Source organism: Lacerta agilis, chromosome 6 (genome assembly GCF_009819535.1).
Source record: "Lacerta agilis isolate rLacAgi1 chromosome 6, rLacAgi1.pri, whole genome shotgun sequence".
In the NCBI taxonomy this organism is placed as follows: domain Eukaryota; kingdom Metazoa; phylum Chordata; class Lepidosauria; order Squamata; family Lacertidae; genus Lacerta; species Lacerta agilis.
In genome coordinates this window covers 60,879,552-60,951,640 of record NC_046317.1, presented here as the reverse complement: position 1 = coordinate 60,951,640, position 72,089 = coordinate 60,879,552, and positions in this window count along the sequence as shown.

The window sequence follows — 72,089 nt, the reverse complement described above, 5'->3', positions numbered from 1 at the left end:
AATGCTGTAGTTCCCTGGAGTTATACTACTATTTTGATGCCCAGCTGTTAGTAAGCTGGAAGTGCCTCATCTCTGGCCCTAAATTGTATCCTGTTGAATTCAACATGGTGATTCTCAGAGCAGAGCTGCCCATTCAGAAAAAAAGCTCATGGTATGGCCCTGCTGGACCTATAAACAGTAGAAGTCTAGGTAAGGCATTATTTGTTTGGATGATTGTCCATAGTTCTTGGTCCCTTGTTCTTTGTTTTTAATCCATCTTTCACACACAAAATTAAAAAAGGCTTGGTTGGAACCCCTCTCTTTGACATATTGGCTTTCTGTGGAGTTTTCAAACATACGGAACATTCAAACATGAAATAACCACCTGCATTTTTAAATGGTGCGATTGCATGGCATGCTATATACCTCCTGAAATTTCTTCTTCTGCACAACTGTCAAAGGTGCAAAATCTTGATCATCTTTCATCTGGCTACCTTATGTACAGTCTCATAAGGACTGCCTCAAATATGAGAGAGAGAGAGAGAGAGAGAGAGAGAGAGAGAGAGATTAACTATCAGTGTAAATTCAGATCATACCTTGAGCATCTTTAAATTGGTCCTTTGAAGGGCAGATATCAAAGATCCTCCCCTCTTCCAACATTGGTACTATCAAAAAAATGTCACATTTTACTTTGCAAACCCACTCAAAAAGATGTCCTATTGACTTCAATGGGGCTTACTCCTCCAGGTAAGTGTGTATAGCATTGTAACAATGTTGCAGATATTACATATGTACCTACCCTCTGAATGGGCATTTGTCAAATCCAGATATGAAATTACATTAATTAATTGTCCCTTGCACAAGAATATTCTTGTAAAGACAATTCTTTTACACTGAAATATGCCATTCGCAGTAAGTCTATAATGTGATAGGCAACCAAGTTTTACTCAGAGTAGAACAATTTAAATTAATAAGCATGATTAAGTTACAGCTATTAATTTTGATGATCTACCCCTAGACTCTGATGTAGATTGACAAATATTTTATTGGTTAGCTACCAGCTAAATGGGGTTCTTTAGACATGTGCTTAGGGCAGGTGTGCTTTTTATAAGATCACACAGAGAAGTGACCAGGCAGGCACTTGGCACAGGCATCTCAAGCATACTGCTTTGTGTGCTCTATTTTAGCTGCAAGGGCTCATAGAATTTGCATGTAATTTCCTAGTTTTCAGGCTCCATGCAAAAATTAACAAGTGAAGAACAGCAAGGAAATTTGGAAGATTATCAGGGAGAGGGCATTCATATGTGTGCTAATTTTGCAAAGATAGATATCCACACATCCATGAGAATACTTGTGTTTTATTTATACAGTTTCCCACAAGTGGCTCATAAGTTAGAACTAACATTTTTATCTGTACCAGATGTAAGCCTGCAGATTTTAATTCATGCACAGTGCCTTGGTATACTTTTATAAATAATAAATTATGATGATATCCAGGAATCCCCAAATCACACCATTTCTGCTACATTTATTTTACACTTTTTTCTAGTTAACATCACAATAATTTATAACCACAAATTCACACAAGAACACACTTCCTAATTATTCAAGTGCCTTGTTTCTTCTTGTCAATTTCCAGTTCTGCTATTAGCACCTATGCCTTTCTCCAGTTCCTTTATTTCAATAGAAATGCCCTTCTTATTTTAACTCCTAACGGCTTTCCTAAAGCCATAACCTGCTTTGTCTGTTGTTTAATAGGAAATCAATATTGTTGTAATACAATGAAATTAACATTGATTTATTTCATTGTAACTGGCAGCTAAACCAATAAGGCATTAGTCAATGTGTGCACAGTGGGAGGTCCAACTGGTCTCTCCAAACCTGATGTATTTCTCTTTGCTTATAATTAATTACAAAATCTGGCTTGAGGTTTGCAGAAGAGATTAAGACAGAATTTCAACTACCAGTAGTTCTCAGTCCTGATGCAACCCGCCCCCCCCCCACAAAAACCAGGAACCATCAAATCGAAAAGCATTTCAAGGTATGCATGTTATGTGCAATGGCTTACTAGTTTTTCCTGGGGGTGTGAGCTGGCTGAGTGGATACAGAAAATGAAACTGGCAAAACAAATGTAGAAGAACTTCAGTATCTGGTGAGAGGGAATAGGAAGAACTGCTGAACTATCTGTTATTCAGGAGACCCAGGCTTAGCTTACCTAATTTTAATAGACTCTCATTGTGACCTTGTCAAAATATTTATAAAAGAGATGCAGAACTCCCCCCCCCCCACACACACACCGAGGGGCACATTCCCTTCTGGGCAATCTTCTGGAGTTCCATATACCAGCAGGCAGAACTAGAAGCAAAAGTGGGTGAAGGAACAAATACAGTAAGCTAGACTAGTTTTTATACATACCATCATATCCTCCTATTCATTTTCCATCCAGGCAAACCAGAGGCATTATAAAAGATCAAGGACATATCCTAGCCATGCAAAAGCACTCAAAGAAGGTCTGGAGCTGGGGAGGGTGGGCTGGGGAGAAGGTATGTGGCTGACTATGGGGTGTGTTTTGGGGAAAGTCCCAAGAGCCAGCTAGAGGAGTCCAGAAGGCTGCATTTGGGCTGAGGCTCCCCATCTGATCTACAACCACTTCCTGTTCCTCTAAATGAAAAGTTTATGTGATGCAATTGTCAAGCCCATACCTCATGCCATGTTTTAGGGCTCCAGCTATTGCTGTTGTTGTTGGCATCAGTCTGTGAAGAGGGACAATGGAGTGCACTTAGGGGGGTCAAGTCAAGCAACTGCATTAGCGGTACCAAAGCGGTACCTGGGGTGCAAGCCTGGGCAATGTGCACGGAGGTCCTGGGCTATCCAGACAACAAGATGTGGTCCAAAGGAAAGCAGAGCAATATGTTTGGCACTAGCTTGGCTGCAGGAGTTGCCAAAAGGAGGCCTACAAGACACCATTCAACCATCTTTGGGACTCCATTCTAGATTTGTTTAGGTTTTATTCCTTAGCCTTTTCTTCCCCCAAAGATATCCTATAAGGCAGTGGAGGTTTAGGAACAGAGTTTTCCTTCTCCTAGATGGGCTACCTTCCCAGGTTGACGAACCCAATTTGTCCCTCACTTCCTTCTATAGCATGTTCAGAAACCACCTTCTAGACCATTGGACCCACTATTGGTCTTGTCCACTCAATCTGCCAGAGCCTGTCTTCACATGCAGGAGAAGCCCCCAACTCACTGAGTGTTTGGGACCCATCAGCTAGCCTCACCTGGTTTAGCTGACAGACAAAGCCATTCCCAGGGTTGTGTGTTGGCGGCTGTTGCATGCTGACAGCTTCTAGGAGCTACAGTGAGAGTTGAGTGCAGGGTGGGGACCAAAGGTGGATAGACCACCCCAGAAGGAGCATGACACATCCTGCACCAGAGGTACGACCCCCTCCCCTAACATCTCATATGCCCCAGATAGTGTAATTAATCTCAGAGGTTGTAACTGCAGAATGACATTGAGCTGATGAGTTGCAATGATTTTTAAGCAGCAGTTTTCCCCTTCTCTCATGACAATCTGGTGATTAAATGCACTTATTTATATACATAGTCAGGTAGGTAAATCACATTCAGTATCAACACTTGCCTGTAAATAGAATGGAAAACTGTCCCTACGTGCTTCTATCTTCAGTTCAATCTTCTTTCTTTTATTTCTTTTTACCTTTTTTTGGATGAGAGTAGAATCATGCAACTCTCACATGCCCATGGAGCGTCCACATCACATGTGAGGTTAATTGTATATGGTCTTCCCAACACAAAGGTGCTTGGGCCCCCAGTGAATATATGATCTGAGACTTCTGCTTGTACCTAATTTCTTAAAATGCAGGGTGCCTGGGCTTAAACCTGCTTCAGAGTCATACCCTTTGCCCTGTTATCAACTGGTGGGGTCAAGCAGAGCAGTAATAGTCCATTGTGCCTATAGTGCATGCTGTCAAATAATGGAGCAGACCTACTGAGATAGTCTGCAGAGATATAATACCAATGGCAACTCTTTCCAGGAGTCTTCTTCCTTAGGCAGAAGTGCCCTCTGAAGGTATACTTGAAGCAACTACATTTATTCCCTTCTTTGGGTAAGAATCACTATCCCTTGGACCCTTTCTCTTGCCCCAGCAACAGCTATTAAACTAACATCTGTTCTAAAACTTAGTTAAGTAAGTTTCTTAATAGTAGGCCATGGTTAGGGATGTAAGAAAACACCACTTTCCATTCCAACCTCTGTTTGTTTCATGCAGTGCTGCTTCTGCAACATTTTTGCTTCTGACAAAAGCTATGATATCTGTCACATTGCCCACTGTGGCAGAATTTTACATAATGATGTAATTAATTATATTACTATTTCATGCCATTCATGTCAATGCAAAGGAAACACAATTTAAATAGTGGGGGAAGAGTCATCAGTTACGTGTAATTTTCACACTGCAAACAATAGTAAATACCAGTTACATTTACTGGATTGATTTCCATTCTGGACATGGGATGAATAAATAAACTTCAGCCATTTCCACTCCTGTTTCCATTTCTGTTGGAATTATGACAGCCATTTGCTTATGCTATAGAAACTAAGCTTAGTGTTCCCAGACAGTTTAAACATATTTTGGTGCTGTTCCACTCCTGGCTACATTAAATGGCTGGCGTCTAGCCCATACTCTTGCAAGCAGACAGGCAAATGGGTACTAGCTCCCTCTGTTTGATCCCAGGTGTGTGTGTGAGATGCCAGTAGCAGTGGTGCTGGTGATAGGGAAGGCCTGCAGCTATTGTATGTCTTCCTTTCACCTTCTTTTTTCAGTGCACTCCTGATGAGTTCTCAGGCTGATTCCTTGCTCAAATTAGGACACAGGTGTAGTTAACAATATATGAGGGGCTTAACTGCCGCCATGCAAGTGAAGGAACAAATCCAAACTGTTTTGCTGTATCTATTTCAGTGTTCTAATTGGTTTTGGCAGTCTCCTGACTTTCAATAGACTGAGATGTGACAGAGAGAGAGAGAGAGAGAGAGAGAGAGAGAGAGAGAGAGAGAGACTTGTAATCAGCAATTTAAAAACAAAAACATAGGAATCATTTTTTCCCGGTGGCTCCACCCTAACAACACAATTAACCAATTAAACTATTCTAATCATCAAAGCCAAGGGAGGTGAGTGTGATTAAGCTCTGATTATTTAATGCATTCAAGAAAACGAAGCTGAATGCTGGAAGGGGTAATGGAACAATAGAACCTTTCCTTAGGCTTGGCATTCCATTAAACCCTGGGGTGAAGGTGGCAGGATGGCAGGAGCAGGGTCGTCTTAAAGGGATCGGCCGCCGTGGCGCAATGATCCCTCAGTGCCCCCGGCATGCAGCCTCTCCGCGCCGCCTCCCTCCCGCGCTGGCCGCCCCTCGGGAGGGGGGGTGGGCGAGCGGGGGATGAGGGGTGTGGCGCTGGAGCAGCATGGGGCTTTGCGCGCCCTTCCCAGCGCTCCAGCTGGGGCTCCGGAGGGCGGCCGGCTTGTAGCTCGCCCGCCCGCCCATGGGGGCAGGGGCGGGTTGGGGAGCGGGCACCCAGTATGCCGGAGGGCTCTCGGTGGCGCCCCTGGGGGGCCTGGCGCGATGCGCCACCCAGCATCTATGACGAGACGGCCCTGGGCAGGAGAGCCAGTATTTAAAGGAGGCAGAAATTTCAAGGAGCAGGTGAAATCAATAGAAACATCTACTAATATTTAATTGTTGTTTTCATTAACAGTTACTCACAACATATATATATATGTGCCAAACAGCTTGTGAATAATTTAAAAAACAATAGAAATAAAGCTTCTAAAGGTGTTCATCCAAGAACAAAAATAAGAAGGATGGCTCCTGCTCCACCCAACTAAAACATGAACACAACAACCATGATCTAAGTCTAAAAAACCACACCACCAAAATCCTGGGCAAGCAGGAACATCTTAGCTTAAAGCTGACAAAGGGATAAGCTGTGTGCTTTAACTGACATTTGAGACCCCAAGGTCCCCCCACTGCAGGGGTGCTGCAGTTTTGCTAAGCCTTAAGTCCACCATTCAGCACCAGGAAAGCAACAGGGGAAATGAAGGGAAATGGAGGCATGGGGGGGGGGGATATCCATTGTGCATTATTACATGCATTACTAACATATATGCATATACTTTATGACAGATACATAATCACTGCTATATTAATGTCCCAGTTTTTCCATTGTATTCCATTTATGAGACAGTGAAGCTCCATTACCTGACTTAGGGAAAACACACTGCTTTCATCCAGATGGATAGATTAGAACATCAGCTCTATGCTCAGTCCTATGAAGATACTCCTCAGTTTAGAAAATTGTGAATGGATGTCTACATTAATTTAAGGGGCTTTGTTGTAATGCCTCTGGTGGTTTACACCATATTTTCTTTGCAGTAATTTTGAAACAAGTTTGATTTTTTGTGTGTGTGTCCATCAACCTGGTTTGAGAAAGGGCCACATGACTCAGTCCCTTCACCTTACCCCGAGGCTAAACTGATTGTCAAATACTAAACATAGTTGTGATAGATAATGTATTAACCCGTTTGTGTTTTTCACAAGCTAAAGTGGGTCATTTTCTTGCTACTTCCATCTCGGGCATCTTTGGGGGGAATCTCTTTCACTTATATTCGTGAATTTAGATAGATACATATGGAGCCATTGGATGGATTCATACTATAAAATATACCTAGTAAACCAAATTGAAAAATAAAATCTAAAAGTGAGATGATCCCTAAAGATGAATTCAAAAAACCCTTATTTAGTTAGATTCTGAATGTAGCCTGAAAAAAAATCTTTAAAATTATATACAATGCTGGTTGAATGGTTTTGTTTGATTAAAAATCAATATATTAATCAACACATCAACAAAAATCAACATATTAATCTTCAAAATGTGTTACTCTGGTCATAATAGACAGTGACTTTGAATCAGTTTTATTTTGTGTTAATCAAATGGGAGACCTTGAGAATGTATGATATCCTACACTAAAAGTGAGATGATCCCTAAAGATGAATTCAAAAAACCCTTATTTAGTTAGATTCTGAATGTAGCCTGAAAAAAATCTTTAAAATTATATACAATGCTGGTTGAATGGTTTTGTTTGATTAAAAATCAATATATTAATCAACACATCAACAAAAATCAACATATTAATCTTCAAAATGTGTTACTCTGGTCATAATAGACAGTGACTTTGAATCAGTTTTATTTTGTGTTAATCAAATGGGAGACCTTGAGAATGTATGATATCCTACACTTTACTATTCCATTTCCTAAATTCTTATTAAGGATGTGCTTTGTGTTAGGGCTGAATAACAAAGTGAATTGGGGTGATTTGGGGCCAAGTTACATTTTGAGGATGTAACAATTTGAACATGACTTATGCGGGTAAAATCTAATGTATGGAAGCTAAAGATGCAGAGCTGGTCCCACAGGAAAATGCAGTTTGTCTACACATACAGAATCTTACATGTGACCGCCATATAAATTGTGAAGAGATGTTGGAAGTGGGGAAGTCGTGCTTGGTGGGCTAAGAGGATAGGTTTGCTGCTGCTACTCTCCTCCATGCAGTGGGTCATACTGGGGAGAAATACTGCCAGATTTAGCTGAAAGTTAGCTACACTATAAGCTAAATGAAAAACACGACAGAAACTACTTACCTTATTTTTTTCAAAGCAAATTGTGAAATTCAACAGCTGTGGTGTGTCTCAAAGTCTTGTGGACCCTTTGAGTAATGTACATAATGTGGTTCTACCACACACACTGACCATCAGAAAATAAATTGCGCTGGATTCTTTCTCTCCCAAAACAAATATTGTGCAAATTAAAAAGGGTTTTCAGAATTCTGCCCTCCTGCCAAATCATCACCATCATCATCCAGATGAAATTATCCATTGTTAACTAGTCAGATGGGTGTTTGCATTTCTGCATGAATGTCATTTTCAAGAATATGTTCCCACTCTCTCATTCCATCCATTTTAACATAAGTTAAGGGGCCTTCACCCTCTGCCAGTCAGCCTTCTCAACCTTCAGACTCGTGCCTTAAGGCATACCTTCATTTCAAATCACAGTTCTGATTAAAATATGGGAATGAAACATGGTGATAAGTATACTAAACTCTCCTTAACCACATTACATACTGGTTCAAGATCCCTGCCTACTGTGAGAAGAACTAAAGTGCTCTTGCACTTTAGTGCATGAAAAACACAATCCAAACCTCTAAAAAAAAATAAGGAAAAACAAGGCCCAGTAGATGAGCAGCTCACAAAACATTGTAGGTATACTGCTTGACATCTAATTAAACACATACTTAGTGGGCAATAGTTCTTTTTTATGTAAATGCTTTGAGAGAGGGAAAATGGTAGTAGGGAGGGCATGTTTAACACTTTCCCCACACACCATTTCTCTACTCCCAATATTGCCCTTCAGACTGCTTTTCCCACTATAGAGTCCAAAACATGCTGGAAATATGTTTGAAGGCAGCCATGCATTGAAACTCAGCAAGCAGAGAAACTATTGAGGAAAGGTAGCTCAGAGTGGGGAACTGATGGCTGGGTAGAGGGTTAAACACTCTTTCCAGTCATTTCTCTACTCTCAGTCACTCAGGAAACCCTACAACTAATAACAAGCTCAAGGGTTAACTAGAGTCTGGTTACTAGATTTATGTAAATGGGAACAGGAATACAGAGCACAAAGGGGGAAAGTCATTCAACAGATCACTCACAAGTTCCCATACAATAAGTCTGCCCACAAAGCTCCAAACACAACAGGGGATAATTACGGAATGACGATGGCTCACTGCACACATGACGGACACCTTCATTAAAGTGGAATGACCAGTCTTCAGGTGAAAGCACGACCTATACATTTTCCAGTCAGCCCAGGTAAAGAATTCACTGATGGAATAGGCAGGCTGATGGAACAGGCATATACATACCAGTGAGCCCCTGCTGAAAGCTTAAGTGTCACCTTGTCTCAAGTCAACACAACTGGAGCTGATTGCTTTAGATAGTCCTCACTTAGAAGTGTCACTCTGCTAACTGTTCAGTAAAGCCAGTATACAGAGAAGCAAGGCACTCCCTATGCTATCCTGCATACTGAGGCCACCCAGACAATGCATTGATGTCAGCAAGCTAGTCCAGCGGGGTTAGGGAAAGCAATATAATAAATTCAATGCATGCACTGACACCACCCCCCTCAAGCCTTGATCAGAGGTTTACCCACACACTGTGCACATAAAGAATGTTTGCTGGAGAAAACACCACAGCCCTGTTAACTTCTACAAAGATCTGGACCTATGTCAGCTGGCTATAATAATGTAGACCTACATGATGCTGCCAGTCTAGTGACTAGGGGAAGCATTTTGAATCCACCCAATGCCTAAAATTATTAGCAATCAATATGAACAGTCATGTTGGAAAGCCTTCTGGATGAAATGAGAAATCATATCGAGTCAGAACACTGCAGGGAATGAGTTGTGGTCAGGTACTGAACAAAAAGAGGGAGAAATGTAAGGAATCTAAGACGCATTTTGGAAGCAGAAGAAAAGCACATCAGGAATCTTGATAGAACAACATTAAGAATAGAGACTGCAGGTGTGAGGAAAATGAGGTTAAAACAAGAAAGGCATTAGAAGAGGAGCTTGCAGGATGAAGAAGATGAAGCATGTGAAAAGTGAACTGTATAAATGGAGACAAGCCTTGGGCAACAACCAGCATGTTATTCACAAGCCACTAGGAATGCAGTGATGTTGGCCAACCAATCCAGCAGTGTCAGCAAAGGGCAGTCAGACAGATTACAGATGGCAAGAGAAAGCTGCCTTAGAAAGACTTGTCTACATTTGGAGAAAGCACATGTTCAGCACCTGGAGAGCTCCATACATTAGGAGCTTACTCCATAGAATCATAGAATTATCCTAAGGATTATCTAGTCCAATCCCTTGCAATGCAGGAATATGCAGCTGTCCCATACAGGGATCACACCTGAAACCTTGGCACTAACAGCACCACACTCTCCTCAACTGAGCTACCTTGCTTGGAACCTCCAAGGACTTCAAAATTCAAATGATGCACATAGGGGGAGAGGTTACCTTGGTTGTGCACAGCATGTAAAAAGGTAAAGGGACCCCTGACCATTAGGTCCAGTCGCGGACGACTCTGGGGTTGCGGCGCTCATCTCGCTTTACTGCATTACTGCTGTTGCCAGAGGTTGTAATTTCCTGATTTGGTATCCAAATTGTAACATTTCCCCCAGAATCTCTTCTTTGACTCAGAATATTAGAGATTCCGCCCATGTTTTTTCAGTAGTTCAGGCATCCAAAGCCAGATGCTTTGTAAGTGTATTCACTTTTTTAAAAAAGAATGTTAACTTTTTGCTTTTGATTAAACTCTGGTTGATCTCTCTGAATGGATCCAGGCCACATTACCAAGCAGTATTTTGGTTGGTGAGTGTCTTCTTTATTTGTATCAGTTCTCTTGATTGTTTGTTATAACCATTTATGTGGTTGGTCCCCATCTGGATCGAAAACCACATCTCATTTATTTGGGTTTGAGTGCTTCAAAGGGCAGCTGAATTCCCAAGAGTCTTCCAGTATGGTTGGCGCTATGGGGTGTGTGCAGGGCAGGTGATGCCAAAGTACAATTTCCAGAAAGCATTATGATAAGTGTATTTACATGGCACTAGCTCAGGACGTGGGTGGCGCTGTGGTCTTAACCACTGAGCCTAGGGCTTGCCGATCAGAAGGTAAACGGCATTTCTGTGTGCTGCTCTGGTTCGCCAGAAGCGGCTTAGTAATGCTGGCCACGTGACCTGGAAGCTGTACGCCGGCTCCCTCGGTCAGTAAAGCGAGATGAGCGCTGCAACTCCAGAGTTGTCCGCGACTGGACCTAATAGTCAGGGGTACCTTTACCTTTACCTTTACCTGTGCTTATGTGACAACCTTTAACCAGCAGCAATTCTCGAGGGTTTCAGGCGGGGCTGTTTCACACTATCTTCTACTTGAACCTTTTTAAACTGGAGGTGTCAGGGATTGAATTTGGGACTTTTTGTGTGCAAAGTGGTGCCTTCCTCACTGGCTAATTCCACATCAAGCCAAGGGAAGTTCACCCACCCCAAATGTGCACTGCACATGACCAGCTATAAGTGGTTTACACACATGAGATGCACAGAAGTGTTTTCCATGCAGGCGGTCCATCAAATACATAGCAGATCTCTCTCAGGCACCACTCAGTAGTCCCAACTAGTTTGAGCACCACAAATCTTCACATTTTCTTGGAGCTCAAAGGGAGAAATGCAAGGGAGTGTTTGCTTTGAGGATTGGCAAAGCAAATCTCTGCAAATGTTTGAATAATTAAGTGGTTCGTTTGAAACTGGAGGGAGTATTCCTGTGAGATGGGCAATACCCTTGACAGCAGTTTATATCAAATTTCCAGTGATTCTGTTGTATTAATATAATTACCAGGCAATCAATTTCAATAACTGTAATCATGGACCCATATTTCACTCCTCAATTACCACCCTTATTAGGATTGTTTCTAAATCATCACCTCCTTAAAGAACCCATTGCTAAAATGATTTCTGAAAAGAGAACAATTCAATAATTACTCTCCATGTTAAGCCAATTAGCCCAGTGGCAGCGGAGCAGAAAGGCATTCTGGCTCTCTGGGACTTCATCAGTGATAACCGCTGAAACCTCAAGCTACTCAACTAGGTTTGTTGGGCTTTTGTTTTGTTTTACTTTTAAAAGAATTCCACGCTCACATGAAAAATCTGAATGTATGAACCCATTTTAAGTCACAGAACAGGAAGACATATATGCAGGTAATTTTTGTAACATAATATAATGTTGACTGACTCCTACCTGAATCCATTGTGTACACCTTGTATGGTGTGGGACCTAGTGTGTTTTCTTTTCCAGTTTAACTTAATTATCGCATATCAGTGTTTCCCCCCTTCTTATATCCCAGTCTTAAAAATGTTCATATGGAAGACCCTCTGAATTCAGTGGAGGTTTTTTTCCAATTAAGTCTGAGGACAGGTGCTTTCTCCATATGCAGATGTATTGTTTATTTATTCAAAGTATTTTAAATCAACCCTTAACTCCAAAGTCGCAGGGTAAAAATATACAAAGTCTAAACCAAAAATGTACAATAAGATTAAAACGGAAATAAACAAAAATGCAGACTTCTATTCCCCACCTACCTCCCCCCCCAAAAATCTAGAGAAACCTAGCAACAGAAACTCAAATGGCCAATAAACTTCACCCATCCCCAAACATTTGGGCAAAGACACATGTCTTCACCTGCTGATGGAATGACATTAGTGTCATGTTGAGATACAACTCAGAGGAGAAGTAAGTCTAAAGGTAAGGGGTCATCACAGAGAGAGAATGCACACAGGTCCCAACCCCACAAATCTCATTAGGTGTGACAACCATGAGCAGAGCTTCCCTTGCAGATCTTAAAACTTGGACAGGTCAGTACGGGATGAGGCATCCCCCCCCCCAGATATTTGGGGCTTAAGTTGATCGGTGCTATATTGATGATAAGCTAATATTCCAATGGACTGGATGTTGCAATGATTAACAACCTCCTACAAAATTCCGTACCAATAAAGTATGCAAATTTTGCCTGTTCCATAGAAGTCACAGTTGCTGTGCAATAATGGGCCACCAAATAAAACATGAACTGCAATACTAGGAACATTTGGGAAAGGGTCACAGCTCAGTTGTAGAGCATCTACAGGTTCAATCCCTGGCATCTCCAGGTAGGACTAAGAGATAACTCCATCTGAAATACTGGAGAGCCCCTGGCAGTCAGTGCAGAAAATACTGAGCTAGATGGACCATTGGTTGACTTCGTATAAGGCAGCTTCCTATGTTTCTGACATGCTCACTGAAACTGATACACTTACTATGCTTAAAGCATAAGAAAAAAGGCCATTGCCCAAAAAACCTGCAATCTCAAGTGTTACAGCAGGTGTTGGGAACCTTTGGCGCTCCAGATGTTGCCTAACTGCAACTCCCACCACCCCCAATAAGGAGGGCCAATGGGCAGGGATGATGAGATTTGTAGTTCAGCAACATCTAGATGGGCAATGGTTCCCACACCTGTATTACAGTATGGAGGAACAAGAAGAAGGAAATAGATTGGAGAAGCAGGGGTAATGTTCGCCAAGTGCAGTCAAGTGTAGATATTCCTATTTCTTGCTGAAATGAAATGAAACCTGCCAAACGTGAGATTTTGCTGAAACAATGAGCTCTCTTCTCTGTGTTAAGCAGCCAACAAGGTGCTTTGACTTTCAAATCTCTGAGCTGTCACAGCATTGTTGCATGGTGAGAACTTTTTGGAATATTACATTCTCAAGTGCTACGCCAGAAACAGCCTGTTTAAATGTTCTAAATTCTAACAAATTACATTTCCAACTGTCCAGGAGATCACAGCAGCACACAATGAATGCATTTGTACACACTTTAGGTATAGAATTAAATAGGAAAAATATGATTGTTTGTAGTAAGAAAGCAGTTCAGAAAGAGTTGCATATAATACATTACCATGTTATACATGATGGTTTTGCACTGCAGTCCTCTGAGATTGTAATGAATAAAATCTTGACAACATTCTTTCCTGCATTAATCATTTTAAGCTGATCCTACAGGATACAAGGGCAAATTAAATTCTATTTGCAATTTCATGCATGGAGCACAGGAGCGGGCGATTCCTGAGCTAGCAGTTTTTCAGTAAGACAAGCGTGTAAGTTGCAATTATGCAGCTACTTTCTCCCATGTGCCAGCTCTCTTATTACTGACAAATTTTGTAAATGAAAATGTATGAATGGTATTAAATTCACCTTCAATGAGGTAGAAAATTAAAATGAATAACATCAGGCCATGTTTATTGGGGGGTAGGGAATCCCACACTGCTTTTAATGTTGAAAATGACAAATGGAAGCCCTTGTTATCTTGGGGTAGGCTGATCTTTCTTGTTGATCTTACATGACCTGTCAGAACAAAACAGAACAACCACAAGCTCACAATGAAAACCCCACTTGGAATCATTGGTGCAAGCACAACTATTTCAAGATGAAATCCAAATGGCTCACTGTCTTTTGGTAGTCGTTTAACATTGTATGGCCTATTTTTTCCTCACCACAAAGACATCTTGCTTAACGGGATGGCAGGTTTTTGCTTTTTTTAAACAGGCAATGATGATAAATATTGCTTTGGCTGCTTTAATTTGGCCCAGATCCAGAGGCATGCATTCTGTTCTCTGCTGTGTCATGGGCTTGCTGCAGTTGTCTTTCCATTTCCAACTGAATCCTTTGAAGCAGAGTGGTGCAAGAATTTATATAATGCACTCAAGAAGTGCTAAATGTTTCATGTTCTGCACTTTCCTGAGTTGTAGGGATTTTGAGGGTCAGCCTTTTACAGCATCAGTTCCTTTATGAATGCTCATCCAGAGATTTATGTGTGACTGTAATCTCTCTCCCTCTCTGCATGGGTATATGTATGTATCTATATCTACCCACACACAAGCCCACACGCAACCAGGCAGTGCTAATGTGTAAAGCAGAGTCGGTTTCACAAAATATAAATGCCTTGCAGTAACAGCACCCCTCAAAAGACTGCTTCTTACCAGCCAGTTGCATAAGTCCGCTGGCTACATTCCTACATCTTAACTGTAGGTGGGAAGTGTCCAGTAGCCTCTAGTCATCAAAAGCCACAATTGAAGCAACCATCTTATAGATTTTGATACTCATTCTGCCATTAGCCTGGAAATGGCTATCCTCTTCAATTGACTTACCCGGTAATAGTATTCTCATTACATAGATGTTAAATTTTATTGCTATTGCGTGCAAAGGCCCTGTGGCCCTGTCTCTCCCTATGTGATGCAGAAATAGACAAGAAAACAACAATATATTGGGTTCAAATAGGCCACAATTTATTGATTACAAATGTGAATGGTTGGGCACAGGGGCGTAGTGTGCTGGGTGCTGTAGCCCCAGCCTGATAATTTTTAAGGGGGCACAAACCAGAATTTTACACGGGTCATTTTCACTCAGTCCTAAGCTACTGCTCATCCCTCTCCTCCTGTGAAGAACTGTCGAGCACTGCCCTATGTGGTGAGTAGTGTAAATACAGAGCTGAAATGTGCCTTGCATTTATAGCCTTGTTTCTCAGTCCTGGCATCTAGCTTGTTGTCTGGTCCTGCACCCTGATATTTCCTCTGATCCTAATTGTTCCTTAGTCCTGGAATGGGACGCAGGTGGTGCTGTGGATTAAACCACAGAGCCTAGGACTTGCTGATCAGAAGGTCGACGGTTCGAATCCCCGCGATGGGGTGAGCTCCCGTTGTTCAGTCCCTGCTCCTGCCAACCTAGCAGTTTGAAAGCACATCAAAGTGCAAGTAAATAAATAGGTACTGCTCCGGCGGGAAGGTAAACGGCGTTTCCGTGCGCCGCTCTGGTTCGCCAGAAGCAGCTTAGTCATGCTGGCCACATGACCCAGAAGCTGTATGCCGGCTCCCTCGGCCAGTAGAGCAAGATGAGTCCTACAACCCTAGAGTCATCCGCAACTGGACCTAATGGTCAGGGGTCCCTTTACCTTTTACCTTAGTCCTGGAGCGGCCAGTAGTGGGGCTGACATCAAGGCTGTGTTCACACTCCTGTTTACTGTGGGGAAGTGAACTTTCAAATGGTTATTTTCTGTTGATCTGCCAGAAAAGCAGAAGGGGTACAACCTCTGCTCATTTTAATGGGGGGGGGGGTGAAGATGTTAATTTAACTGTTAATGGCCCCAGAGATTGATATCCTATAGACATGGTTGTTGCTGCATCAGTGCCAGGTGGAATGTGTCAAATATTTTGTATGCTACCACTGTTGCCAAAAGGATCTCAGGAACCTTGTATCTTCCAACAGGTACCAACGTGAAAGATTTTTTTTTTTTTAACCCAATTGGTTTGCAGAGCCATCCTCTTCAGTAAGGGAAGGTTTCCAGCAGATGAGCTTCAATTGTCTCTCAGAAACAGACTTTACAGGTGGCTTAATTCTCTCAGCCAGAGAGGACTTTTTATCGAGGCTTCTTTGCGCTCCGTTGCTTCACACTGAAAGCTAGCTCTCCAGCAGAGATTTACAGTTACCATCTGACCTGTTAAGGCAACAATCTGTCACTTCTGTGAGATTAACTATATCTGTCCAAGCTGACAGAGGCTCATGCTGCTAATTTCGCATGATCTACCGTCCTAATGGCACTTTTCAATTGTGGAGGGACCACGTGACCAAAGTTGTACAATATAATGGCCTCCCTTGGCGGCATAATGAGGCCATGTAGAATGATTTTAGGCAATTTATTGTGAGCCAGTGCTCAGCATGTAGGAGTTATGGGTCCAAGTCTCACCTCAGCCAAGGATTCATTGGGCAGCCTTTGAGGCTCAATTCCCTGTCTTTAAAAGGGAAACAATGGTATGGTACATAGGCCCGAGGGTGCATTTAGGCAGCACTTTATTCCATTTTCATAATGTTTCCATGCCTGATAATTTCCACATTTTATGTGATCTTTCACATGATGTAAAAGCCACTTCTGGAAAACTAGTAGAATCTAGTGGGCGTTTGGCACTTATCTCCATGTTGTTGGCTTCCAGGAAAAAAAATTATTTTTACAACCCCCTTAACCGGGGGAAAAAAATCTGGGGGTTTGGCGTTGTTAGTTCATGAGATGAAATTTTGCATGGTATTCTGGCACGCAGTTCTTTCCCACCAACACGGAAAGCCACAGTTTCATTGTGCAACAGGCAATGCAGTGTAAAAAGAATAGTAGTCTCTGGGATAGAAGCACTAACATTATACTAAGCAAGACTGATATAATAATCCCAAAGTTTGAATGCATCCTTATCAGTTTGCACCAGATTTCACTAACCCATAAGACTGGACCATGTTTTGGATTCCCGTTTTAGCTGCCAAATTATTGGTTTTAGGTTGCCTTTTTGTTTGAATGATGTTGGTTTTTTTATATTCCACACTGATTAGAGATTTTAAAAAATATTAAGTAACTTATAAATTCTTTTAAATAAGTAAATCACACTTTGGGATCTTTCCCCATTCCTTCATTTGACCATCTTTGAGCTCAGAGACCAGAGCTGTAATCTGACCTGAGATAGGGAGCCATTGTGCAGCCTTTGCAAAGTAATCAACTTCAGCATTTCATCCTTAAATTGGGACTAACACTGACCTACCTTACAGAGGTTTTGTGGTGCCCCAAATAAAAATGCCAGTGGAGCACATTTTCATTTATATAACATTTAACTTGCCAGTAGTCGCAGTGACTGCATTGCAAAGCTTGTGATGCACTGTCTTCGTGTTTTCATGCTTTGAAGGAAAAGGAAGTAGCTTAGCCAGATGCAAAGGACTTTGGGATCTTTTCCCATTCCTTCAACTCACAGGTAATTTTCAAAGGGATAGGCAAAAAACAATATAATTAAAATTACAAGCAAAAGGCACCCACCATCCATTCAGAGCACGTGAACAACCAAACCTGGGCAGGATTTTAGTGAGTAGTTGGACACAAAATGCACTATTTGGGGAGGGGGTATGTGTAGTTGGAAATGGGGAGGAGGGACTAGGCAAGTTAGTCTTAGCAATTATTTATTAAACACTTAAATGACATGCAATGTCATGGACATCATGTACACAAATTATACAAGGCCAAAATGCACTCACTTTCCATATTTACAACAAACTTTCCGAACAATATTGCAACACATTCTTTTGAGCTGGAACCTGCTCTACTTTGGGCAGGTACCTACTGAACGAAGGCAGATTTGTAAGTGTATAGTAGATTAAAAAAACAACTACTGACTCCTGTGCAGAGACCACTGCTGATAGAGGGTTCAAGCAGGGAGAAAAGCAGATTTTGTGTTCATTTTGTTGTTGCTGCTGTTTTAGAATGGGGCATTTGACAGGGAATTTGCACAGCTGGAAAATCTGCTTTAAAAAACCCTGGGCCAGGGATGAAGAACCTCAGACCCAGGGCCAAATGCAGCCCTTCAGGGCTTTCTAGCCAACCCTTGGAGCTCTGCCCAAGCTACCGGTACTTCTTTCACTGGTCCTGCTCAGTGTCCTCCTCACGTGCTTCTACCTGGCTGGAATGTGCTTTTGACTTGGGATAATTCCTTTTACTTGCTTGCTTGGAATGGATAGTGTGATGGAAGTATGTATAGAAAACACTGACTTTTGCGTGGCTAGACTAGAACCTACTGTAGAAAGTTATAGTCACATCCATTACTTCTTTCCCTTTTTGCATTTGGTCCATCCCACCACTGGCAAATGCCCTCGCCCCTCGTTTGCCCACAATGCAGCTCGCCGTTTGGAAAAGGTGCCCCACGTCTAAACTAGGCTGTGAATTTTCACTCAACAAATGCCCCAGAAATAAATATATCAAAACTTAAAAGCGAGGAGAGGATTTCTGAACACACACACCATTAATGAGGGGGGGGGGGAAAGCAATGGTCATAAGCTACTTGTCTCAAAATTGCTGATTTCTATTTAGATCAGTGGGATATTTATAACCTTGAAGCATCTTTGTGTTATACAGGACAGCATGAGCAGCACGTATATTTTACTGACACACTGCCTCTATTGTTTCCTCTTTTTTTCCCCTCTTGACCATCCGTAAGATTACAAATGAAGCAGAGAGACACTTCTGAGTCAATTAAAGGTACCTTGTCAAGCCTCAAACATCAGCTCCTGGAGGCTGATATTGATTAGGGGTTTTAAACTGCAGCGCTTGTCAGGGAACACCCCGCTGGAAATAATAATAATAGATATAACAGTAAGAATCCAACAAATTTGCTGTGTGTCTTGTAAAGGCAACTGTGTCCTTTACAGACTAATAATTAATTGTTATGGGGCCCACTCACACAAAAGAACAAAAATGTTCATGGGAATAGATCAGTACATGTTACTATCTTCAGAATCAACAAGTTGTTCCATGAGAAGTAATGCTAAATGATAATACTGACCACATCTCAAGCCTCCCTCTTGCCCCCTAGATATGACATTATTTCCGAAAATAGATTTGATGTTAATTGTGTGGGATGTGAAACACATAGCAGCCCAAGTACAACATTCCCAGAGTGGACATGCTAGGGGGTGCTTTGTACCAGCCAGGAGAAAACTTCCTGTTTCCTCCTGAGCTGGGACAAACTTCCTCTGCAAGTGACTAGAGGTGGCCATGGTCTATTCTGGCCCTCTCTCTGCCTGGGGAACAAGAGCAAGGCAGGGAGCACACCTCTCTCTCTTTCTGCTCTTCTCCATTTTGTTTTTCTGTGTGTAAGGAGAAGTGACTGCTTGTTCGCAGTCACTTGGGAACTAACTCCCTTATGGGATAGTTCCACATGTGTATATACTTTTGTAACATAAGTCTGCCTTCAGGGATCCAACTGTGAACTGAATGAATGTGAGTAAACCACTTTTATATTGATTGTAAGGTTGTCGTGTTTATTCTTTTTAAGAGGGGCAAGAAGGGAATCTTACCAGGAATCCTATATTTAGAGGCTAAAACTTGCCTGCAACGAGCAAACAAACCGCTGTGCGTTTAAAGAGGAATGTTTAAACTCTGCTTACATATAGAACTTGCTAACGCAAGTTAGGAAGGATATCATTAAACAATATATCCTCTCCTGCCTCCCTGAACATTCCCACAAATTGCATGAATTTGAATTAAGGTGCATATTTTTAAAATGTGTGAGTGGGGGAGCAGTGGAGTCACAAGTGGTAGAGAGGGTCAGGTTTTTCTTCTTTCCCTGCCCCCCCAATCCTACTGCTCTTTGGAAAGCACCATTGGAGCTTCAGTTTTTTGTTTTGCTCCCATCCCTTCCAGCAGCAACATTATTCACCGAGCTTGGCTCCTTGGATTCTCACTCCTGGCTCTCACTCTTCTAGCACTGATTCCTTGCTCCACCACAACTACCTCCAGCTCTGACAGCAGCACCTCTTCTTAACTTTTCACGAAACCGCCTGTCCCCATTTCCTCTTAAGAACCTTGGTGCTTGCCAGCTTGCTGCCATTTAACCAGCAGAATCCTATCTCCACCCCACCCCACCCCCGCCCCATGTCTCTCGGAGCTGCTGTAATCTGCTCTTTGTAGGAATTTCATTTCTCTCTCTTCTCACCAGCAAGGGGAAGCGGCGGACTCTTGCTCTCCTCCATTGTGCAGCAATGTATGCTGATCATGCTCTGTGCAAAAGTTCAAAGCCCCTTTCAAATGCATTCACAAGGCACCTGGGTGTTAATCAGGTTCTAATGTAATATGCTGTCCAAACCTCTGGAGGGTAAACCCACACTTTCTTCAAAGCAGGCTTCTCTGATAACTTATAACCCCCCTGCCCCCCCCATCTGCATATTCTGTCCCCTGTGAAAGGAAGTGCGTTTTATAAAGGCATAAAGGAAAATATGCACTGTTTTTCTCTTCTTTGGATTGACTCTAATATTATTGTGCTTCTTGCTGGTTGGGTGAGATTGGGGAAAATAATCCAGTCATGAGCCAAAGCACCAGATGAAATCCAAATCAGGGCATATTTAATTTTTAAGTGGATTGCTTTGCTTTTTAAAATATGTGCCAGTGCTCTGGAATTTGGGGGGGGGAGGCGGGAATTAAAGAGGCCTTTATCTAACTAAACATGGTTTCTTCGCTCTGGCATGAGAATTTTGCTTTTGTTTCATAGCAAATGAAAAACTGAAAGGCTTGGGGCCCTTTTAATGCCAGAACCACAATTGAACTCCAAGTGTCATTTATTCATGTGTTAGTCTTTTGGAGCTTTTCCTTTCCTTTTCCTTTTCCTCTAGATCCAAAATAAAGCAATGGGGGGGGGGAGCAGGGAGAGAGGGAGAGAGAAAAAGAGAAGAGCAAAGAAAGCTGACAAATTAACAACTCAAGACACTTTTAAGCAAAAGTATCCAATATTCCTTCTGCACAGCAATGTCCTATGTTAATGACAAAGGAAGGGAGTAGTGAAAGTAAAGGAAGGCAAAAGCTTTCTTGTTGGTTATGTAAGGCCTTTCTCTTTGGCTTGAGGTGTGTTGACCATGAATAGGAGCCTGTGGTGGCCCTTAAGGGTGTTGTTGCCAGGTATATGGCCAGTAGCAGCATCCTAGACAGTTCCATGTGAACAAATTTCTCCAACCAGATTTTGAGCATGAAATCAGGCCTTATATTCCACCTGGGCCAGATTGTCTACCAGATTTTGCAGCTTTCTGAAGAACAGAGCCTTGAAGAGGTAGCCTCCTCAGGGTTGGCACCTCAGAGGTGCATGACCCAGGGGAAGCTATCCCTGAGGTCTATAGCTTGGGGATCTCTGGCTGAAGGAGTTCAGTCTCAGTCTCCACAGCTTGTGCCTCTGTCTTCCTGATCCAGCTGGTTCCTTCCTCCTTGTGTCAGAGATCTGTCTAAAATGGCTGCTAATCACAATGGATTTGTCACCTCCAGTAGCAGAAGCACTATGCCTCTGAATACCACTGGCTGGAGATTATGAGCAGAAGAGTGCTATGGCCACTAAAAGAACAGAAAACTGAACTAGATTGACCCTTGGTCTGATCCAGCAGGGCTTTTGTTATATTCTTAAATCTTGCAGGGCTGATGCCTTCGAGGGTTAGTTGAAGGCCTGGAAATGTGACACTGGTTGGGTGGAAAACACAGGTATTATGGGCAACAAAAGAGCAGCTGGGTCTTCCATTGAAAGCAATGGAAAATGAATGACAATAATGAAATAATGAATCATGAAAATGAATGTAATTTGGGACAGATGAATAATGAAATCTATCATCAAACCTTTTATTGGCATCACATACAGACATTCAATATATATCAATACAAAGTTATCTCTTTCCCCATGGTACAAAACAATTACCAGAAAAAGGAGAGGCAGAGCAGACTGTTGTCACATCTCTAGGTCTCCAGGGAGATCAGACGTTCGCAACATGTTTCGACAATAGAATACCAGATAAAGATATTTGGCCACTAATTTGGTAAGCTTCTGATTGTTCCCCAATAGTAGAAAATGTATGACCTCCAACTCTGGTTTCCATTTTGGGATGCAGAGTTGATATTGGAATTGCTGGAGAAGATCAACATATAGTTTGCATTTAAGAACTGTATGTGTGAGAGTTTCCACCAGGTGGTCTTCACAAGGGCAGATTCTTCCTCCTTCTACCATGCCCAAGAACCTTCCCCAAAGGAAGTCTGATGGGTTTGAGTTGAACCTGGCCAGCAAAAATGCCCTTCTTTCTTGAGGGTTAAGCAGAAAATTGAGATAATTGTGGTTAGTTTCATGTGCCTAAGAAAGTTGAAAGTAAATAGGGGAGCGTGTTTTCTATGCTGCTACTGTTAGTTCCTGGCATTCAGTGTCCCATAACCTAGTTTTTATTATAGCCTTGGCACATGGTATGGAGATTGAACGCAGAAGTTCCATTCACAGCCCAAGTTGCTGTAACTTTGTGTTAAACTGTTGTAGCCCTGGGGAAAGAAAGGAGTGTAGCAAAACTTCATTGAGGAGGGGATCTTTATCTGTTGTAAGGCAGATGTTTAACCAGCATACCTCTACCTTGTGTTGACCTCCCTCAAGACACAAGGCTGCATGGGGTACGCAGCGTGGGACAGCAAAAATCTTAAAAAGGAAAGCTGCCTGCACATGTTCTATTATCTGGGTAAACCCTAGCAGCCAGATTGGAATTTCATAGAGCAATTGAGCTATAATTTTGGCATTGAATACCTTAAGGGCAGAGGGAATATGCGAGTTACCTCTTGTTGTGAAGAACCGCAATATGGCCTGCATAGACAACTTGCTGGCAATCACCGCCACTGCTCAGCAATGAAATTAAAGAGGCTTGAGAGAAAATGGAGTAATGAGATAAACATTTTATTTTCATTATGAATGAAACTATGGGCAAAGTGTCTAACATAATCTCACTAAAATTTAGTTAGGGCTGCTAGAGGCTATGTAAAATTGCTTCATGGGCTGCCATGTCACCATCTTTGAGCTCGGAGACCAGAGCTGTAATCTGACCTGAGATAGGGAGTCATTGTGCAGCCTTTGCAAAGTAATCAACTTCAGCATTTCATCCTTAAATTGGGACTAACACTGACCTACCTTACAGAGGTTTTGTGGTGCCCCAAATAAAAATGCCAGTGGAGCACATTTTCATTTATATAACATTTAACTTGTCAATAGTTGCAGCAATTGCATTGCAGAGCTTGTGACGCTGTCTTTCGTGTTTTCATGCTTTGAAGGGAAAAGGAGGTAGCTTAGCCAGATGCAAAGGAGGACAGGGCTGCTATATCTTTAATAATTGCATGGAAAGGGGAATTTCAGCAAGTGCTGCATTCACCACCCCTGCCTGACAAGACACATCTGTCGAAACTTTTTCTTCAACAAAGTTATCCAAAGGTACGAAAATGCTGTCCTCCTTTCCATCTGGATACCACAAGAGGAAGGATGTAGGGCTAAAGGCATAGCTATTTTTTGCTCCTAACGAGTGTCCCAGTAATACAAAATTTTATGCTGGATAGGAGTGGTGGTGGAATTTGCTACAAGAGGATGGAGCATGAAAGTAACTCATGGTCACTTGTCTCCTCTCTTTGCAAAGCAGTCTTGCACGCAGCAAATTTCTGTGAATTTCCCTGATACCATTATTTTTTTGGGGGGGATTTTTAGATTTATTTATTTTCATATATGGCAACATTTGTTTCAGTGCATTTTAGTCAGCAATTTATCTGCTAACAAGGTACTGCTGAAATTTGCACAGTAAGCTAACAACTTACATGGGGGTTAAGTTCTGGGGATTGTGCCTAAAGCCAAAATCGTGTACAGTGGTACCTCGTGTTATGCACACGATCCGTTCTGGATTGTGCTACGTAACATGGGCGTGCTTAACACGAACACCCCCCAAAAAGAATAAACCCAGAAGTAGTGTGATTTGAGCGCTTCTGTGCATGCGCGAAGTGCGCAGAAGTGTTCTGCGCATCCGGGGGTCGCGCACGCTCCGGAAACTCTTCCGGGTTGCGGGCGTTCTTAACTTGAATGTCCACAACCTGGGGGGTGCACAATGGTGCGTGGCGGGGGGAGATTGCCAAAATCATTTCCCCTGTAACCCCACCCTATTTTTATTTTTAATCCTCCTCCCCTCCACCCCTGCTCATAAAACTGAATCCACACAAGTTAAATGTGCATAAGTTGTGAGCTTGCTGTATTCACTTTAACTTCTGATTGATTCACTGTTGAGGTGATCATGGTAGCTATTAACCACCACTAACATTCATTTTTAAATTAACCTTTCTTTCACTATTTTGCACTCTGTGACTTAGCCGAATGCACGCAAAAAACGCAGTCATTGTCTTATGTCTTAATGCAAATCTATAATATTTTTAATATAACCATAAATGGGCTTCATTTGTATTTTGTGAGTGTTAAAATGCGAGCATGCTGTATATATTATTTACATTATTTATTTAACAGTACTGCATAATAAACGGGTGTGTGCTTTTGTCATGTTTGTGTTTATTACGTTTCCTTATTAATCCATGAGAATAATTTAAAATAGGAAACTAAAGCAAAATTGTATGGGTGATGAGTCCGTTGGATGAAAATCCAAATCTGTACCATGAATTGGATTACATCCCTAATGCTGGTTCACCTTGGGTTTTATAGTGGACTAGAAAAAAACAATAATCTGCAGAGAAGCATTAGATAACATCTTGGCCATGTGTATGCTGAGACTTGGGACACGAAATTTTCTGGTCAGCATTTACCTCTCAGATAGCAAACCTTAGTGCTTGTTATTTCAAAGGCTTCCAGGCAGTAGACAATGCACAATAGTATCCTGTGATGTGGCACTGCTTTGAAATTCTCCTGTGTTTGTTTTCTTGATTTTGCAAATTAAAATCTGAAGCTTGTCTGTCTCCAGATGTTTCAAGTCTCTTGGTGGAAACATGCAATAATATAGAGGTGCCTTAGAGAAAACTTAAGTGTGTCATTCGCACCCAGCTTGCCCATATCTTAAGCGCTGAATGATCATTTGAAACTAAAAGATGAACAACTATTTCTCAACATGAGTTGTGCAATAAGTTGATAAAGGTTTTGCTATTACATATTGAAGAGAGGTGCCCCAGCTCTCCCCTCCCCTCCCCACCTGCTCTCCCTTCCTTCACGCACCCTCCTCATTGATACCAGATCGCTTCTGAAAAGCCAACCACAGGCACCCCCAACCTGCGGCCCTCCAGATGTTTTGGCCTACAACTCCCATGAACCCTAGCTAACAGGACCAGTGGTCAGGGATGATGGGAATTGTAGTCGAAAACATCTGGAGGGCCGAAGGTTGGGGATGCCTGACCAACAACAATTTCAGGTTATTTTTCCTAAAATGATAGCATAAACAGCCTCCTTTGGACCAGGTACCCTCTGGATATTTTGGACTACAATTCCCATCAACCCCAGATAGCAGCCAAGTTGGGGAAGGCTAGCATCTAGCTCCTTGGCTGCTCCATCCTTATAACCTTTTCAAGAGAATTCCAGTGTCAAAATCATTCTGTGAATGCACTAATGAGGTCTAAAAGGACACCTGTCAAAGCAAAAACAGATTTCTGTCTTGTACCTTTGTGTACCAGCTAATCTTACTTATTTAGAATTAACAATAGAGTATAAAAACGCAGAAGCATTGGAAATATTACACCCAATGCACTAGGAACTCCATTCATTGAACTAAATGGGTGTTGTGGGAAATTGCAAGAATCCTATTCATTTCAGTGGGGCATATGCTCCTGGTGGATTATACAGCTGCTGACATTAGCTAAGGAATGTCAGAGAATTCTCAAAACCTATTAGTGAAGCTAGTTTATCCCTCTCCTAAAATTGCTACTTCATTCTGTCCAAAATCTTTTGAGAGCACTGGTAAAGCACCATTTCTGTTCAGACACACACTAACTTGTTCACATTTTAGGCCTTGCTGAATTTTTAATCTATCTTTAGTCAGCCAGAGCTAATAGTGCGACAAGGAGCCATGTAAAAGCCTGTGGCAGTAGCTGCAAATTGCTTTTACTCTGTTTTCCTTACAGAATCTCTAGTCCCACTTTTATTGTATTGCATTTTGCTGCATTGTTTCAGCACAGGCCAAACACACAGTATCCAAATCTGTCCCTTACCACCAAGGGTAGTGCAGTGTTGCAGCAATGGTGGTGTCCTGCTGCCTCCGCAGACTCTTCCGCCAGGGTTCCTAGCAGGTGGGGGGTGCAAAAAGCCTCTCTCGCTGGCTGGGGATCATTTGACAGGGACGAAACCATGCTTTATTTCACCTGGGTCTAAGACCCAGTTTGGCACCCTCGCAAACAAATTTGCGTACACACACACACACCAGTCAATTTTGACTGAGTACTTGTTTTTTTTCTATGTAGTCCACACACAGTCTAGATCTACTGCATATTTTTTTGCCCCTGAAAAGTGCTTCTTGAGAACTACTTCCCTTCCAAAAATAAAATCCCACTGCAGATCGATTATCCCTTGCCTTGCTGCCATTTGGAAACAGATGAAAACAGTTGTAGGCAGTCCTGGTAATGGGGAGGTTGGCTGGAGCTGATGGGAGTTGGAGTTTAACAGCATCCGAGGGCCACATTTTCCTCATCCCTGGTTTACTAATCATACCAATCAGGAAGTTAGAAAAGACTTTGACTGTCTTTCTCAAACCACAATAGCTACAGGAAATTCCTGACTCCACCCAGATACAAGGAACCCCAGTGCCACTTGGTGATTAAACTAGTTAATGCCTCTTTCCACATATGCATGACAAGGGGCTATAGGGAAAGAGACTCAGGGCAACTAACAACAGTAATAAAATAGAACAGCAATAGAATAAAACAAATATAACCCCAAGAAATTCAGAATATACACTCAAATTCATTAAGTTAATATGCAACCCATCTAACAGATCTAGCAATGCCAAAAATAGTATTGAACCAAACCAGCTGAACTTAAAAAGTCCTTTAAAAAGGCCAGGTCTTCATCAGCTGCCTGAAGCAGCATAGTAATGGATCCTGGCAGAACTCACTCAGCAAGATGAGTAGGTGCCACAACCAGAAAAGGTCCTAGCCCTAGTTGATGCCAGCCTTGCCCCTGGATGTGCAGAGATTTGGAGCAGGGTTCCAGATGACTATCATAGCATGCAGGAAGGAATGTGCAAGGAAAGGTGGTTCCTAAGGTACCTAGGTGGCAAGCTATTAAGGCTTTTAAGAACAGCAACTTGAATTGAGCCTGGAAACTAAGCAGCAAGTGGACTTGAAGAGAAGGGAAGTAATCATAATTCTGTTTGAAAGCAATCACATTTTTAAAGCAACAGCTTTGAGGTATCTTACACAGGAAAAGCGGGATAGAAATCATGCAAGTAAATAAAAAATAAAGTAATGTGTTTCTTGGTGTGAGAACAGAAGATGTGGAAATGTCTTGTAAAATGGACAGGCTTCCTGCCTAGAGCAGGTTGTCTGGGAATAACAGTGTCTCAGCTGTCATTTTCGCCCTACCAGCATATCTGTAGAAGAGAAACTGTGAAGCTTTTTCTAATGAGTAGTTATATGCTCTTACTCCCTCAACCACTTGGGTCAGCAGGTCTCTGTTAACACCTTTCTAGAGCAGAGCGCCAGATGACGAAGAGGCCACAGCTCAGGTTGGCTGCCGGTGGGACTTGTGGACGCAGGTTAACAAGACAAAATTTCAGCATGCGACACGAAGCACAGGAAAGCTAGTTTTCAGGCACAGGCAGAGAGTAAAGAGGTGGAGGTTGCAACCATAGCTTCTGTTTTTGATGCAAGGTAGAAAAAGAACTTCCAGTGAACCCCAATGTACAAAATGGATATGTACAAAATGGAACCCCAATGTACAAAATGGAATAGATGTGTCTGTTTAATTCTGGGCAGGTGAAGCACATGTGTATGTGTTCATTCAAAAAACCATTCTGCCATGCTTCCAGATTAATCCTATTTTTTTAAAAAAAAATCTGTATGAAGATTCATCTTTAGAGACTATTTAAATACATACATACCCAGTATATAATAATAATAATAAGACACCATAATTATGTTCCATTTCACATTATTTTAGGGAAGCCAAAAGTTAGAGTCAGACCAGAAAAATATCTTCGGTTAGGAGAGATGAAACAAACACAAGGTAAGAGAACCTAATCGTCCAGGGCATATTCTCTATGTTTCCAAGTGTGTGTGTTTTGGTCACTGATTAACAACTTCAGCTTGTAAACAGATCAGACATTTAAAATGCATTAGAGATAGTTAACTACTTTAGGGTAATCAGTTAATTAAAAGCACGTGGTAAGATTGCCAACGAGCCAATCAAGCATTGTGTTGTGGTGTTGTTTTTCTTAAAAAAATATCATGATACATCATGCATCATGTTGTCAAGGAAGTATGCCAGATTAATGAGAAGAAACAGTAAAAGTGGAGCAAATTACATTATAGACTGACATTTGAGAAATGGGGAAAAGGTATAGAATAAGCAAAAAGAAATGTAATTTAAATATTTATGTTAAAATGTATTCCCTGTATTCCTAGTGCAGATTAAACCACATTTATTACACACTTTAAAATCACATTTTAAAAAATGAGAACAATTAAAAAATTCACAATATAACAACCACACATTAAAAGTATAGCAACAATATGAGTTAGCAGGTCATGTTCAAGGTGTTGTTATTAACATATAAAGAAATGGCAATCTGGGAACAGATTACCTGAAAGACCACCTGTATACCTGTAAGATCACTTAGATCACTTGGGGAAATTGTACTTGTTGGAAGGATAGCCCTTCACATAGGTAAAGGCAAAGGACCCCTGGATGGTTAAGTCCAGTCGAATTTGACTATGGGGTGTGGTGCTCATCTCTGCTTTCAGACCCAGGGAACCAGCGTTTGTGTGCAGACAGCTTTCAAGGTCATGTGGCCAGCATGACTAAACCGCTTCTGGCGCAATGCAACACTGTGGCAGAAGCCAGAGTGCATGGAAACACTATTGACCTTCCCACCACAGTGGTACCTATTTATCTACTCACACTGGTATGAATTCGAACTGCTAGGTTGGCAGAAGCTGGGACAAAGCAACGGGAGCTCACCCTGTTGTGCGGATACAAACTGCCGACCTTGCGATTGGCAAGCACAGGAGTCTCTGTGGTTTAGCCACCCACACCCCCCTTCCCTTTGCATAACTAACTAAAGAGATGACTGTGTGGGTGATTTGTTGCCATGGGAGCCGGTGGTTGGGTGTTCTTTGGGAAGGGGTTATGCTTTTCTTCTCAACACTTCCCTGGCTTGAGATGATGCTATAGAAAATGTCTCTAAGACAGAGTTTCTCAAAATTGGGTCTCCAGCTGCTTTGGGACTACAACTCCCACCATCCCTAGCTAGCAACACCAGTGGTCGGGGATGATGGGAATTGTACTCCAAAAACAGCTAGAGACCCAATTTTGGGAAACCCTGCTCTAAGAGAACAAATGACTGCCAGTGCTGAAACTGAGTCTGAAAAAGACAAATTCCTGATGTGCTATCAGGAGAATACCTGATGAGAATCCTGTGCTATGGCATTGGGGGGTTTCCTTCTATCTGAGAAAGGCATAATATCTGTAGAAGTTAATGCTGTGAATCCTTATCTTCTGCTCACCCTGGATATATGTGTAAATAAACCTTATATCACAGAAACATCTTAAGTCTTCAAGGAAATCATTCAAGGAAACCAACTCAGGTTAAGTGCTTGAACATGTGGAACTGCTCCCTGCATAGAAACTGGGGTGCGCATAATTATCCTATACTGTGTTATACATGTTCCTTAGTCACCTACTGTCCTGATTTGCTTGGAACAGCTCACAGGGTCTTGCCTCTGGTAGAAGTCCCCAGTATGGGATTATTTTTTAATTAAGTATGTTTTAGAAATATAAATATATAAATAAATAAATACAATATATGAAATACTACTTTGGTTGTCTAGAATCTAATCTAGTTTTTTACCTGTATCTAGAACACTTTTTAAACATTCCTAGATCCATCCCAGCTAGCTAATAAAAATATATGTGTGTAATATACAGCAATAAACTTTTATTGTCAAACCACTCATGTTTAATGTTGAGTATAGTGAAATGTTTGTATTTATGGAAATTAATAACCGAGGAATTCCACCACCACCCAGTCTGAGCACATGTTTCTTTTATTATCTGTTGGTGAACTGAGGAAGTTTTCTTCCATAATCTGTAAACATAATATAGAAGACATTTCCCAATGGATCAACTTTGTTAAGTGAAGCAGTATGCAAACTTTGGTTACACTGAACTGTTCGGCAGGATCTGCTTCAGGTGAAAGTGAAGACTCCCCCCCCCCCCAAAAAAAAAACCCAAAACAAAACAACTGGAGTCAATGATTTTGAGTGCATTTTGTGAGCTTTACAGTTTTCTGCTCATTAACAACAATTCTGGGAAAAGGGAGATCTAAATTAATTGCAACGTGACATGACCAGGAACCTGGGTATAGTTTCCTGCATGCTGTTTTAAGAGTACCTAATGTGGAATAGCTAATTTGGAAAAGCTGTACAATGTTCTTCATCTACAATGTCTAATTATCTGTCTAAGTCAGGGGTAAGCCAACTTTTTCAGCAGGGTGCCGGTCCACTGTCCTTCAGACCTTGTGGGAGGCCGGACTATATTTTTTTTTTGGGGGGGGGGGTGAACAAATTCCTATGCCCCACAAATAACCCAGAGATGCATTTTAAATAAAAGGACACATTCTACCCATGTAAAAACACACTGATTCCCAGACCGTCCGCAAGCTGGATTTAGAAGGCGATTGGGCCGGATCCGGCCCCCAGGCCTTAGTTTGCCTACCTATGTTCTAAGTGATACATGGGTGAATGCTTCATTTTAGCCCCATATGGAGCAGTTCTCAAGCTGGTGTGAATTTCAAGATTCTTCTTTTACCTGTTGGAAAAGAACAACAACAACAAACCTTATGTAAAAGCATGTGGAATCGCCAAGCATTGTGTGAAGGCTTGCCATACATCCAGAATTTCCAGGACATATCCGGAATACTGGAGTTGGAAGCAGTGTCTGGGCGGAAATTGCTAAAGTGTCGTTTGGGGCATTTCCCCTTAAAAATACCCAAAAGAGCCCAACAACTTTTCTGTCTGAATTTTCACTGTTTGAAATATGGCAAACAGCCCTCCCTGCCTACCCCCATTAGGGGGCATATGCCCATAGCTTTACCCAGATACTCTCGCATAAGAGTGCACTTATTTTCATCAGTGAGATATTGATAGCTGGGTGTCCATTTATCAGGGTCAATGAAACATCACCATGTGTTGCAGATTCTGCTCTGAGTGTGGATTTGGACTGAATACGAGGGTGATGCCTGCCCTCCATACTTTATGCCCTCTCATGTTCTTTGAATGCTTAAACGGGGCTGTTGAGTCTTTGTGGATGTATAGGGCTAGCCTCTTTCTCTCTCCTTTTAGAAGTGACTTGTCCAGTCCCACTCCCCGCTCAGTGCAGAATCTGAAATACAGGTCACAGTTACAGTAACACTGACAAATGGACGCCCAGTCGCCAACGTTTTGCAGGTAGGTGGGAGATAGCTTCCCTCGGTGTTGTATCAAAGCATTCTCTATTGATTTCCTACAATTTTCTAGAATGCAAGAAATAAAACCTCAAAATGTAGGCTGGCTCTTTGCCACAAAGACTTCATGGGCTTTCTCAGCCTTTAACGCTACCCAGCTGCTGCCTGATTTGTCAGTACTAATTAAGCACAGTGCATTCGTACCAGATTAAGTGTTGTTGTTTTTTACTTCTGAATAGGTAATTTATAGAGCAACAAAATAAGGTTACGGGCTATTCACATAATGTTGCAAATAAAACACAGCGAGTGCTGCCGTTTTTGTTTTCTGTTTTTAAATACAAATACAAAGTTCCTCTTTGAGGTCCCATCACCTAAATTACCAAAAATCTCCCAATGTGCAGGCAGAAAACATCTCCTAAAATTAGTAAGCATTTAGAGCAGCATGCCAGGTCAGTTAAAATGTTGGGTTCATTTAAGAACTTTAGCAGAGGGAATTTTTAAGCATCACACCCATAATTTAAAAGGAAGCAACCCACAGCAATTCAGCATAGAGAACCTCTTCTAAAGGCCCATGACTTTTAAGAAGCCCACATTGATTCCAGAGCATGTTGCTGTAAGCAGGCAACATGCCCATCTAAGCCCATGCAGTGTGGATGGACATCAGAACAGGCTGACCCAATAGTGATATTATAACCCTTGGAGGCCTGCTGTGACAACTTTGCAAAGGAATTTGAGGGTAAAACCACTCGCATTCATATTGAACTGGACAGAAATAGTATAGATCTGAAGGTGTCCAAAGCACCATCTGGCATGGGATCAAATTCAGTTGTTGTGGCCTCATGGTGTGGGCAAGATGCTTGAGGGAATTAATCCAATTGCATGTCTTTTCAAGCTTTACCCAAAAGCTAGCCATAGAGGAATGACTGGGTTAGGTCCTTTGGGAGACTTCAGTTAAACATAACTATGAGTGACTGCGAATTATTTGTAAATGACCACAGAGTTGCATGGTTAGACTTAGCTGGTTAGGTCACATCCCCTCTCTTCCAGAGTGGGAGGAAGTGAAGCCTTTCTTCTCTCTGTCCTCCCTTTGCATCATGTAATAAACCAAGATAGGTGTGCTTAAGATAGCTCTAAGCTTAGAACATGTCTGATGTTATCTTGCTGTACTTTCTACCCAAGAATATTTTGCCGGTATTATCCTTGCTGCTTCATGCATGACTGAGACCTTGAATCTGTAAGTAAAGTATTTTAAACTTACTTAACAGTGTGTGATCTGCTCATTGCAAGTGGGGTAGAAAGAGTTCAGTTGTTTTGTGCAGCTGAACAGGATAGAAAGATCTAACAACGTATATTCCTAATGCTTTTCTGTGTTGCTTAGTCTTGTGAGTTTACTACTATGTACTGGGGCTTTCTGTGTGCAAGCCCTGTTTTGAATCCAGGCACCCAGCCAGTTCTTTCGTTGTTCACCCATACACACCTGTCCGCAGCGATTCATATATTTATTTCCTCACAGGTCCAGGGAGTAGTGAAGGTTTTGCAGAACCATGCAATGCCATTTGTTTCTATGCAGAAATGTTCCACTGAATTTAATGGATGTACACCTTAATGTTGATTTGGTTTGAGGTAATGATATACATGGATCAATTTCAGAAATACTATGAAACAGGATCAGTGAAATTTTAAAGCGAAATTATGTAATTTGATGAAATGAATAAACTTTTGACACTTGAATTGTATATTTTTGGGTAACTACCCTGTTCTTGTGAGTGTGATTTGTTTTTAATGCTATGTTTTAAATTACTCTGACTTGCTTTGGAACTTTAGGATTGAAGGTGGGTAATAAACCAAAATAAGAACTACTACTACTACTAAGAAAAACCTTTGAGAAAGTAGCTCCAAGATTTTGTCGTTGGTTTTTTTTTAAAAAAACTTGCTTTAAACTGAACGAAATATTGGAGAGAAGGTTATTTCAATCAGATGCCTGGCCTCTGCAGCTTCCTTTTTCTTTGGAAGGATAGTTTATATATATATATATGTGTGTGTGTGTGTGTGTGTGTGTGTGTATATATATATATATATATATATATATATATATATATATATATATATATAATTTTCTTGCTTTACAAAAGTGTGTGCAATGTCTCTCTCGTATTTTTTTCCATGTAATACACCAATCCTGACCTCTCTCACCGCCAAAGGGATAGTTTTATTTGAGTTGCCTTTGGCTCCACTGTCAGTTACACACACACCTCCTACATTCAAGACGCAAAAACTGTCAATCTAGCCCTTCCTTCCTTCCTTCCTTCCTTCCTTCCTTCCTTCCTTCCTTCCTTCCTTCCTTCCTTCCTTCCTTTCTTCTCTCTTTCTCCTCCCCTCAGAAATCTACACCCATCCAACCAAAACAAGCAAACAAAATAGAAGAAAAACAGTGTGCTGATAAAATAGGAACACTCTAATTTATGTTCCACTTTTTGCTGGGACTTGTCTCTTTCCTAACTTCAGGCTTATAAAACTCTGCACAATGGACACATTCAAGACATGTCATTGAAGCCATTCCTGCCACTGGCAACATGGTGGGACTTGCTAGGCTAGAATTCAGGAATCAATACAGCTCCCATTCAGTTCTCACCATTGGCGAATGCACAAGGGTGCTTTATTCAATGTGCAAGCAGCCAAATGTATGCATGATTCAATGCTTGCATGGGAATGTGTTAAGAACATGTACACTACTACACAGGAGTGCACACCGCTTGATTTGTACAAGCATGTCTAAGCGGGGCTGCTGTCACAGGCTGCATACACACCATACGCTGAAAGCACCCCCCCAAAGAACCCTGGGAACCTTTGTTTGTTAAGAGTGCCGGGAACTGTAGCTCTGTAAGGAGCAAACTACAGTTCCCAGGGTGTTTTTTTTGGGGAGGGGAAGGGATTGTGCTTTAAATGTATGGGGTGCAAGCAACTGGGGTCATCTCAGCCTCTCCTTAACTGGGGAAGAGAGACTAAGACCAGCAAAATGAAGCAACCTAAAAAGAACTTAAGAAGAGCTCTGTGAAGGGAAATTGTGATGCCACAACTCAAGAGTTCTAAGAAAGCATTGCTAAAGAAAACCAATTGACTAAGCTTTTTTTCTGTCTAAGTGATGCAACCATGCCAACTAATGCATGGAACAGCCACTACACTAGATTCAAGATGAGTGCTGGAAACTACAGGAAGGGAGAGTGCTCAAATCCTGCTTGCTGGTTTCCCACATGCAGGGATGAAACCACCCTTGGCAAAGACCCAGTTTGACACCCCTATCCCCGCACGCATTTGCGAACACACAGAGTAAGACTGGGAGCTCAATGGTGCCCCTCTGGAGGTTTCACCGGGGCAAAAAACCTGGTTAGACACCTCCGCCCTCCATAGCTGTGGCTCTGCCCACATGCATCCGTTCAGCCACTGTGAAAGCAGGATGGCCCATTAGCCTGATCCGGCAGCCTCTTCTTGTGTTAATATCTGTTCCCTTTTCCTCCTGGTTTTCTTCTGGCTCTTTTCCTTAGAGCTGGGTAGCTTCAGTCTGTGCCAATTGGAGAGAGCGGCAAGGGGACATTTCCACCCCCCCCCTTTTCTAGATAAAGAGAGGAAAGAAATAGGAGAACACACACACACACACACACACGTCTCACTAATTTCCTTCTATCTAAAGGCGTGCCAATTTGGATTTTAGATCTCTCATGTGATTCTGATATTGGCATCTGCCTCCTACCATTCAGGCTTCCTGGCATGGTCCCCACTATTTCTATCACCATGTCTTTATTCCAAGTGATAACGAGCTCATCCAAAACAAGTAATGTTTAAGGAAGTGGGGCAGAGATAAGCCACCAACAAGATAAAATAAGCATAAATTCTGCATTCCAGGGAGCCTAACACTCAGAAATCAATTTACTTGTCCAGCATATGTAGGGATCTTCACGATTGTATGATGAAGAGAAAAAAATGGTGAAAGAAAGATCGAATCACCTCACCTGTACAGTGGTACCTCAGGTTACATACGCTTCAGGTTACATACTCTGCTAACCCAGAAATAACTTTGCTTCAGGATAAGAACAGAAATTGTGCTCTGGCGGCGCAGCGGCAGCTGGAGGCCCCGTTAGCTAAAGTGGTGCTTCAGGTTAAGAACAGTTTCAGGTTAAGAACGGACCTCCAGAACGAATTAAGTTCTCAACCAGAGGTACCACTGTATTGCAAAATAAAACCACTTGGCTGAGTGCTTTTCCCCCCTGGCTACTTGATACAGCCATGCATGGGATAGCTACCACACTGGTTTCAAGATGAGGGGAGGGGTTGCCATCATCACACAGGAGAAATACTTCTGCATCTCCAGAGATTTCCCTCCTTGATGAGGCAACAGAGGATGAAGCATTAATCTCTATTATCTTTTCTTCCCACTTTTGCTGTGGCATCTCCATCCCTTTTTCTTGGAACTGGATAATTCCTTTCAACTTGTCAGTCAATTTATTTGCAGGAAGGGTTTGTCAGCATAATGGCTTTCCACAATACTTCTGTATCATTAGAGATGCCCCCCTTTGATGAGGCCACAGGGGACGAACAATCTCTGTTCCATTTTCCCTCTGGCATATCCACCCCTTTCCCTTAAAATCGGGCAATTCTTTTGAAGTTGTCAGGCAATCAAATTCTGGCCAAAGGAGAGCTAATCTGCATTTTAGGTCCCTCATTTAGTCTGGTATTGGCATCCACCCCCTACCATTCAGACTTGCTGGCATGGTTCTCTCTTTTTTCTAATTGTACCAGCAATATTTCTGTTACAAGCTGGTACTGTCTTCACGTGTGTTGCCACTCTTTTTCACCCAGGAAAACATCAGAAATAACTTTCTGATGGTAAGAGATGTTCAACAGTGGAACAGACTCCCTTGGAATGTGGTGGACTCTCCCTCCTTGTTGGTGCAAATCTTTGGAGATGATTGGGTCTCTGATATGACATTGGCCTGTATTCAGTTTAGAAATAAGCAGATCATTACATCAGTGCAAGGATTTCTCTTTATGCAATGTAAAATCCCCCCCTCCCCTGCCCTCTAAATCTGTTTACCAACCTGACCCCCTACCCAGAGTAGATCCCATTATGCTAAAACTAACATTTGTCTTAGCACAAGTATTTAGCTGAATATCACCCTTTTACAGTCAATGGCCACTTAACCCATGGTGGCAGCAAACACACTTTTTCATGATGTTGGACACTATGAGACTCACCACACTTCTGCCTGCAGCTAAGAATGGTCTACATATATTGTCAAAGCAGGCGCAGATGCTAGGCATAAGGAAACCGAAACACACAGACAGTTCAAATGCATTTTTCAGGCATCTTGTTTTTTTGTGCAAGTAAGTGTTTGGCTGGGGCAGTAAAGACAAAACGAATGGCATCTTCCCTCTAAATCTGCACTCCAAGCACAGCCAATTGTATCTGAATCCACGTGCAACATCCAAGCTAGACCTAGGTCAGTAGTCAACTTGCCAATGAACCCTACATACCCCAACCATGCTCTGTGTTAGAACTTGCACTGCTGTGACATTTGAGTAGTTAAAGTGGTCTCTGGCCTAGGGAAAGCCAGAGAGAGAATGCCAATGAGCTTCATGCAATGCACTCTTGATCCCAGGGGGTGCTAATGAACTTGCATCATTTGAGTCAGAGGGCCCTGTCAAATTTTGCCATCCTATTCTTTCTTTTTGAGGCTCTGTCAAGGAAAGGGAAGTATTTGCAAAGGTTTGTGCCAAACTCAATCTGAAAACAAGCCACTCTGAGCCTGCCAGAAGCCTGAGAGAAGCTGCAAATCCCAGTGTCTTAGGGAAAATCAAGGTTGATTGGAGATTGGCAAGGATGTCCACTTGGTCTTGAGGCTGATAAACCTTGGTTCCACAACTGAGTACCTAACACACAATATGGCCGCTTGGTCAATTCACAACACTGGGAAACCCATTCATGAGATCTAGAAAGCCTCCATCTTGGTGAAGGGAAGTTTTTTTCATGGGTTTCTTCATAACCAGGTATGAGTTAAGCCAGAGAATGTGGGCAACGAGGGAGTATCATTTGGCACCTCAACCAGATGAGGGCACTCCTGAAGTTGAACACACATCATTGATAAAACCTGGTGAAGTGAATCCTAAATGGTCCATCCTTGTAAGAATTTAGTTGACTGATGTGAGGGACAGAAGACTCCAAATTACCTGTTGCAGCCTAGCTGGAGATAATAAACATGAATACATTGCATGTTACATGCCTCTGGAAAATCAAATCACAGAGTTATATCAGACTAAGTTCCACATTGAAATAATGGATTTAAGTAAGTCATACCCATTAATTTCAGTAGACCTATTCTGAGCACACCAAATATGAATATAATCTACACCAGGCATGTCCAGCTTCCAAGAGACTGCAATCTACTCCCACTACCACGGACCCGCCACAATCATCCAGTAGATCGCGATCGACCTGTTGGACATCCCTGATCTACAAGAAATAAGTTTACCATCCCCCAAGTGCTGTTGAACAAAACACTATTTGGCAATGATGGCTTCTTTTCTTCCCTTGGGTTGTTCCATCCCAGGTGGTCTTCCAGTCAGCCTTTGACCAGCAAAGTGGCTGCCTCATGCCTCACCAGAGTGCTTTCTCACATCCTGGGAATACAGGGAATTGCCTGTGTGATGACATCAGTGCACGCCTGCCTCCTTTCCACTTGCTCCATCCCAAGCAAGAAACAGGAAATGATGGAGAAAGGCCTTGCTTTTTCAGCCATTGGCAATTGAGGGAGGGATGCAAAGTTTTTATGATTCTCCTATCCCTCGCCATCCCCCTTCCAGCTAGGACAGAATTACAACAAAGTGGGCCCCAAAGGGGGAGCCCCGCCTTTGGAACATTCTGGTCCTCCTCTATCAGAGCAACATAAGGAGGGGTCCCTTAAATAAGGAACAACCATCTGCCAGGCTTGTACAACCACACCTCATAGTGACCCCCCCCCGCCGAAAAAGAATTTCCTATCAATATTTCACATGCTAAGTACAAGCAGTACCTGCTGATAGACAACCTGATTAAAGTCACAGCTTCATGGTCAAAAAAAGAGGGGGGAAATGTGAACAGAGTCATAATCCTTGAGAAACCTGCGTCACAATAAAGGTAAACCCTCAGCCATTATGAGCTGCCATTATGAGCTGATTCCCTTTTGTCTGCCTAGGGTTAAGGCAGGCTCAAATGTCATACATAAAAACACCCCAAGAATCACTGCACTTCGCTGCCTGCAACTCTGAGTGCAGGCAGACAGAGGAACCAGCAAGAGGAGGTGGTCCTCAGGGAAAGGAGGAGGAGGGAGCTGTGTCTCTATGGACCTATCATTTTGAATTTGGGTCAGGGTAGCCTTAGGAGGGGTTGCCAGTAACTCTGTTCAACTTTGTTCTGAGCAGGTGCTGGGAGAGGCAAAAGTGGGCAAGGAAGTGAAGGTGGCAGTGACCATTGACAACTGTTTTGATGAGGAGCTGAAGAATGGTGTGCTGAAGGCGGAGGGTAGTGGCTTACTGGGAAAAAAAACCTTCAAGAAAAAGTAAGTATGTGGGGCGTCTGGGCAAGTTTGGTGGCTCTGCATAGGGTACCACCTTCCCTTCTGTCTGGGTCAAAAGATAGAGAATGGAGGGGCAACATCTCAAACAAGACATTCTTCTTCCCTTTGTGGCCTTGTTGTTTTGCTTTCCAATTATCCATCTGCACTTGCAGAGCAAGCAAAGTCTGCACTCCAGTGTGGAGAGCTGCAGCAACCCGTATGGAAACAGGCATCTAGAACAGCATTCATTTTGCCCAGCTTGTGATACCTGTGATTGATCGAGTTAATAAAATGATGCTCTACCTATCTATCAAACAGTCTCTATAGGAGCTTTTCAACACATGCAAAATACTACCCACTGGCCAGCCTTAACAGACCAGCCTCTGATTCCCCTTAACAGACTATCCTACGGCATGCACTGTGCTGGCAATCTTCCCAGGCCCAAGCTGACTTATCTCCTTTGCTCCTTATCCACAGTGTACCACCACTGAATCCCCAGGACAGCTATCAAATCCAGTTTAAGTTCTTTCCCAGAAAAAGTGGGACCAAGTATCTGCTTGTCAACCTCTCCTGTAACAAATTTAAAGACAGCTTAACCTATCAGGACATTAATGTGGTCGACTGATTGAAAGCCCTGAATGTGGCCAGCCAGGCCACAGATGGAGGAGGTATGCAGTGAATGAGTCCTGGGCTGCAGGGAAGCAAACGTTTAATATGCATCACATAAGCAATTACCTGAGTAACACAGTTTAATAAAACTTTCCTTCTTGTATCCCAAACTTGTGGTCTTCTTTTCTTAGGTCTGTTGAATTGCTTTGACAAATCCCTGTAGTCAGAACATAAGAGCATTCATTGCTGGGGCAGACTAAGACCTGCCTGACTCAGCAATACATTCCTGGAAAGCATATAAGTCAGACATCTCTAGATTGCTTTTGTGCATGGACTCTCCACTGAGCTATCAGTGAACTGTTGACTCCTCCTCCCTGAATGTCTTTGATAGCCCTTTTACAAAACTGCATCTTATACCTCTGAGTGCAGAGAAGTGCCCAGCTACCGACAGTTAAATCCAGCCTGGGACATTTCTATCTAGGCTTAGTACCACCTAGGAACTGACTAGATGTGGAGGAAGCTTTCATTGTGACCACAGCATACAGGCAAGGCAAATTCAACCCATTCCCTCTCTGTTGAAGTCCTAACAGAAAGGGCCTCTGCTGCCAGTTGCCAGAAGGAAAACTCATTTCTGACCACAGTGATGGAAGACAAATGTAAACTTTTCCTCCCCTCATCTCAAAAGTTGGGTTCACCCATGTGCCTTTTATTAATTTTTTAAAAGTGCAGATGTATTACATGTATCTAGGGATTGAATTCCAAACCATTAGCAGCACAGTCAATAAAACCTGTTCCCCATTGGGGTTGGGAATTCCACCTTTGGACACTCCATATTTACAATAACTTTACGACCCCCACCTATGCAAGACTCTTTCCCTCACAGGATTTAACGTCTTACCATCTGCAGTTTTGCAAGGTAGATTTTTGAAAATCCCATACTCTGAAAGATACTGACTTTGTGGCACAAAACAGGTCGAATCCACCAGACACATTTTATTTTATTGCCTGTTTTATGCAAAAATGTCTGAGAAGTATTTGGCCCCCTTATTGAATGTGGGGATTTATCACTCTGACTCTTTCAGGGTGTATTATCTGCTGAACAACTGTAGGCATGACGTGGAGAATTTGGCAAGATTTTTGAGTGACGCCATAAAATCATGTCACCATAGGTCCTAAGAGGTACACTGTATACCATACTTTTCCATTTATAAGACTAGGTTTTTTACTTAAAAATTATGTGGAAAATTGTGGGTCATCTTATACACGGGGCAATCACCCCCCCCCCCAATTTTCTTAAATTGGAGTCCCTAAAAATAGGGGGTGTCTTATACATGGGAGCGTCTTATACATGGAAAATATGGTAATGTATTTTTGGCATCCTATTTTCACTAATATATGGATCTGTATGCAAAATTCAAGAAGTACAAATTTTGAACGATAGCTTTGGTTCTGTTTGCATATTGCTATGAGGAGTGTGGATTTGATAGTTTATTGTAAAAATACAAAAAAAATCAAGTTTCTCTCCCATTCATAGTCAGCACTCACATAGCCTTACAATTACAACATGGAGGCTTTGAACAGTTTTTTGTGACTCTGGGAGACTTACAAAGAAAAATCTATGAACTCTTGTTCTAGGTTCATTTAGGGCAAACCAATAGCATATGTGTGACCCACCCAGGCAGTCAACTGCAATCCTAATCCCAGCTATGTGTACACAATGCCCAGATTCATACTGGCCTCCTGGCTGTCTTCCACTCTGCAAATATTTCTCTAATTTTACTCCTCCATAAATACGTGCTTGTTTCTTCCTCCATTGTTTCCCTTCCTATTGTCAATTTGGCATTGCACTTCAGTACATTTCAAACCAATCAACCCCACCCCCCCATCACCTGATAAATGCATTTTGGAAACATAACCCCTAATCCTCAGATATTCTTGTTCTCAGAGTTATTCCACAGGAGCAGGTGGCAATTTACAAACAGCAAATTCTAAGGAGAAAAGGAAATACCAATGCTAATAGCTTACAGAAGGCATTTGGCTCATTTGTGCAGGATAATGGTTTATTGCCACTATAGAAAGGTGATTCGATTAAAACAGACAGCAAGAGAGCGGCAGGAAAAGGACACCGAAAGAACCACAAGATAATAACTACATTTAAAATATCACTTAGCAGATTGATTCACCTCTTAGAAATACAGCTGGTAGATAATACAGTCTGCCATATCCTTTGTAGTTCCCAGACACTATGCTGATGAATCTGAAGTACTTTTTTAAAAAAGAAGATGATGTGCTTTCTGTTAATGGCATCAAAACCCCACAATGCAGGAATGTGTCTCTCTAAAGCCTCAGATAGTGGGTACTTTTGGTTGGGATTCAATCACATCCCAGCAAATTCAAACCAGAGTTTTTGCAGTGCGGAGATGAAAACAGGGGTGCAAAGCAGAACAGAAGAAAGAAGTGGCTTCAGAAATGGGCAAGCTTGCATAGGGCAGAAAGGGGAAGTTCTAGGTGGGTAACATGAAGAAAACGGCAGAAGGTCGCAAGGGAAATGAGCAGGGGTGCAGCCCCTAATAAGAACATCACAATACAAGAAGAGTCCTGCTGGATCAGGCCAATGGCCCATCTAGTCCAGCATCGTGTTCTCGTGGTGGCCCACCATATACCTATGGCAAGCCCCAAAGCAGGACCTGAGTGCAACAGCAGTCTCCCCACTTTTGGTTCCCAGCAACTAGTGTCTGTACTTTGAGTAGACATGCTTAGGATTGCCCTGCACAACAGGGAAAGGGCAAGGGAATTAGCTTTCTAGTGGCTGTGTGGCAGTTAATACATTTCTCTGGCTCATGCTGTCAAGGCTATGAACTTCAAACATAGCTGAAGTCAAATATAAAATGGTTTGGGGTTCCCTTGATCACAGGAGGGCACGACACACCCACACACCTTTGTTCCGGCAATGTAGCACAGAACTGTGAGGGGCAGGAGACACAAAGAAGGCCAAGGAAGTGTTTGGCAGGACAGGATTGGCATTTGCTGACTTGCTCTTTTGCAGGTCCCTGAAACACTGCCACAGAAGTAAACGTTTTGTTATTCATCTCATGGCCCAGGAGTTATCAAGGACAGGGCAGTAATAATTACTGAGACTGAGAGTGGAATCAGCCAATGTCAACCTGATTCATTTGATGTGGAAGAGAAGAGAGCTGTATTTCAAGTCTCAGGTAAACTAGGAGAAATTGCCCTGGGCCAAATGTTCCTATGATGTAAGTGGCCACAACTCCCTTTGGAATCTATGTCTGCCTGTGGAGAATGTAGGGACTTATAGAGCATCACTGAAAAGGGAGTTTTCATAGAAAGGGGGTGTCTTCTCTCATTTGGCACCTGGAGTATGAATTACCATGGGTGGTATAGCATGAAATGCTTTTATGTTAACTTCTGAAGAAAATAATACATGCACAGCACATACAAATACACAGCCTAGAACATGGGTCACCAACATGACTTGCAGGAACACATGAGCCCATAGAGGTCTTCTCTAGGGGCCACAGGATCTCATCCCCCAGTCTCCTGCCACTGAAATTAGGCTCTCATTGTGCATGCATAAATATGTGGTTGCAATGCGTACACAGTCGTGGTGCAAATGTGATGCCTGCAACAGTTTTTCCTGCTTTGTGAATGTGCCCATGGGTCCAAAAAGATTGGCAACCCCTGCTTTGGAATAAACTGGATTATGACCTGGTAGCAACTGACCAATGAGCAAATCCAGCCCAAGACTTTCATCTATTTCCATCCAGCTTGTGCCTCCTGAAACAAATTATTTCATTCTCCTGCATGGCAGTTCCCTGTCAGTGAGAAACCTGGCACAAGAAGAGTCCTCTTAGCAAAACAATTGAGAGACAGCAGAATAAATTTTCCCAGGATCACTCTGTTCTGGGAGTAGCCGCTATACACCTGTCTGCTGGGGCTGAGACTGGGCCATTTTGAAGAGGAAGGATTTATTAAGGTTTGCCCATTCCTTAGAAAACATGGATAAACATTGCTTTTGAGGCATGTTGAAAATAGGTCATCTGGAAAAGGATTATATTGCTGAATCTGTGCTGGTGAATTGTTTGAAAAGAACTAAGGCTAGCATTTATTTTTATTTTTAAAATGAAATTGAAATATGAATCCCATATTTGCAGCACCCATTAGTCAGATCTGTGTTCTGATGAATCAGATGTTAGGTTTGTTATCTGAGGAATGTTCTGCATCTTTATGGCTGCTTTTTGTTTCAGTTTATTTTTGTGCTATAGCAACTAGGTTGGGGTGAGTGGATTAGCTAGTGCAGAAACACCATCTAGAACAGAATTGTGGTCTGACTATATGATTCAACTTTTTAATGAACATATTCACAACAAAATCCCATGAGACTCCTGCAGAATAATCTGATTGAAGACACTCAACGTTGGCATTGCCAGATCTTCTAGTCCTTCTGTTGCTCATGTGCTGTAAGACTCTTCTAAATTAGCTTCATTCTGGAAAGAAGAATGTTTTTGGCATCAATGGAGCACTGGGGATCTAATGGCTCTCTAAATAGTCAGAATTCAATCTCTAATTTCAGTGCATTAGCAGCCAAAGAGAAAATTGTGTATGTTAAGTGAGGTGCGGTAGCAGAAATTTGATAAAATTTGAAATGTTTTCTTAGACTGTTTCATTCAGTAATTTTCTATTACCTGTTTCTTTCCTACACCATGTGTGCAATTTCCCCCAATTGACTCTTTTTGTTAATCCAGGTAACATTTAATAAGAAGTGGAAGCCTGAGGTGTTTTATGTTCACCTAATATGAATGTTTCTCACAATTGTAATTTTATGTTTCATTTGAAAAAGCCACAAAAGCTTTTATGTGTAGTAAGGTCAGCAGCGGTAGAAAATAAATTAGAGTTTATTCCTGTCCCCAAAATGCATTAGATCAGGTTGTTTTGGAATAGAAGATCCAATATTTGGTCTTACTTGGGGAATTTAGGGAATTTCATACCCTAAAACTGCAATCGTTTTATTAACTGTATTTACAGCTTTCATGATGTGCAAATGCATATCCACTTTAGGACATGTTGATCAGTTTATACTGCAGGTGTCGGTGACTGTGTAATTCCATTGACATATGCATAAGCTCAAGTTTCACAAGTGTTTTTGAAAGGTGGTGGGAAGCAAATCATCTAGGAGTTTGGAATGCAATCTGTGCTTGTGTTATTTCTATCCAAAAGATTAGTTCTGTTCAAGGAAGGACTGCAGTAAACGGTTCATAGTGCATCTATATCTATCTATCTATCTATCTATCTATCTATCTATCTATCTATCTATCTATCATAGTCCAATATATATATTGTATATAGTCCATCTTTCACCAAATGGTCCCAGGGCAGAAATATTCAACAAAAGTAATATAAAATAAAACCAACACACAAACACACATGCATCAACAAATTGTACAAGCTCAGACTATGTTTAATCATGAGATAAGTAAGAATACCTAAATGGCTCATGAAACGTCACCACCATCCAAAAGTCTGGGTAAAGAGGTGACTCTTCTGCTGCTGATTAAAGGCTAAGAGTATTGACATTAGGTGCATTTAAGGAAGATAATCATTCTAGAGATGAGCAGCCAGAACAATGAACGGCTGCTCAGGTCACACTGTCCCTCCCATGCATCCCCCCAAAAGTAGGAGCACCAATTCTCCCTGCAGATATTAATTCATTAGCAGGGCAACATGGAATGAGGTGCTCTGTCAGATATTTCGAGCCCAAGTCAGTTGGGGCTTTATATGTCAACAAAATCACATTGAATTAGGATTGGATTCTAAGTGGCAATCAGCACTGCCCCTTTAAACCTAGCATTGCACAAGCTTGACCAGGAGTGGCTATCAGCACTCTGGCCACTGAATTGTGCACCAATTTCAACTACAAGTTCAAGGGTAGCCCTACACAGAGTGCATTAAATAGTGCATTGCAGCATTATATGATACAATAGATCATGTACAAACATCTCTCCCCACCACTGTTTTTTTGCAAGACTAGATCGGCGAGAGCCCATATGAAATGGATACTTCAAGTGACCATCTGCTATCAAGACATGGAAAACATGGCAGTATTAAGTCACCATTGACCACTGTGAATAGTCAAGAAGTTTGTGGGAAAACACAAATGAAAAAAGCTGGTTGAATGTAAATTCCTAAGAGAAAGTAGGAAATTCCAAACAGCCTGCTACCTAAACTAGCCTACTAAATCACCTACAATCATTTAATCAACAAGAAGGGCCAACAAATTCTGAAGCTGATTATATACTTTTAGAGAAAGCTCATTATTTGTCTCCAACTAGCAACTTATAAAAGTTTCTCCCCAAAACTCTGTGACTGGAAGTAAAAAATAAGATCCCAAGTAAATTTATTCCCTGATTGTATAGCTAGAATTGTCAGTTAGTTACAAAATCATTTCCTCATCCTCTTTCCCACTCCCCTTGTCTGTTACAGTGGTACCTCGGGTTACATACGCTTTAGGTTACATACTCCGCTAACCCAGAAATAACGCTTCAGGTTAAGAACTTTGCTTCAGGATAAGAACAGAAATCGTGCTCTGGCGGCGCAGCGGCAGTGGGAGGTCCCATTAGCTAAAGTGGTGCTTCAGGTTAAGAACAGTTTCAGGTTAAGAACGGACCTCCGGAACGAATTAAGTTCTTAACCAGAGGTACCACTGTACTTTAATTGTATGGAGAGCTTGGGGGCTCTTCTGTATCCTGCAAATCTTGGAAGCAGATATGAGGCTTTGGGAGCAGCCCAGTTTGCTTTGAGCCACTTTGGGAAAGCCCTGCCTCACTTTAGACAAAATCAGAATCACTCCCAAACACTCCACTACTTTGAGTCTGGATTTGGGCTTAATCTGAAGCAAACACAGACTTCAACTATTTGTTTTTTGCAATACAGATAATATTGTTATGGTTCTTAAGTGAAAGCTAATGCATTATGTCACACAGCCATAAGCCCTGAAATTTGTAAGTTACATAACAAGCAACCTAGCTTTCGTGGACAAAAAGGAAAATCAAATTTGGACACCACTTTTACAGTTACTGAAACACATCTTAAGGAAGCCAACCAGAAACAGATAAGAAGATTCATTTGAGCAATCATCTAATATTCATTTAGAGAATTTTTGATTATGTGTTTTCCAAGCTGCTTGTAACAGCAATATTCTTCAGACTAATTTGTAATTCCCAAGCATTCCCTGGGCTGTTCTAGAGGGATATAAACCCGACAGTGTTCTGTTAGAGTAAGAATGTGAATAATTGCCAGTCTTCCAAGTGTGGGAGGAGAAGGCTGTCAGCCTTGTGTTTGTAAAATGAGAGATGTTTGCTCAAGCCAGAGGGTTGGAGATGAGAGTTTCCTACAAGCTGCATGTAGCATAATCAGCCTTCGTCAGTTGCACTGGTTTCCATTCCAGGTTTTCCAACCAAATTTTTAACCTCCTAGTAATAATGCAATTCATTCTGTGCTCTCTCCTTTTATCAATGTCACCCTGTTGTGTGTAAAAATAAGTAATTCAATGATAACATTAACTGCTTCAGTTTGCACTAATGGAATCTCTAACAGGGGTCAGTAATTGCACATCAATGAAAGAGGAGAACCGAGAGCCTTACGTGGAGTCGCCAGCACCAAAATTATTTGTGGCAGATCAGCCAGCCCAGGTTGCTCTGCTGCGGTGGAAAACGGTAAGGGAAATATTACAGGAAGCATCAAAGGGGGATCTTAGGAAAGTATTGTTAACCCACATCAAAGATGGAGACCTGAGCAAGTAGCTTGGCAAGGAGAGCTGGCGTCACTGCAGTAAGATCAAACGGAATGAAATACAAAGATGTGCCACATTCCTTCATCAGATGTGCAGATAAATAACGGAGCTTCAAAGCATTTCCTACATTCATGAATGACTGGTAAATTAATAAACAAACAAATAAAAGGGCTGGGCTCCTTGGGAGCTGAGCAATAAGGAAGTGGGGAGCAATAAAGTGAGGCGAAACCAGGCAATTCCAGACAGGCAATAAAAGAGAAATAAAACAAACGAAGTTGGACATTTCCTTTGCCACCAACATCCCTAGAGCCCCCTTCTCACATTAGCACCTTTTTAGCTACTACAGTTGCTATTGAAAGTGTTTTTGTATGAAACACAGGGATATATGGATTCTGCAATTCCATGCAAGGACAGAATTTGCTGCCAGGTGCAAAATCCAGCAGCTTGAGAATTTGTACTTTCATTTAACACACACATTTTTTCAAGCGCTTAACCCTGCAAAGAGAAGAAGTGGGAAACTTGCATGACAAAGCCTCTGAGACAGGTGGGAGCTGGAGAGGATTCACAGGAGCAGGGGATGGGAATTCAGTGGCCTACATAGCTCCTTGTCCCATCTGGAGCAGCATAGAAAAATAAATAATGACAAATAAGCAAATATTCAGTCCATATGTCACATATAGTCCTCCTGAGCAGCTACTGCATGCAACTACGTTTGCAACATTTAAGCTCACAGACTAGATAAACGGTCAGCTGCCTCCAGACTCCTTAAAAGACCCAGCAATAAGACCACAACAGGCTGCAGAGAATTCACTTATTAAAGTAATAAAACTGAGCATCTCTTTTCATTATTGCTCCTAAACCTTGACATGTGCCTGCACAAAACAGGGTGGATTGGAGGAGCTTGCATTGAGATTCTTCAACACACTTTCCTCATCATCCATCACACATCAGGGGGGAGGAGGCAATAACCCGTAAATGGGCCACAAGATGTTTGCTTGCATGAAAACACCATATAAAGCAGTTTTCATACGACACACAAAATGAAGGGGGAAATGCCTAATACAAAATCCAGGCAATGCAATAGAGCATCAGTATATGGAGCTTTGGGAAGGAAACTGGTGGAGTGAAGGGACAGAGGAGCATGAAATAACGCCACTGAACACGATTCACCTATTCTGCGTCCTTAAAGGCTTTCAAAGTAGTGTTGTTTGCAAAAAGGGCTCGCCTTCCTTCTGCAGTTTCTTAGACTGAGGTATAGAGCAGAAGTGTCTGCCCATTCAGAGGGAGAGCAGTAAGTTGTGCCCTTAATGTAGACGAGTTTTTGATGGTTTCAGGGCTGGCCTACACATGAGGCAAGGTGAGGCAGCCACCTCAGGTGGCAGGATCCACAGGAGCAGCAAATCCAGCCTCTGATGCATCGCCAGCTGCTTCTGCTGTTGCCATGGTGGTAGCACTACACCAGGCATAGGCAACCTTCGTCCCTCCAGATGTTTTGGACTTCAATTCACATCATCCCTGACCACTGGTCCTGTTAGCTAGGGATCATGGGAGTTGTAGGCCAAAACATCTGGAGGGACAAAGGTTGCCCATACCTACACTACACCATCTAGTGGGCACTGATCCTTAGCATGAATCTTACATACCGGTAGTTTGTTGAAAAATATCGGCTGATGAAACAGTAGTATCATTCTGGAGACACTGTCCTTTTGAGGCTTTATAGACGTCTTGAAACTTTTGAAAAATTATTGAGAGACTTTACTTCTGAAATTTTTGAGACGTCTTCTGTTGAAACTTTTGAAAGACTATTGTGAGACTATCCTTAGATATCTGTTTGGAACACATGGCTTGACAGTCCTCGCTACCACTCTGTTATATTGTACATATGAACTTTGATTGGCTTATTCCTACAATTTGAATATCATTATTCTATTATATATTCTCTACTAACTATTAGCCTAAGTGTTGTGTTTGTATTGTTGTGAATGGTGGTAGTGACAGCTGCAGTGTGCTCCTTAGAGGCCAGATCTGCTTCCTCCTCAGCAGCCACCCCCAGTCACCTCTACAGCGGCCTCTCCGTGAATAGGAGATGCTGCTAGTCTCCTTCCACCCCTATGGACAAAGTGGTGAGGGTCTGCCGGGCTGTGCAGGATTCAGATTGGGCCCCTCCTGCCCCATTGCAATGGCCTTTGATTCTGAAACCAGCCATCGGGTAAGGTGGATTTCATCCTCCTTTTGTTCCGGAGGAAGATATTCACTTCTTCCCTTGTTCCCAATATAAAACTTTACTAACCCTTTCTTCCCTGGTAGGAAGATGGAACACACCATTTTGTGGTTCACCTCAGGTGCCAAAATGCCTTGGGCCAGCCTTTGATATTTTCATATAGTCATATCTGATTGGCTGCATGGTTGCACCATTCATAGTGAAGTCGGAAAACAGCATCCCACCAAAAAGTAAGAACAGAAAATTTCTCACAAGAGAAGCAATAGCCCCTGCTAAGAGCAAAAAAGGGAGGAAATAGTTGCCAGGTCTGATGCAAAGTAATTTAAATTGAATTGCGGATTCTATAAAGCTGGAAACCAGGGCACATAGCATTTCAAAGAAGTGTCACCTGAAATATTTAATCTTAAAGACTATAGCCCAATACTTTTTTGAATGGATATATGCAGTGACAGATAAAATATCTAGAATCATATAAAGCAGTGTTGTTTCATGAAAATTGCTGACCAGGGCAATTAGTATTTCAGTGAGGGAAAGTATGTGTTTTCTGAAGACTTAAGTGACAGTTAAAATAGTCTCTATTTTCTTTTCATCATTACCAGTTTATAGGTGCAATAATAAAGTGTAAGCATCAATGAATTTTGTTGAAGCCACCCAATCTAATAAACAGGACAACATTAACTGTTGTGTCCCACTTTGTATTACCAGTGGATGAAGGGTGAGAAGCATTTAGCGATACAAAAGTAACAGCTTAAAGAACGCATCTGTTTTTCTGTTCCCCAGGATTCCAGCTTCTCAGGGAAATGCATCTTTTGAGCCTCAAAAGCAATGCTGACCTTTATAAGAGCAAACTTAAAAAAGGCTCATTTCTTTGCAACAGGATAATTTGAGATTTGTTCACATTCTAAGCCAGCTCATTTCCCTGCTTATTATCAGAATTTGCTGTTTAGACAGCAGAACTGTGGTCTTTGTTCAAATAACGGCTCTGGATTTAGGAGGCTTTGCCACATTTCTGCAGCAGTGGAGGTGGAGGAGAGGGGAATAAATGCATGAAACAAATATTAAACACTGAACACTTTTTCATACAATGGCCAGAAGTGGGTGGTCCTTGTTAATCAAACCTATAATTCCACTTACTCTCAGTGTTTCATTCTGGATTTTTTTCTAATACACAAGCAAAATACAATGGGGAAAGCATAAGAAACTGGCATTAAAAGTTAACCATCCAGAGAATGCAGCTGAGGCATGCATGTGTGTGAATGAACACACACACACACACACACACACACACACACACAAAGACACACACAGAGGATGCTCCTTTATACCAAGTCAGACCACTGCTCTACCTAGCTCAGTATTGCCTACCTCAGCTTCCCCCAATTTAGTGTCCTACAGATGTTCTGGACTACAGCTCCCATAATCCCAGCTTTTGGGCATACTTGCTGAGGCTAATGGAAGCTGTAGTCCAAAACATCTAGAAGGCACCAGGTTAGGGAAGGCAGGTCTACCCACATTGGTAGTGGCTCTCCAGGAGTCATTTGCTGCCCTACCTGGCTATGCAAGGGATTGTCCTGGTCCTAGATAACTGCCTAGGTAGGAGAAGTGATCAACATTTTCCAATGTTACACCATTGAGTTGGATTTGTGGCTCTGCAGAGGGGTTATTTTGTACTTGTTGGTGCAGCACGGTCAACAAATGAGGTTTAAAGACTGTCTCAAGGCAAATCTTAAAAAATGTAGTATAAACACTGACAACTGGGAAACATTGGCCTGCAAGCACTCTAGTCGGAGAATGGTCTTTACCAAAAGTGTCAAGGGCTTTGAAGACACTCAAACTCAGGATACAAGGGAGAAATGTGCTAAGAGGAAGGCACACTTGGCAAATCCACACTGTGATCAACTCCCACCCGGAAACCAATGTCCCCACTGTGGAAGGACATGTGGATCCAGAATTCGCCTCCACAGTCACTTACAGACTCATTGTTAAAACCATGTTTATGGAAGACAATCTTACTCGGCTATGAGTGATGACCAAAGAAGAAGCTAGGGATTGAACCAGGAAGCTTTTGCAGGCAAAATGTTTGTCCTGCCATGGGTCTACAACACTTTCCCCACATGCACATATATGTGGGGTCCTGCTTCTTTAAATAAAAGGTCTTATCCGAAGGATCTGCCTTTGCTATCTGCAACTCAAACTATGAACCTGACGAATGCAGAGAAATGTGGGTTATTCTGCCTTTCTTCCCCCTTCTTTCTGGAGGCTGATGACAGACTACTCAACTGCTGACTCTTGTCCCCACAGCTTGCTATCTCCTGGCTTCTTATCAGGAACCACTATTACCACACAGGAACACTCTTCCCCAGCAAAGTTTTGGCAAGCACCCTCATGTTTGACTTTCTGATGTTCCTAGGAGAGATTTTTTTAATGCTGACAGGCCAATGCAGTTGCTTAAATTTCATTGAGTACCCAATGACATTAATGATTATTCTGTGCTGCTTTCTCTCTCTCTCTCTCTCTCTCTCTCTCTCTCTCTCTCTCTCTCTCTCTCTCTCTCTCTGTGTGTGTGTGTGTACATACACCTATATGTACAATGAGTGCCCTGATAAATAAATAAATGAATGGCAGCAAAACTCTGCCTTTTGAAGAACCTGTTTTGAAAAGGCAGTTTTGTACTTTGAAGAGAGATCTTGACCTCTGGGCATGCTCTGGTACTTTGGGATTGCAAACAATCCAGTTAAAAAGGTATGTTTTCCTCATGGTGCCAGAGAAGCATTATCGCAACATCTATCTTTCCACAGTAGCTGCGTTACTGAGGAAACCTCTTGCCCCCTCTACACAGCTGAACCAGTTTAACAATTTCCCAAATCCAACACCCTGTTTCCAAAAGTGGTTGGACAGATTTCTTGGGAAGCAGACAAGCACTGTGCAAAGGCAACAGCCCTCTGCCATTGTGTGCTCAGGTTCAACATTTCAGCCAGCTGGCTATGCCCTCTCACAGAATACTCCATTCCATTCCCTCTCTGTTCCCTGCTAACAATCAGTCAGCAATATTTGCCTACTGAGCATGCTCAGTCTTCATAGGGCCATTTTTGAGGTAACCTACCATTCTTTGTGTTCTTTTCTGAAGATCTTTAAAAATATATTTTTGCAAATACATTTCACCCAGGCTTGCTGGTAGCCCTTTTCAAAAAAAAGTTGGGTGGTGCTGTTTTAGCTACACAAGGACCCACACTTGGATTAGTACATATAATACCCTGCCTCTGAACCAGGAAGTTCAGTACAGCAGAAGTCCACCAGGTGGGCTGGAGCTGAAACCTTTGCTTTCTGGCAGGTGTTTCGCTGCAGTTTGCCAGGAGAGAAAGGGGAAGGGGGATATGACTGACATCTTCAAGTATCTAAAGGGCTATCGCATGAAAGAGGGAGGAAGTTTGTTTCCCCCCACTCTGGAGAGTAGGACCCAAACCAATGGATTCAAGTTAGAAGAAAGGAGATTACAACTAAACATCAAGAAGAACTTTCTGACAGTAAGAGCTGTTCAACTATACAGAATAGACTCCCTCAGAAGGTGGTGGACTCTAGTTTGATGGAAGTTTTTAAGCAGAGGTTGGATTGCCATCTGTCGTGGATGCTTTAGTTGAGATTTCTGCATTGCAGGGGATTGGACCATATAACCCTCAGAGCCCCTTCCAACTCTCCAATTCTATGATTCTAGGTCAGTGCAGTGCAGCTGCACCAGTAGGAGCACCAGACTGGCTCCACCAGTGCACCCCCACCATGCCAACCTCCTTGCTGCCTTGCTTCTTCCCCTTCCAGTAAGCAGCAGTGACACACTTGCTAGGAAGCTCATGTGATTCTGCCCAAATCGTCAAACCACTTCTGCCATATAGCCACCATGACTAACAGCATTCAACAGGCCTAAATCTTCCGTGGATTTGTCTTATTTCCTCTTAAAGCCATCTACGCCAGTGTCCGTCACCACATTTTGTGACTGTGAACTGATAGACATCAGCAAGTAAAACAGGAAATTTAGCACTCATGTTTTATACAGTATGAAGCTGGGTGACATATCCTCAGTCATCTGCTCCACACTGTAGGTGTTAAATTGCCTTGATTTTAGGCACACTTCTCTTCTTTTCCACTGTAAAAAAGAAGAAAAAATTATCTTTGCTGTCAGCCGAAGGAAGAAATATTCATGGCTTGAATGGTAAAACTCAGTAAAAATCACTTTTAATGAGATTGCATTGTAATTTATCCATTACATCATTTTTATAGAACTTATTTATGTCCATTGTACTTTACAGTTTCTATTAGTAGCAGTGAAAAAAGCTAATAAAATACCACATTCTTCCTTTTGTCATGATACCCTCATTCCATGGGGAGCTGCACAAAACATAGGGGACTGAAAATCATGTGTCCTGACCTGACCTAGGGTTTGTGGCAATGTGAAATATATTAACGGCACAGTTCCAAGCTATAGAGAGAGAGCACAACAAATGAGACTGGCATCCTGGTGCCAAACATATTTACTTACCAAAATCTGGCATCTCAGGGTAGAGCTGAGAGAGACTTCTGTCTCAAACCCTAGAAAGCTGCTCCCAGATAATGTCAACCAGCCTTCACTGATCTGGTATGCTCCAGATGTTTTAGACTATAGCTTGTATCAGCTTCAGGCAGTGTTGCCTGAGACTGAATGGAGTTGTTGTCTAAATCATCTGCAGAGCACCAGGTTGGCAAAGGTTGGGGTGATCAGTACTGAGCTTGATGGGACAGTGGTTTGAGTTGGCATTAGGCAGCTTCCTATGTTGCATGTTTAGACCTTTTACCTTTCCCCAAAATAAATTCACACAGGAGACAGATATTTGGTTTGGTTTTTGGCAGAATTTAGGCCACAACTTTATTGATTACAATCAAGTGAGTGGTTGCATAGGTTCTGGTTCGACTAGCTCCCTGCACCCTTTGCAGGCAGCGCTGTCACAGAGCCATATTTATAGGACAGCCAAGGATGAACACCAGGGACAGCTGATGGAAGGAGCACCAAACAGCCGCCCTGATGTCCCCTGGACTCGGGCGAGGGCCGAACCCCTTTTGGGGAACGCCAAACCAGTGAGTCCCTGGATTCCTTTACCGGAATATCCTACATTTGCATAGGTGTGGCCACATCACGTGCCACGCCTATCACCTGAACCAGAGCCTATCTGCAACTTACAAGTTGTGACTATTTGCTACGCGGCAGAAGAAACCCAAATGGCACCAGCCGATCAGCCAAGTGGGGAAAATTCCTGCCGTGCCCCTGTTCCAATGACAGATGACACACGACGGCATAGCAAGGTCAAGCGCAAGCCCTAAATATAGGGAGAGGTGGGCGGGTGTTCCGATGCAATAGCCCCAAAGAGGAAACTCAGTAGCCTCGCATGGGCTTATATAGGTCCCACGTTGCTGCTCTTTCTCAGCACCCCATTGGTCAGATTGCACCCCAGCAACATGGGACCCACCTATCAGGGGTTGTGGCTGATCCAAGGTTACCCACCCACAACACCGGGTCAGGTGGCCAGGTCGCACCGCAACACGTGCCCTCTTTGATGGAGGACACGCTTTCCCAGTAAGTATTACTAGCAGGTTAAGTTCATATTCCAAATCAAATCATGTAATCACAGGTGTCAAAGTTCAATGGCACCATTCGTCCAGCTAACCTACGAGCTGAGAAAATGTTTTCAGCTCTAACAAAAACACTGCCTTGCGGCATTGATTTACCTTTTCCCCAGATGTTGTTGCAAATAGCCTCAGCCTTTTTCTACTCCTTGTTGCATAACTTGCAAATGAAATCCATAAAAGAACTGGCAGCAGATGACCTGCTTAAAAATGACCATTCTTCCTATAGACAGCATCACCATCAAAGCCAATGTGGGGTTTTAAGTTTACGAAATATATATATTTCTGGCAGAAGCAGCTTAGCAGGTAGGCCAGAGACACTATTTTTGCTTCCTGGAAGATGGGTTGCTGTTGCTTATCAGGAGAGTGAGGCAGAGGGGAGGTCAGTGCAGTGTGAATGCACCAGCTGAGTCAATCCAGTGCTTCAGCTGTGCTGACCTCCTTGCTACTTAGCACCCCCCCCCCCTTTCTTGGTAAGCAACAGTGACCCACCTGCCAGGAACCAAGCACCACTGGCGGAGGAGGAGGGGGGCGCACTACGCCCCTGGGACACATGCCACGCCCCTGCAGGTGGTGTGCCACAACCCCGGGCTGCATGTCACACCCCTGGGATGCACACCAGCCACGCCCCCACCTGCTCTCCACCCCCGGGTGCCGTAGCATGAAGCTCCGCCACTGTCAAGCACAGTGAGTTCCAAACAACTTTCTAGGTCTCTCTGTGTTCAGAGCCCTCCAGGTTAGGGGGCCAGGGTCCCGAATGGATATAAAGTGCAACAAGGGAGTAGAATGCCACATTTCTTTGCAAGATTCAAAGTGGAATACCTGGAGTTGGTAGAGGTTTGAGACAGACCATAGTGATTTCTGAACAGTCCTGGAGTCAGAGCCCAGTGCTAAATGTTTCTAACCACCTAAAATGTAGAACTTTAGGAAAAATTGCTTCCAGGTTTTTTTCTCCGGGTGGGATAACAGCCCTACTTTCATGTGATTCAGGAGAGAGCACATGATCTGAATGCTGTGGACATCTTATTGGCAAGGAGAAGCAAAAGATACTGATAGGGGAATGCTCACATTCACCACTCACCATATACCGGTATACAAAGCAGTGGTGGAGAAATTCAGCCCAGTGCACATTTTATTATGAACCTCCTTAATTGGTACTTCCTGAATCTCTATGAGGACTGGAACAGCTCTCCTTTGAAATTTGCAGTTCTACAGATTTTGTGATGCAGTTCATGAAGCAAAACATGCACACACAAAATGCATAGGGAAAGTATGTATATACTAGTGAAAGTAATGCATCAAAATGCATTGCATTCAGGACAATGGCATGCCAAAACACATACTTCAGGCAAAACTGTGTACAAAATTGGGCACGTTAGGAGAAAAGTACATGAAAACGAGCATACATTTTTGTGTAGGTTTTTCAATTGAAAAAATTGCGGACTGATGCAGAAATGGGGCAAACAACTTAAGACTGGAAAAATGAGAAACCACAATTGACAGTTTCCTCCATGCCTACACACACACACACACACACACTTAAACAGCCACACATCCCAATAGATTGAAACTCCTGTGTTTAATGCTATGGAATTTAACACATATGGGCCACCACTGTTGTGATATTTAGACCTAAGATCCCCAAGATCTATGAATATGCCACTTAATGGCATTCAAATGCAAAACAACACCAACAAAACCACAACTGCAGAAACTGCAGATAATTCCCTGAAGGCTATTACATTTGCAAGCCCCACCTTCCCCAACCCTCCTAATCTGTATGTACAGAAGGATGAATAAAACCTTAACATATTAGGAAGCCTAATCGGCTCTGTGATGTACATATGCTCTTTTACTCCTGGCAAATGCATTTTAGGGATATGTTGAGGTCAGCATGAAATAATACAAATGCTGTTTAAAGAGAAATACATTTTTCAGTCCCAGCTGGCTGCAGAACCCACAGCCAACTGTGCATTAAAATCCCCAGCTCAGCCTTTCATATAAACTGCTTTTCTTTTTTTGTTTCCATCTAAGTGTGGCCATCATTCAACCTTATAACTGTAATATAAGGTTGTCAAAATGCTTCCAAACAAGCCAGTGTGATATGGCACAGGCAGTTAACCCACATCAATTCTCTTAGGAAATGTCATGTTGGTCCGTAGAATACATTCTCTTTACAATTATTCAGATAAGTTGTCGCAGAGTGCACTGCTCAGCACTGCAGGAGGAAAGGCGGAACCTAAACAAAGGCAGGAGTAAGGCTTGAAATTTGTAAAATGAGAGAGGAGGAGAGAAACACACCCCACACATGCACACGGACATGCAGGAGTAAAGGTATGCAGCAAACACTTCAGATAAGTTCACTGTAGAGAAGGAAGGAAAGAAAAGTAAGCAGGAAGCTGCTATCCTGCCCCCACTTACCTGAGAGTAACCCCCATTGAGATCACGGGGACTTACTTCCAAGTAGATGTGAACAGACATGCGCTGTGCATAAACAAAACTCCTAGGGACTCGAGTTGATTCAAAGAGAAATGTATTTAATTTAAAACAGCTCATTTTAGAGAGCTCCAAACGGGGATAAACGTGCTAAATAATTGATCAGCCAAGGCCTAGGAAGGCAGGAGAGGAGGGAGATTTTGTATTTTTATTTTTTTTAAAGAAAGAAACCCACACAAACAGAATGAAAGGCAAGATTCTGTAGCAGAGAAAAAGCAACTTAAAAAGAAAGCGCACACAAACATTTTTAGCATTCCACACATAACTGGCAAACATGTTTCTGCTTTCATTTGCTTCCAGCAGGGGTTAATTTCATAATGAATTAGTGAGCACTGAAGGGAAGTCCCAGAATGGCAACCATCTCACAATGTTCTACACTAACCTGTCAAATTAGGCTATGCTCGACAAAGCACCTGAAAAAGCTAGCACCAGCAGACCCGCCTCTCTGCAGGGGTCTTGTTTTACAGCCAGAAAACCCCTTGGGCTTCTCTTTGTATTAGTTTCACTCTCATGTTCTTGAGAACATTTGCCCTGCTCCTTTCTATGAAATAAAATTGGTGGGCGGAAAGGCACAGAATGCAGGGATGGAGGACGTGGGGCTTTCCGGATGTGGCTGGACTCTGTCTCCCAACAGCACGGCCAATAGCTAGGGGTTATGGGAGTCATAGTCCAACAATATCTGAAGGGTCACAGGTTTCCCACAGGGTTTACAGTGGTCTATTCAATGAAAAATACAGGCCTTGTGCAACCCCCACCCCCCGCAACTCTGAGTCTCCCTCTCCAACCCACCCAGCTCTGCCTGTGCAAAACCTCTCCACCCCCACCCATAGCTGTCAACTTTTCCCTTTTCTTGTGAGGAATCCTATTCGGAATAAGGGAATTTCCCTTAAAAAAAGGAAAAAGTTGACAGCTATGCCCCCACCCCCGCTCTCCACCAGGCCTGTGCAAACCTCTTCCAACAAACAAAAAAAATCAAACAAACAACCCCACATAGTTTCATTAAAACCAATGGGGGGAAATAAATGCATTTAAAAATCCCACCCACTTCTAAAAGACCACAGAAAGGCAGAAAGTCTGGTTATATAGGAAAGTCTTTGCCTGGCACCTAAAGGCTGGGAAGGGTACTTTGAAGGAAACAAAACACAAGTTGAACAAATGTTGCCAAACTCTTTATAGGACTGTATTTCTGCACTTGCAGCAACCAAGTGACCTCTCTGGGGTGCAAGCCTGAGCAGTGTGTATGGAGGTCCTGGGCTGCCCAGATGACAAGACAAGAGGGACCATTGGAGGACAAACTACCCAGAAGGTGCACGATGTTTCCCTCACCAGAGATACTGCCCCTCCCCATACACATCATACATTAAAACACCCCAAATAATCATGGGAGCTGTAGTTCACCACTGACAGAGCTATAATTTCCAGCAGCCTTAAAAAGTACCCAGGATTCTCTAAATGCATAGTATGCACACAGCCTGGAGACAAAATTTACGAAAGAATGATGGCAGTGGGAGCTTGCTGCATTTTAAAACTTAAAACTTCACCCTTCCCCAAATTGCAGAATGTTGAGTAAATTTCTAGCCCTTGATTGGAAGTTAGCACTCTCAATGAGTAAAATTCAGCTCCTGTCCTCTTCATCCCCTTCTCCCTACTTTGTTGTTCTTCTTATATGGTACTGTAATTAATAACTGCAACACTTTGGATACAGACTGTCTGGTTTTAATGAGATGGTTTTTGGTTCCAGACCGATACAAAAGTCTACAAATAGTTTCAGGTCCACCCGCTCTGCTCTGTAGTGATTTGTAGCTATTGTAAGTTGGCATTTTGTTGTTGTTTAGTTGTTTAGTCATTTAGTCATGTCCGGCTCTTCGTGACCCCCATGGACCAGAGCACGCCAGGAACTCCTGTCTTCCACTGCCTCCTGCATTTTGGTCAGACTCATGTTGGTAGCTCTGAGAACACTGTCCAACCATCTCGTCCTCTGTCGTCCCCTTCTCCTTGTGCCTTATTCTCCTTATTCAGAATGGATAGGTTTGATCTTCTTGCAGTCCATGGGACTCTCAAGAGTCTCCTCCAGCACCATAATGCAAAAGCATCAATTCTTCGGCAATCAGCCTTCTTTATGGTCCAGCTTTCACTGGACACACACACACACACACACACACACCAGCAGAGGTGTGATGGCTGCTATGTTTGAGGTTCCATTCCCAACTGCATGCAAATGTTTTTGCCCAGGTTCTAGAGCTGAACTTACAGGCTCTTCAATGGAGGCTTGGTACAAATTAAGCCTTGACATGGAGGAAGATTTTTCCTCAGTGCAGGAGTCTGGCTTAAATTAACGTCTTATCTCTTTCAAGCATTAAGTGAAGTGCAGACTTTTGCTCTCACTGCCTTCCCCAATGGAATAAAACCAGTTGGCCAAGGATGATAGCAGTTGGGAACTAGGCTGTTTCCGCACACACACACCCTCCGGCCAACTTGGATAAATGATGTTTCTGTTTAGAGATTGCTTTGTATCACCTTCCCTACTCCTAGCGACTGGCAGCCTATTTCACTCCCCTGACAAAGGTTGTGCAAAGAACAGCAGATGGAATAAACTAAGTCTTTGTGGCAACAGACATAGAGATAACAGCTGGGACTGGTAACGAACCAATTCGTCCTGTCTCTGCAAGTGTCAAGCTCACAGTCCTTCCTGTGCTTTGGACAAAGGTCAAGAGAATTCTAGATGTTCTGTGATAGCCAATTAAACCTATCTGTGGATGAGATTAAACTTCTGCTGCCCTCAATAGGATATCTCTTTAGGACAGTATATTGTAACTGCCTAAGTCTGCTTACCGGAGCCTCTAAGGTATTAGCACCATTACAGTGCTGTCCTTTAAAGGGAAATTCTGCACCTTGCTGAGGTGAAGAAACAGCCACTCATACGAGAAAAGCAAGACAGTATGTTTAATGAAATGGTATCAGGCTGTTTTCTTTTCCCTTGCCCTCTGTTGACCTCACTACCACACAGTCTGCCTGACATTTGAAGAATGACATTAAGAATGGCAAAATCCCCACTGAAGTCATGCGTGTAGGCTTTCTGTACATAGGTGAAATGCCTGGCAGTGCAACGGGGCCTATTCCCAAGGCTACTGGGTTCTCACATAAAGACACAGCCATGAAAATCCGCTCCGTCTTGACTGTCTGACACACAATTGTTTGTTTTATGTATATGATTTCAAGCCTGCTTTTCAGGATAAAAAACACCCCTCCCCAAACAGATTCTGACTTAACTTTAAGATGTGGAGTAAATAATCAAGCCTCAAAAATGATAAACAATATTCAGTCTATGAATCCCCAAAATAACAGTGGGAAAGAAAGCCTCAGTTGAAAAGCACAGGATGCTAAAATTAACCAAATGAAGACAAGAATAACTTTTCTTTGAAATTCACCTCAAGGCCATCAAAGAGGGGTCTGTGTGTACTTTGGTTATTTCAAATATGTGGTGCCACAACATAAAAGGCCATGTCATTTTTACTTATTTCACATATCTCAGCAGAGGACCAGAGAGCAGAACTGGCTCATACGAATGCAGCTAGCCAGTCAGATAATCTCATCACAAACCATTTGGGGCTTTAAAGGTTAAACCCAAGAGTTCTTAAAGAACTCAAGTGTGAAATTACTAACAAATAAGATGCTGTCTAGGTTTGTCATTAAAAGCAGGCATCTTTTAATTTTGTGACTGCTGTCACCATCTGCAGTCATGATAAAGGTATATAAAAGTATGGGTTGTGTTTTCTTTTCTCTCTTTTGTTGTATTATCCTTTTCATTATTTTTCTTGTCATTTTTAATGTTTGTAACTGTTTTCTCTACTTATGTAACAAAATGAAATAAAGACATATTTGATGGGAGAAGTATGCTTGGTATGGAAAAAGTGGAGAAAGAGACATTTTTCTTCCTCAGGCACAATACTGGAACCTAGGCCCATCCAATGAAGCAGAAAGTCCTGCTATTAGAAACCAAAATGTTCAGTGCATTGTTGCAGTGAAGTAAGCAGTTTGGGGAGAGACTTTACCAGAATAAGAGGCCCAGAACAGCAGTGATCATTATTTTTATGTAAGAGTTACTCACTGTTTAAGTAAAGTGCCTTTGTTTCTTGAATCTAGTCTCTGGTGTGCTTAATTTAAATAGTTTGTGGCAGCAACTGTTACAATAATGAAATCGCTTACTTCAGTAGACTGTGTTGTCATTATAAACCAGGCAATATGGCAGCAGTGACATGTTGATGCCAATCTATGTCCCTTAGGATATCACTGAGATGTGTTGGTTATGTCAAAGGAAGACTTCTGAAGTAAGCAAAGGCAAAACAAAGTCAATGCTCTTCTACAAAGACAAGCTGATGGATGCAATGAGATTTGGGTCATTTGAAAGTCAGTGTAGGGCAGCATGGACTTCAGCCAGCATTGCTACAAAGTGCCAACTGAGTAGCCTGGATGTTACAGAATATTGAATAGTTAAAACATGCTTCTCAAATAGTTATATAAGAAAATACTTGCTACTCAGAAAGAATGGCATGAGATTATATTTGGAAGGTCATATACCATTCCTGTCCTCCTCCTAAAACGTGCTCAGCTTTTTCACCATAAAAAGTTGGCATGAGCATGAGATAGCTGCACATGTCACAAGACTCTTCTGTTGAAAGGTTCCCTTCCTTGAATACTGCAGGAGTTACAATGCCAATGACATTTCAACATGGCAGATTCATAGGTTGACACATGTGTGGCTATATCTGAACAAACTAGTCGCAGTAAGATTTTCATGTTAATCACAAAATTGCTGGTGATGTGGAAGGTCTGGCAAGATTACCAATCTCCCAGTTCAGTACCAGTAAACATCACTGAATCTTATCATAAAGATTTTGGGCTGCGGTACCTCTGAGACGCAGATGATCACAAACTCTCAGTGGTGGTTAGAGAGGGAATATGCTTTTTGTGTTAATAGACATCACTTAGTCTACTCCATAACACTGTCACGGGCCCCCAGAGCAGTAGAAGAATGCTAATATAAAAGAAACCAATTTAATGGCAATATAAACATAAGTGTTATGCACTGCATTGAATATTGTCTTTAACTGCAACATTAGCAACTCAGTATGGTTAGGAAAAATAAAGCTTTGCTTTCCTTCCTTAAGCTCTTTTTATTTAAAGCATATTCACATACTAAGACGATGGAGCTTATGATGGAGGAACCCACCTGCCCAATTTACCCTGGGGTGGGTGGCTTGCCAAGACAAGGATGTTGGCCTGCAGGGCTGAAAGTTTTTTCCACCCCCATATTTCTAGTATGGTATGGCATCGTATGGTATGGTATGGTATGGTCATCAATAAATCTAGAGACTGGATGTTAGAATTCCCTCTCTGCTTCTCCAGATTTTGTCCACCAACTCAGCATCAGCTTGCTTTTATAGATCATGGAACTTGTCCCAGAAATGCATAGGACTGTAGAGCTGCAAGATTGGAAGACTGCAGTCTGCTATAATCAAGGCTCTCCAAGCCATTGTTGTGAAGGATGTTCCAAGAGAAACTTGAAGGATAGTTGTACATTACTTTTGAATTTGTCATTGCATGTGTCTGGCAAATCATTCCATGCCATGTGGAAAGGACAGTGCTGGAGAGATGTTTGTTTGCACTTCTGAGGGACAGAAATACAAGCATAGAGACTGCATCACTATGATAATAAAAGGTAATAGCTCCTGTGATCTGTAAAAGGGTCACATCTTGAATCTACATAATGATAGTGCATGGCCAATGAGTCAGCATTAATGCACTGAAGTCAGTAGAGTTCTGGAAGAAAAAGGCTCTTGCGTTGTACATGGTCTCTTTCTTTCTTTCTCCCTCTCTCTCTGCGGTAGGTGTTGTTCTCATCATACTACCTTATCACTTAGCCAATGCACATAAAGTATTGCTTGCCTTCCTGTCTCACCTGAAAACAGATGCATGAGGGGAAAATGGCAGTGGAGGAAGTATCTGGGAAATTGCCAGCTGAGCCCCATGTTGATGCAGTGATGAGCTGACTATGAAACTAGATTCCAACACCCTGGGTGATGAGCTGGCAAGCAGGCTGAACTGAAACAAGGAATGTATCACTTGACTCGCTGACACCTCATGCTTCTCTTCTTGTCAGATAAAAAAAAAAAAAATCTGCAGTCCCTTGAATAGCATATTCTGTGTCTGAGATGAGCGAATGAAAGATAAGGAGCTCAGGTTGCCTGAAATGATGGCTCTCTACATTGTAGCTGAGAATATAACAGAGTGGCTGCAGTGTCTTTGGAACAGTGTGAAGAGCACTGTAAAGCACATTGGATTATTCTGAGCATGCTGTTTTCATAGCTGTTTATAGAACAAAGCCCATCTGAATAAGCGAAGCAAAACTAGAGGACAGAATTATTTCAAGAAACGTTTGTTGGCATTTTGGAGGGTTAAGCTAACAATCCACAGAAGTTTCTCACAGAAGACATTCTGTACCCAGTCAGGAAGGGAAACCTGTGGATCCTTTTGTTACATGTAAAGCTCTGATACTATTTAGGACAGCCATTCTAATAATACTGTACCTCTAACACTGTGCTACACCCAGAGAGATAGATGGCCAACACTAGGAGAAAGAATTGGGGTTGATTCTCCGGCATTGTATGGTGACTTTTGATGCCACCAACTGTGTATCTTTCCAGACTGGCTCTGTGGGCCAGGAGATTGGGAGCACAGTGATGTGTTGGCTTTGCTCCCCTTTGCATGGCCTATACCAGAGGGTAGTTTGGAAAGATGTTTCTTTTGACTCAAGGCACTTGCATTGTGGCAAGAGCCCAGGGGGCAAATGTGGCTCTCCAAGCTTCTCTGTCTGGCCCTCAGGACTCTCCCCAGGCAACACCCAACCATACCCTCTTAAATTGGTCCCGCTTTGTACCTCTCTTGAATATCACTGTGCGGCTGGAATGAGTCCTTTGGCTTTCCTGGATGGAGGACAGTGTGTGTGTGTGTGTGTGTGTGTGTGTGTGTGTAACTAGCCTACTAAACAAGGGGCTCCACCCACTTTTGCCCCTGGTCCTGCCAAGCACTTGTATGCAGTTCATGGAAGTCCATCTAGAAGGGAGTGCAACTCCAGGCTGCAAACATTCCCCACCCCTGTGTTATGGGGTTCCCTTGTTCCTCATGTTATTTAACATCTCTAGCAGCCTTCCCCAACCCTGGTGCCCTCTGAATATTTTTATTACAACTCCCATCAACCACAATAATTGGTCATGCTGTCTAGGGTCATGCTGTCAGGGGCTGATGGGAGCTGTAGTCCAAAACACCTGGAGGAAACCAGTGTGGGAATGTCTGGCAAAAATATCCAATAATATAAGGGAGTTGAAGGAACCCAGTGGGACCCCATAACAAATGCCATGGGTGCTATATAAAGGCCAGCGGGAGAGGACATTTGGGGATGTGGGGTTATGCATCATCTGTATATAGATGACACACATCTCTGTTTCCGTCATCTAAATTGGTGAGGCAATAGAAGAGTGAAAGGAGCAATCACAGACCCACCTTTGTCACTTGAGGCACAGGTGCCCTTAGTGGCATGGAGTGCTTTCTGCCTCTCAGGCTAGTATGCCACCTACAACCTCTCTTGGATAGGGATGATCTGGACAATCCATGTTCTGGTTTAAAAGGGGGTGGGGTGGGATATACTACTGTAAATCATTGTGCATAGAGCTGTACTTGGTTCAGAAGCTGCAGCTAGTTCAAAATGCTGCACACAATAATTTGACTGGGATGGCTAACTCACTGTGAAGCTATCTCACCATAAATAATTTGGTTTTTGGTTTTTATTATGGATCCTTTGTCTGTTGTTGTTGTTGTTGTTAGCCATCTTGAACAGCTTTTGAAAGAAAAGAAGAAGAAGAAGAAGAAGAAGAAGAAGAAGAGGAGGAGGAGTTTGTATTTGATATCCCGTTTTTCACTACCCGAAGGAGTCTCAAAGCGGCTAACATTCTCCTTTCCCTTCCTCCCCCACAACAAACACTCTGTGAGGTGAGTGGGGCTGAGAGACTTCAGAGAAGTGTGACTAGCCCAAGGTCACCCAGCAGCTGCATGTGGAGGAGTGTAGACACGAACCCGGTTCACCAGATTACGAGTCTACCGCTCTTAACCACTACACCACACTGGCATAACCAAGGAAAATAATTTTTAAGGAGACTGCTCCTTACGTAATGCCATGAACATTGCCCCACTTCTGACTCAAAATTCATTAACCGAGAAGCGTTTATGCACAAATCTAGCCATGAGCAGCACATGAGTATGGAGAATACCTCTTGGATGCACTGCATGACTGTACTTTCCTCATGAGCAGAGCCCTCCTGTGGGATGTAGCCTCAACACTTTACAGAAGAAAGCATGTTACAGTGAAAGAGCTCTGCTAGAGGGTGCTTTCACATCTAATTTTTAACATGAGCCATATTGATCCACATTGCAACCAGACAGCAAAGTGCTGGAAGAGTTATGCACATGCAGCTCAGGCAAGTACATTATTCCTCCGATGTCAATGGACAATTTGTGTTTGCATCAGCTAAATCCATTGAAGTAAATGGAATTTCATTCTTAGGGGAGATACATGCAAATGGTTACACCTGTGCTTTGGCGCCAGGTAACAATGCAGGTGATTGAATCCACGTTGCCACTGCAAGTACAAAGCTTTCTGAACCTCATCCTTAATTGCCACAGACCGAGTGGGCCTAATCTTTCTGTGTTCCTAGCAACTTGCTTCAGGGGTGATGGCTATCCAGTTTTCTAAACTAAAAATAATAAATTCAATTCAATTGGAATTTGTAGTCAACAAGTTGTATCTCAGAATATACATCTCAGTAAGTAAGTTCTTTCCAAGTCAGGGCCAAAAAACACTGGCCCTTTCGTATCTCTACTTAATAGGTTAGAAAGTGTTGCCTGGATATATATATGCACACAAACATCACTTGAGATACTTTGTTGTCACACAATGTTCGTTCTCATAAGTGATTCAGATGAACAGGAAGGCTTACATTACATGAGATGTTTGATGTGGCAGTGTTTTCAAAAAGGTGGTCCTTATATACATTTGAGGGCTGATGCAGCTTGTCAGTCTGAGTAGGTAGCCCATCTAGGAGAAGGACAACTCTGATTCTAAACCTCTGCTGCCTTGTGGGATATCTTCTGGAGTGGAGTCCCTAAGATGGTTGGATGCTGCCTTGTAGCCTCCTTCCAGCAACTCCTGCAATAAACATATTGCTTTCCTTTCCTTTGGTCTTGTCACCTGGGCAACCCAATACCTCCATAAACACTGCCCAGTCTTCTGCCCCACAGAGAGCACTTCAGTGCCACTAAAGCAGAGGTTTGACTTCATCCCTGGAGGCGCACTCCATCCTCTTTTGAGACAGACAGATGCCAACAAAATATACATTTAAGGAAACACACACAAAGACTAGTAAGTAAGTACATGACTCCATGAATATTTGAACTGGCTCTCAGCCATAGAATGTTGAAAGTCAGTTCAGCTATTTGTGAGGAAAGTGCAAAGTTATTGTGATTGTCTGGAATTGAAAGAACTGTATACAGGGCCTAGGCATGGAGATGGTGGAACAGGACTGAAGAATGGGAAGCTGAGCTCAAAACAAAGATGGTGGAGCAGAGATGAGGGTTTTCCGTAGGCAAGGCAGGAGGAGTTGGGTGGTGGTGTTGCTGCTGCAGGTAAACAGAGGTAAGAAGGGCTACCATTTTTGCACATTGAGACAAAATAACCAGGCAATTTTTTTTGGCTGCAAGTCTCCAGTAAGGATAAATTATGTATCTCAAGTAAGTTAAATTATTAAAAATGGCACATTTCCTCCCTGAATACTGAACACAGCTCTCTGCAACATGTAATTTGCATTTCTTTTAAACAGCGAGAACTGAACACTACCTGTATAAAAAAAAAATCAGGCTGAACGTTGTTGAATGAAAAACATTCTCCAAGTCGTGAGGTTCCAAGTTGTGTGACACTTCTAAAGTTGTGTTTTGAATGTGATCCATAATTAAGAATTGTGATTTCACTTATTTGTGTGTCTTTTAATTAATTGACTTGATTAATTAATCATGATGATAGCCAGTGAGTAATTATATCTTGTTTACAGCCCTCTGCTGATTGCCTCTTGTATATTAGAGATGCTGAAGCTGGCATTTTTGTTTCAGGATTGTTGTTGACTTCAAAAGAGCCTCAAAAAGAATTTGCTAAAGCAGTGACTGACAAAAAGAGCTAGTGATCACAAGTTACAATTGTGTAAAGCAAAACTCCATTAAACCATATTGTATAAACACAAGTGGACACCACTCAGAGAATTCATATTGTATTTAAATGCTGTGACTATGATGGTTGTCATTGGTTTTATATTCCCCACCCCACCCTGCAAACACTCGTCTGCTTTTTAGTGTGCATCTCTCCAAATATTCACTTCTGCTTATGTTCTTGTATAAACTTTTTGTAAGAAGTAACACTTTTGTATGCAAATTTGCTTAATATATACATTTTTATCTTGCCTAATATAATGCAATTTGTATGCTATTTTCACTAATATGTGCGTTTTGTGCATGTTTTCCCCCTTACATGTGCATTTTTGCACACCTTTTGCATCACAAAATTCAAAGAAGTGTGAATTTTGAAGGATGGCTGCATTTTGTTGTGTGAGTGAAAATACAAACTGAACCAAATCTCTTCTCCATCCCTACTTGTCGCCTGAACTCAAATCCTTTCACATTTAACTTCTCTCAAATGCACTTCAAAACCTATGGGAACAAATCTGCCTGGATATTCTAATAAGTTTTTTCAGGTTTTCTGTCAAAATTACACGGTGGGATCCCTTCTATGTTGTCTACTGAACCTTATCAGATTCAGCCTTCACTGATGTGTAGGCAACCTATACCCTTTTCAGTCCCTCTCCACACACAGAGCAAACAGGGCTCCCAGTTTCATGGAGCACCTACGCAAGTACACCAGCATGCATATTAACTGCCCCTTTTCATCACCTGTATATGCAAAAGTCAGAGGTGTGGCCAGTATGAGATGTGATTTTAGTGGTGGGGCCAGCAGGTCAATCTCCCTCCTATCTCACCTACTCCTTCCCTACTTGTTCAGTGAATCCATGGAGAAGTTAGGAAAAAGGATATTTAATTGGTTTATTACCATGGCTCTCTGCAATCAAGGCAAACCTGTTGCTGCCCCACCCCACCCCATGTAGAGTGGTGATTTTGCCACTTGGCTGAGCAGCTCAGCTGAGCTAATCTTCCATTCCTTGAGTTTCTGATCAACTGCAGAAGCTTGATTTGCAATTTCAAGGTGACAGTTTTCTCTTTCAAGTGACTTCACTTGCTATATTCTTTTCCGCAATGAATGAATGAATAACAGTAATTCTTATTCATGCATGTTTTCTGTAACTTAAGCTATAATAAATCCATGTTTAGAACAAAGCACACCCAATTCCTTCTGCATCTCTTATAATATTTGTTTCCTTTAAGTTTCCTTTCTCAACCTTGTACTAAAACAGTTAGTTCACCTCCTCTGGTTTCTTTTGTGACAGTGTGCTAATCACTGAGCCAGAGAGAAAACTGGCAAAACAAGGTGAACATCCAAGCTGCTGTTTACAAGACATGTGAGAAGAAAACAGACATATGTCTGACGGCGCCTCTAAAGATGTTATTTCTCTGGCACCATGCTACATAATACGATTGTATTATGCTCAGCAAGTCTGGGTGTGAAAACTGCTGTCAGTAATCTCCTAGGTCCATAAACTGAGCTGAGAGAGCAGGGCTGACAGCCAAACAGTGGTTTCTGGCTTTCAGTAAGCCATCAAGAAATTGTATTTTGAACTCATTTGTTCTGCTGGGACTAGGTCAACCCTAGATGCATAGTAGAAAGCATCCCCCCCCCTGCTCACAGGCAATTTGACACATGTCTCCTATTTTTGCTAAAGAAAAAAAAAAGTCATGCAATTACAGCTAAATTGGCATTCTGTCTCTGGCAGTAGACACAACACAATTCTTCCCCATTTGCCTCTACTTCCTGCCCAAATCCCATTACTAAGTGGTTTAACCTGTAGCTGGGGCCAACCCATGCTCCTTTCTAGGCTTTTGGATTCATGTAAAAATAGATTCTCACACTAATAAAGCTACCAAACAGTTTTCAGCGGCAGCCCCACAAAGCAATGCAACCAGTAAGATACTGTTTCTCTGCATGTCTTTCACCAGCTAGGATTAGCACGTTAAAATTGCAAGTGTCAGGCACTTCCACCAGTTCCAGTCACCATTTCACAGTGGTTTAACAATCAATTCCTCTTCCCAAGTGAACTCTGGGAATAACAGCCCGGTGAAGAGAATAGGGTGGCACTGTGGGTTAAACCACAGAGCCTAGGGCTTGCTGATCAGAAGGTTGGCAGTTTGAATCCCTGCGATGGGGTAGCTCCCATTGCTCGGTCCCAGCTCCTGCCAACCTAGCAGTTCGAAAGTACATCAAAGTGCAAGTAGATAAATAGGTACTGTTATGGCAGGAAGGTAAATGGCTGTTACAGAAAAATCTAGGTGTGAGGCTGCTCAGTCACCCAGCTCGTCGGGTAGAACCTGTGGGTCCCTGTGGAATAAAGGAAGGAGTCCAGCCACCAACCGGAGTAAAATAGCGTAGATCAAAGTTTATTGCACAACAGGTTCAAGACAAGATTGAACCCCAAGGATGGGGTGACAAGATCTTTTAAAGACTTCGATCCCTTCCCGGCATTAGGCATCATCACTACATCATTGCTACATCACTACTACATCAGAAAAGGGGAGGGTTGTACAAGATTACAAGGAATGAATTCTCTGGGGTGAAATGCAAATACAAGATAAGCATCAGAGGTACATCCTAAGTATCCACTGGAAAAGAACAATAGAACTTTGGTTTGCATAGTCTGTCACCTGGGTGGGTCTGGAGGAAAGCATTTGCCCAGTGATTGTCCCTTGAGGTACCTCCCTGTGCGTACGTGACCTCCTGCTTAAGGGATTATGGTGGGGACCAAGTGTTTTCTAAGCCCTTGACCAAAGGTACAAATCAGCAGTAAAATGAAGAGAATCGGTGAAACCAGCTATTTTCTATGAATTTCCAAGTGTTTTGGATTATTTACTGTGCAAACAGGGCTTTCGGAAACACTGAACCGATCCTCACGACTCGGGAGAAGACATTGTTTAGGTGCCCCCCCCGTCCCATTCCATAATACGGCGTTTCCATGTGCTGTTGTGGTTCGCCAGAAGTGGCTTAGTCATGACGGCCACATGACCCGGAAGCTGTATGCCGGCTCCCTCGGCCAGTAATGCGAGATGAGCGCCGCAACCCCAGAGTCGTCCGAGACTGGACCTAACGGTCAGGGGTCCCTTTACCTTTACCTTTAACAACTCTCAGCAACCTTAACAAACTACAGTTACCAGGATTCTTTGGGGGAAGCCATGACTGATATAATACTGTTTTAAATATATAACTCTGATGGGGCCTTTCTCCAGTCCCTGACAGTTGTGCTTTTCTTCACTTCAATAATCCTGTTGAACAAATACATTTCCTTATTGTTGCCTGTTTGAAAGCATTATATATTTGATTTTATGTTTCAGGACTGTGCCTTTCTGTGTTCTGTTCTGTATCTTTCACACTCCGTAAGTGTCAGACACTCTGTCTCACTTTCCTGTTTTACAAATCATTTTTCCCCTTTGGATCCCACCCCCCTTTTTTTACCTTGTTCATGTGAAACAAGTGTTCATCTTTGTTTTCTCTGACTCTTTTATCTTCTCCTCCTCCCCTTGCAATTTTCTCTCTCTTTAATGTGACAAGATGACACTCGTAAAATAAAGAGGGTGGAGAGCCGTTGTATTCTTTTGCCTTTGTCTCTGCCAGATAAACAGGCTTCCAGTTGTCTCTGCGTTAGGCTGGAAGAAGCTGGGGCCAACTTTTAAGGGCTTGACACTAGTCCTTCTCTCTGGTGCTTTTGTGACTGTTATTGACATTCGGAGGGTTTTATGTGGTTAC